The sequence below is a fragment of the Sturnira hondurensis genome, unplaced genomic scaffold (genome assembly GCF_014824575.4).
Source record: "Sturnira hondurensis isolate 20B ecotype Veracruz unplaced genomic scaffold, ASM1482457v3 Scaffold0024822, whole genome shotgun sequence".
Classification (NCBI taxonomy): Eukaryota; Metazoa; Chordata; class Mammalia; order Chiroptera; family Phyllostomidae; genus Sturnira; species Sturnira hondurensis.
The window spans coordinates 3,031,154-3,100,391 of record NW_028097453.1 but is presented as its reverse complement, the minus strand read 5'-3'; the positions used below and the strand labels follow the sequence as shown (position 1 = coordinate 3,100,391).

Here is a 69,238-nt window from a genome sequence, read left to right as displayed (position 1 = left end):
TTTGGACGCTCTCCTCTCCTTCCTGCCTAAATTCCTCAGCTGCACTGCAGCACAGGCTGTCAGATGATACCACCCAGGGTCCTTCTGTGTGTGTGTGTGCACGTGCGTGCGTGCGTGTGTGCCATGGTCTCCCTTATTCCTAAAGACCGCCATTCACCGACTACTTCATCACGGGGTTTGCTTTTCTCCCCCTGGCATGATTCTTGGTGCCTCCCACAGCTACAGAAACATCCCTGGATTTTCAGTTTCTTGACTTCAGTTTACTGTCCCCGTCCTGTCCTGCTCCTTAGCTGCCCGCCCACCCCTCCATCTCTGCCTGTGATGTCGTTCCACACCTGTCAGGACCTCCAAACCATTGACCTATTCCCCTTCATTCTCCACTCCCCTGCTTGCCCTGCCTCCCTCCTTACTCAATTCAGATCCCCATGTTTACCCATAGAATCGCTGGCCTTGCATTAGTATAACAAACTATTTTACTCTTGTCTCATTTTTTTGTCTTTGCCTGGCAAAATTTCCATCCTGATTAAACCCAACTCTGCCTGCTCCTCACGAGCAATCATAGCTGGAAGAAAAATACAAACCGACTTGTCTCATTTTCAGTTCGTGACCACAAACCTCAAGGAGGCCTCAGTGCCGCTGGGCAAGCTCCTAGATTCACCTGCTTAATTCAGTCTCCTGCTGTCCAGGAGGACTGGGGCGCAATTTCGCCTCTCTCTGTGCGAGCCCCTCTGCACCCAGGACCCCCTCCTCACCCTCAGCTGATGGCCTGATGTGTTACTTCACGAGAAATAGAAACACCCACTGCCGTCGACCCGCCTACACACCGAACCCACAGAGGCCGCCTCCCTCCCGTTATAAGGAACGTGGCGTCCATCTGCCATCAAAGGCCAAAACCTCTACCTCAGTGCTGGCTCTCTCCCTCCTGGCTCAAGGTCATTGTCCTGCACGAGCTTCTCTTTCTTCTGTGGTATCACTTTCCCTCCCTACTGGACCATCCTCATCGGCAAATATTCTGTGATATCTCTCATGCTAACAGTACAAGTGTCCCTTGACCCCACGGTTTTCTCCAGCAACGGCCTCGGGTGTTCTTGTGACTCCGCTCTCTCACCCCGCACCACACAGCTAATCAAGCAGCAAGTTCTTTTGGTGCTGTCATTAAGATGTACCCCAAATCCAACTAAGTCTCACCACCCCCACCCCCACCCTCCTGGCCCATGCCGCCATTGGTGCCTCCGGGCGTGTTGCCGTGGTCTCCCGGTGGTCTCCACTTCTGCCTGTCACAGCCAGAACGGTCCTCTCAAATATGAATGAGATCGTGACTGCTCTCGTCCCCAACCTCCCAGAGCTTCCCATCACTGCCAGACTAAAGCTGCAAGTCCTTGCTGAGTGCTACAAGGCTCTCCGTCAGCTCCATCCTAGGAGGGAGACGTGTGGACCAACACGTGTGCAGTCCAACACGGCAGCCGCCGGCCACGAGGGGCTTCTGGGCCCCAGACGTGTGGCTGCAGCACCTGAGAAACTGAAGTTTCAAGTTTATTCCACTTTCATTCATTGAAACTTAAATAGCCACACCTGGCGAGTGCCTCCCCTGGTGGACAGCGCGGTCCCCACGACCTCTCCGACTTTGCCCCCCACTCTCTTCCCTCCTGTCGCTTGGCTCCAGCTACGTGGGCCTTCCTGATGCCCCCTGAACCTCTCAGCACGGTCTCACCTCACGGCCTTTGCACTTGCTGTTCTCTCTCTCTGGAAGGGGCTTCCCCTGGATATTCAAACGTCTTCCTCCCTCTCTTCCGGTCAAACATCACCTCCCGAGAACAGTTTTTCTGAACGCCCATCAACAGGTATCACCGCTTCCTCTCCATCTTCCCTCCGTCACCGAGTTCCCTTCTGGTCACTCCTTGCTGCCCGACACGCTGCTATATATGCTTGTTTATGCGTTCTTTATCCAGCCCCTCCGTTAGGTGTGTGAGCTTCATCAGGTAGAGTTTGTTGTGGCTCACTATTGAACCTCCTGGACTTAGTTGCTGGTTTGATCATTATTTGAATCGATTAATTCGTGAAAGAGACTCTGGCCAAGGGTAAGCACCTCTGCTAAGTATTGTGGGCATGCAAAGGAGGCCCAAGGCAGGGAGGGGGTCTACCCCCAGAAGTCCACAGGCGACCCCTTCGCTTTGGCACAAGGACCTGGGTAGTGGGGGAGGGCCGTGCGGCTGCGGGGGGGGGGGGCCTCACAGCAGTCTCTGACTGCGGCGGGGCTGGGTCATGGACAGCAGAAGGCGATGGCGGAGATTTCCGGGAGAAGAGCGAGCGTGTGAGGGACACAATCGGCTCAGAGGATTCGGCCAGTGGCCCAGCCAGGACAGATTGCCATTTCCGCCCTCCAGGGCCCGCTCTCACGAAGCTGTGACCCGGTCACGGTAATGTTTTACAAGCGGTCTGGTGTTTTGACTGTTGCGTGTTGCTGTCTGCATCCCCCGCGCTTCCCCAAATGCATGTCATTGAAAAGCACTCAGGATGAAGAGCAGGGAGGCCCTTCCGGCCTTGGGTCCAAGTGATTTTCTCCAGTTCGGCTTCACCTATCATAAAGCACGTGCTGGGTCGCTCTCTCTGATTTAGGGGTCTGTTTCTGGTTCCAGATCCGTAGGTTGGGTTCACGGGCCCTCTCACCCCCAGAATCAGCTCCAACCCCGGGCTCTTCCGGAAACCTTCGCTGACTCCCAGTGGAGTCAGTGGCGCCCTCCGCTGGCTTCTGCTGCTCTTTGCACGCACTTGACCCGGGACTTACGTCCAAGGCCTGAGACGGGCAGCCAAAGGCTCCCGCAAAGCCCCAAGCCCAGCTCTGCAGCGGTCACGCAAGACCTCCCCCAGAGTGGCTAGTAGACTATGCAAAACAGACGTCTCTGTTCCCAGGGCTCCAAGCACATTCCCCCAAAGCCCAAGCTTAACACGATTTCCTGGGGCTCGAGTCTTGTCTTGGGAAAAGTTAATTTTTTCCCACGTTCCCATCCCCACCCTACAATAATGACTGCGCGTGCCTGGCTGCTCTCTGGGCCATTCCACTGCCTCGCCAACTCTGGGTAGGGAGAGCCAGAAGCTGCTATTAGAAACCGACCAATCTAGATCCTAAACGACACAAGACGATTAGAAAAAGAAAATTTTCAGACAACTTGGTTGGGACTATGAATTGTGTAATAATAGAGATTACTATTTTGTTGCTTTTCCTTAGGGGGTGATAAATACTTGTGTATTTAGGATAAATATACACTTATAAAGTTTTTACCAGTTAAAAGTGCATGCAGCAGAGTTGATGGGTAAAACGATAGAATTCCTGGGATGTGCTTTGAACTACTTCCAACAAGTAACGGCGTGGGGGAAGGGTCATAACAGCATGAGTAGGATAGCGATGATTTTGAAGCTGGGCAACAGGTACATGGGATTTCATTTTCCTTTCCCTTCTATACATTAAAAAATATTAATAAAAAAGTCAGCCTCTTGGCTCCTCCCCTGTGGAGGCTGCAAACTGGAAGATTCTCCAGCAGACCCCAGAGGGTTGCCCCTTTGCGGGGGACCCTGCGTGCCATTTTGTCTGAGTGTGTTTATTTCTGTGTGTCCGTTCAGGAACCCACAGATCTGTTAGTATGTCAGCTTTATTAATGACTCTCAAGTTCAATCTGAAAAAAAAAAAGAGCCAGTGATGACGCTGAGCTTAAAAGAAGGATAAGGGGATTCTGAAAGGTCACAGGGATTAGGGGAGTCTGAAGGGGGCCAGCCAGGTCCAGGGCATGCCCTTCATCACAGGGAGAGACTCTTCCTGCCCCAGAAATAGCCATGCAAACCAGGGGGATGAAAGCAGGAGCCCCAGGCCCTGCGATATGCCAGCTGTGAGCAGAATTCACCTCCCGGGGCCTCGCACCAGAGCCCAGGCCACCCAGCAGTGGGAGTAATTAGGCGAGAAAAGGTCACCGATTCATAATTCATGTCCAAATGGCTCGGTTTAACCAGCAGCCCCTTCCTCCGCTGGTGCCCACCTCAGTGCTGAGGGGAAGGGTCCTCTGACTATTTCCAGGCCAGCAAAGGTGCCTGTCTGCCTCCCCTGGGGACAGATCAGTGCTGCTGGGTCTGGGGACCATCTGTGGTGGGGGAACAACAGCTCTCGTGGGGTTAAGGTGTTCCACTGTGGACCTTGACCTTGTGCTTGAGGTCACCCAGCCATCAGTGACCAAGTCATCGGAACTATCACTCAGTAAGCACTTCCTGCTGGGTCTTTGTCCCGCACTGCCCTGTTTAATCCTCCCAACAACCCTGACATGAACTCATACGCTCTGCCTTTCATAGGAGAAGAAGTGGAGGCAGGAGGCTAAACGCATTGAATTCACCAGCTCCCCAGGATTCATATCCGTCACTGGTGAACTCCAAGAAACGAGGGTCACCCAGCCCTCTGGGGGACAGTGTACTGTGGTCTGGTTTCCATCAGAGAAGTCGGTGCGGCCTCTGCAGCGCTCCCGGAGACTGGCAGGGGCTGGGAGGGAGAAACGCTGTCTGCTCTGCCCGGGCTATTAATCTTGCTCAAGCCAGTCAGCCACGCACACACCACCAGCAACCCGTGAGGCAGTGTGCGGGCGATCGCCAGGGTGGGCGGTGCTTGCTCTGGGACGGGCCTGCTGCGTGCTGCCCCCACCCGGGCCGCCCCCGGCCTCCGGGACCTGCAGCCGGACCTCACCCAGCTCCCACTTCCAACCCTGGCAGCCCTTCCCTTTGGTCTCTCTGGTCTCGCACAAGTGACCACTTGGCTGCAGCTGACAGTGACTGTCAGGACCCGTCATTCCTGCCATCTATCTACTCAGTGACTCCTGAGAAGCAGCTCCAGCCCACGCCACTGGCTCAACCTCACGGGCCTCGGGCCTCAGTGAGGCGCCCGTGACAGGCACAGGTTCTTCCTGGCTGGAAGCCTCTCTGTGGGATCCCTAAGTCCTTCCTTAGTAGTTCTGGAGGTTCTTTTTCAAATCGCCAGCCTGCCCTTGCTCACCGAGGAGAACCAAGTCTTCCCGGGGAAGAATGTGGAAGAGGCAGCTGGAAGGAGCGACAGCTTCTGGGTGAAACAGAGGGAAAGACATGCGGTGCCAGGTTCCAGGAGGCGGGAGATTCCAGGGTGTGCAGCCAATCAGGCAGCCCCCGCCCCGGGCTTCTCCTCCGGTGGCCCCCAATGTCAGCACCAGGGAGGTCAGAGAAGGGAAACCGAGGCCTCCCAGGAGGGTCCCTCGCCCTGTGGCCCTCATCTGGGCCCCGGGGCCTCTGGGGAAATCCCCAGGCTGTACCTGGCAGGTCTGCCAGGCAGCCGTGCGTGCTCTGCGGCCCCTTTTATGAATTCCAAGTTGAGGACTCGTCTTCTCCCATTCTGCAGTCTGCACCCCTTCCCTGCACCCCCAGACACTTCCTAATTATCCCTTCTCTCCCTGGCCAGGAGGAATTGATCAAATTAGAAACAACTGCCACACCCCCACTGATTCTGAAACGCATCCGTTAATTCATTCTATGAAAACCGATCGAGCACCTACCAGGCTACAGATGGTAAACCAGGGCTGGGAGGGCCGACCGACTGAGCAACACAGGCGCACGGCTCTCCCTGCCCGCGGTCTAGTGCTGGCTGGTCCGGAGACAGACCATTAAATAAGTGACTACTGTGAAGTCTGAGGGCAGCTTCAACAGCAGAACCCGAGGGTTCTAGGGCTCTGCCCAGATGGGGAAGGCGGGGCTCTTCTCCCTGGGAAGATGCTCAGAATGAGGAAAGGCTCAGTGTTCGTGTCTCTGGGCCTTTTGGGGGGGTGGGGTGATGATGAGGGTGGTCACAGTTGTGGGCGGTGCACGGAAGACGCTTTCTTGGCCGAGGGACTGTCTGAGCAGGCTTGAGGGTAGGCAGAGGGGCCGGGGGCGGCCATCGCCCAGGTTCCGCTCCCAAACCTGAGTTCCCAGAGCCTGCACCACACGTCACTCACCAGCTCGCCTGACACTCAGGACACTTTCAGAGAAAGCAACTGACTTCCCTTTGTTGGGCTTTTGGCTCTGAACAATCTAATCCGATGAATAATGAAAACCCCACCACCCTCTTCCCCCCTCCCCCTCCCCCAGGTGAGCACAGCTGTGAGGTTTGGGGCAATTTTCATGGGCAAGATTCGTAAAGAATCAGATAGAAACAAGCCAGGCCATCCGAGCTGCCTCCTGCTGGCTCTCTGTGGCTTCCCCGAGCTGCTGCGGAGCTGTGGCCAGATTGCCACCCCCACGCCTGCTCCGTCTGGAAGTTTCCACTGCACCCAGGCTCCTCCAGCAACCTCCTGCCCCATTCCACCTCCTGCAGCAGAGGGCTCTACTCCCTCCCTCCTCCGCCCTTGTTTTTCTCCTTTCCCCTTCTGCCCACCCCTCCCCCTGGGCGGCAGGGTGGGGCTCCATCAGGATGGAGTGTCTCTGACACTCTCTGCTGGCCAGGGTAGTGGGAGACTCTCCACCCACCCACCTCAAGGAGGCCCCCTCGGGAACAGAGGCCTCTGTGGTCTCCAGGCCACCCCTCCACGATTTTCTGGGCAGTTTTCTGCACTTACCCCTCTCCAAACTACGAAGATTGCTACAATTTCCTGAAAACTTAATAGCCTCCCGGAGGAAGAGCAAGTCAGAAAACCGGTCAGGGACTTTCAGGAGCGTGGCCGAAAGTCCCCCTGGTGATGTGTGTCTGGCTGTGGCCTCTGTGTGTATGTGTGCATGGGTGAGGGCATGTGTGTGTGTGTGTGGTGTGCATGTATGCACGCACAAGGGAAACAGTTACTCAGAATGAAGCAAAATATGCTCCCATTAAGCTTAGCTGCTGTCCCTCCCAGCAGCCTCAACAAGCACAGTGTCACCCACGCACAGCCCGTAACTCGGCCTCAGCAGGGTGTTACTTCCCCAGGACTGGGGCAAATCCCCCATTCCCCGGGCGTTAGGCTGAGTCCCTAGGGTGGCAGATTGCACAGGCTGAGGGGCAAGTTGCTCCCGTGGGCTCCTGGGCGCCTCCCTTCCCAATGCACAGATGTTCGGCCTCCCGCTGCCCCTCGTCCCCCCATCGTTTCCCCCTCTGCAGGGCTCTGGTTAGTGTGGCAACCTGAGAGTGGACGTGCAAACCCAGACAGCCCAGTCCGGGCCCTCCCTTCTTGGCAGCCAGCTCTGCCTGGGGGAGGGAGAGGGCCGAGGAGAGCACGGTGCAGCGATGAGAAGGAGCAGAGAGAGGTAAAAAGGGAGGGGACGTCCCGGGAAGGGAACTGAACATTCCCCATTAGCAGCGCTAATTGCACAGTAATGACTCTGTGTTATTACCAGAAATTTATCCTGGAAAACTGTCAGCTGTCCCAGCAGACACACACTCTCTTCGCAGGGATGGCTTGGCACTCGAGAGAGATGAGCCATTTCTTCTCCTGAGGAAACTTTCCATGACCCAGACTCTGGAGGTTCCTCCCAGTGTCCTGTGGCTCCGTCGTAATCTCCTTGCCGGCAGGGACTGGGGCCCCCTCCACGTGTCTTCTGACTGTCTGGAGTGACTGGACTCTCTGCGAAAATCCAGCTGAGTGAGACTGGGCGTGGGGTGGTGAATGTGGGGGGAAGCGGGGCTGCCGGTCTCTCTCTCACCTTGTCCATCCTCTGGGCTCGAGCCAGGACACTCTGCTCACTCCCCCTTCACATGAAGTGTTTATCTGTGCCCGCAGCCTGACAGGAATATGTTTGCCATTCCTGCCAGTCTCACCTGCTAAAAAAAACTCTACTCCTCCAGGAAGCCCTCCCTGATTTGGCCCATTTAACTCTATGCACACACTCCCTTTGCACTGTATCATGTTCACATATCCACCCCTCTTCAAAGCAACTGACACTCACTGAATATGGATTAAGTGTGAGGCACTGAGGATATAAAGATGAGGAAGATACAGACCCCAGGTCAAGGGACCCTTATTGTTGTTAAATTCCTTGACAAAGTTAAGTATTAGGTGTAGTGGGTGGACAAGCAAGGGGATGTGAGACAGCTTTGGAAGTCAGGGAAGGGGCTGTTCTGGGTATATCAGCTCATTTAAAGCTCTCAGTAACCTGATACCAGAAGTATACTTATTGTCCTCTTCATTGTATGAACAAGAAAACAGGCAAGAGCTCTGGCTGGTGTGTCTCGGTGGACTGAGCACCAGCCTGCAAACCAAAAGGTCACCAGTTCAATCCCCAGTCGGCTCTTGCGTGAGCTGCAGGCCAAGTCCCCAGTAAGGGATGTGCAATAGGCAACCAATCGATGTTTCTCTCATTCATGGGTGTTTCTCTCCCTCTCTTCCTCCCTCCCTTCCTGTGTCCTTAAAAATAAATAAAGTCTTTAAAAAAAAAGGCCCTGGCTGGTGTAGCTCAGTGCATTGAGCGCAGGCCTGCGAACCAAAGCATCGCTGGTTTGATTCCCAGTCAGGGCACATGCCTGGGTTGCAGGCCCGTTCCCCAGTACGGGGTGTGCTAGAGGCAACCACACATTGATGTCTCACTCCCTTTCTTTCTCCCTCCCTTCCCCATCTCTCTAAAATAAATAAATAAAATCCTTAAAAAAAAAGAAAGAAAACAGGCCTAGAGAGGTTTAGTAACTTGCTGACGTCACACAGCCACCACATGACAGATCTAAGATTTGAACCCCGGGCAGTCTGGCCCCAAAGCCCACACTCTTAACCTCTGTGCCCCACCACATCCTGTAGGAACCAGCTGGGTGACAAGAGAAACAGGAAGGTTGCTCAGGGCAGAGACACATGCAATGGCGAAAGTTCCAGAATTGAGAGAGGGCACAGGGGGAGGAGAGGAATCACAGGAACAAACAGCAGAAACACAGAGGATTGGGCGGAGTGTGAGGATGAGACAGGAATGACCGCTCTGTGACCACAGCACAGGCGGCCTGCAGGGCTGCCCCGAGTGCCTGGAGAGGAGGCCAGAGACACGGGCGGGGGCAGGGCCTGTGTGCCAAGTCCGACAGTGTTAGTTATGCATCCTCCTTGCCCCGAAGGCCCTGGGAGGCCTATGACATCGTCATAGGATCTCACAGGGGACTGTCGTGAACCAAGAAAAGGGTGCGAGTGCCTGAGTGCCGGAGACAGTGGTGAGGAGGATGGGGGCGGGGCGGGGGTCAAACAGGTTGGGGTTTAAAAACAAGGATTCCGTGGCAGACCGAGTGGGGGTGCATAAGGGAGTGGGAGGAATGAAGGAGGTTCTGAGATGCTGGGTTTCACGCCCGTCCCTAGGGAGGTTGACGGAGCAGGCTGTGAGGGAAAGGGTGAATTCCGTGCTGGACACACTGGGTTCCGGGGCTGGGGTAAGGTCGCTCTGAACGGGAGCGTGAACACGCACACGTGGGCCCCAGGAAGGGACGGGGACGTCAGGGAGACAGAATCAGGGGTCCTTGGAAGGAGGCTGCCTGGGTTCAAGTCCTGCCTCTGGGAGCCTAGGAACTGCAGACAGGAGTGGGTTCCTTCTGAGAAGGAAGTGGCCTGGGTTCAAGTCCTGCCTCTGGGAGCCTAGGAACTGCAGACAGGAGTAGGTTCCTTCTGAGAAGGAAGTGGCCTGGGTTCAAGTCCTGCCTCTGGGAGCCTAGGAACTGCAGACAGGAGTGGGTTCCTTCTGAGAAGGAAGTGACCTAGACCACACTAAGCCAGCTGCAGAGATGCTGGCCCAGAGTGCATGCTCGGGACACGTTAACAAAGCGACATTCGTGTTATTCAGCGTCTGAAGCCCCTGGAGCGGATGAGGTCAGTCGGAGGGACCGGAGGCAGCAGGGATGAGCGCTGAGCCCTGGATGGAAGGGGAGAGAGTCGGGGAGGAAGGGAAATCCAGAGAGAATGGTGTCAGAGGAGAGAACTGCACAGTCGAGGTGGGAGAGGGCAGCTCTGTAGCCAAGGGGTCAGAGAATTCTTAACCCAGTTTCGAAGGAGGCCTCTCTCCACAACCGATGACCTGCTCTCTCCCACATGGGGCCCACGTGCCTAGGGCTCCGCACGCGGGTATGATGGGAGGCTGGTGTGTGTGGGACACAACACAGGACCATGTCTCACGTTCATAACTGGGCCTTAGTAGGGTTTCAATAAATACTGACTGACTGACTGAATGAATGAATGCATGAAAGACTGACACAAAAAGACAGCTCAGGTTCTGGCTCTGCGGCCTGCTGGCTGTCATCCCAAGTCAGTAAGTTTTAGTCTGTCTGGGGCCTCACCAGTGAAATGAAGACAATAAAACCCACTTCCCAGGGTTGTCTTGAGTACGAAGTGAGACAACACACGGAAGACTGCTGTGTGCACCCTACCACACTTCACAAACGCACAGGAGTGTCGATGAAGCTCGGGGACTGGCCTCTTAAAACCATTACCATGCCCCCAGCAAACAGCAGGAATGCAGTGAAGGCTGGGGGCTGGGGTGGAAAAAAATTTGTATTCCACTGGATGGACAGAGGCCAAAATTGAAGGAACAGATTGGTTGTCTGCAGGAGATACAGCCCACCCCCCAGTTCCACAGGGGCTGCTGGCCCCCGACTCCAGACAGGCTCTGTTGATTCTTCCCGCTTGGGCTTTGCTGAAATCAAGGATGAAGACTTCCTGGTTTTGACAGGGCCTTTTCGGATTTGTCAGTTTAATTAGCTTTGGCATTTTATCTGGTTTCTTTTCATTAGCGGAAAGGCCAGAGTCCCAAGACGGCTAACAGGCCCCGGGCTCCTGGGGGAGGATTCCGGTCACTGGGGTTCTGGAGTTACAGGAATCTGGGCTTGGCCCTTTCTCGAAAGCGGGCCTGTGACCTGGGGACATGCCATCCAGAGAGTCCCCGAGCTGCCCTCTGGGGGGTCCCATCTCTGTGCAGAGTGAAGCAGCCCCACATGTCCCGAGCCAGGAAGCTGTCTTCCCCAGGCCTGTGTTTCATCGGCCACACCATCTTTCCTCCGGACCAGCAGCTGGGTCCAAGAGGCTGTTGGATGGCTCAGGCTAGGGGGGCCACAGGCTTTGCAGAGAGACCCAGGAATCAGTCTTTCCCTGCTTTCTAATGCATTTCCAAATGTGTTTTAAGTTAAAACATCAGTTTTAAAGTATTATAACCTTTTTGGTAAAAGAAGTAAAATTATTCACACTCTCAGCATCCCCCTCAGTTTAGGGAAAGGGTACCAACCAGGAGTCAGAAGTCCTGGGTTCCAATTCTCTGCCACCTCCACGCTTGTGTGGCCTGGGCCTGTCACTTACTTTCCTTGCTTGCCAAATGGACTGTAGCATCCACCATGCTACCTCTGGGGGTTATTACAGGGTTAAATGAGATAAACTCCCCCTTGACAAGCTTTAGGGACTTGCCCAATGGAAGAGGAAGGGTTGACCTCGGGCAGTGTGCCTGCTGAACGTCCCCCTGTGATCTGAGTGATGGAAAGGGGATGGGACCTGTCATTTGTTTTAACACCAGCCATGAATCAGTCACGGTGCATTGGGATGTTGACCTAACTCCTATAATACTTGTATACTATAAATCAGGCCTCATGTGTCCCATTTCACAGGTGGGGAAGCTGAGGTTCCGAAAGCTAAAGTGATACAGTTGGTAAGTGATAGAGCCGGGGCATGAACACAGGTCACGGGAGCTCTTTCTTCTACACAAGGTCAGTGTGAAGAGCCGTGCACTCCCCCTCCTTCCCAGCCCTCCCCCTCCAATATCTTTCTTACTTCTTAAATAATGGAGAAAACCCTGGACCCACCGTGGTCAGGTCCAGCTCTAAAGCTGTTTCCAGGATGATGGCACCTTCTGCCTCTGAACCTGCATCTGCTTCCCCAGCCTGCTGGGAGCTCACACCCTGTTCGGCCCTCCCAGGTCTGCCCTGGAACATGGTGTGCTTGAGCAGAGAGCACAGAGCAGAGGGGACACCTCTGAGTGGGGGACGGAATGAGAGACAGGGAACTGTACCCCCCGGCTCAGGCGCTGAGAATTTCTGAGCATCTTTCCTGGAATGAAAGCCAGACTGGTCATTGACGCTGGGCTTCTGCATCTTTTCAGGCAGGGAGGAATTCCTGAAAACACGGAGGATGCCTTGGAATGACAAGAGTTTGCATTAGTCACCCGGCTCTGGCCAGATTTGCTATGTCGGGGTGGGGGATGGGGGCAGAGGGTGGCTCCTCCTGGAAATACTGTTAAAACTATTCTGGCTGAAACTCCATAGAGATTCCATAGCAGAGTCTATTTGAAATAATGGCATAAAGTTTATATAAAATAATGTTGTCCAGTGTAGGACAACATCTTAATTCTCCCCCAGCAGTAGGACAGGTTCAACGATGTCAGTTTTCTTAGGATAAACTCAAAACCTTTGCAGAATGTGGCCAAGGGCCTCAATAGGCTCCAGGAGATGGGGGAGGAGGGGAAGGAAGAGCAGAGGCCCTCCAGGCTGGCTTGGAGCCCTCTGGTGTGGCGACTCAAGGGGCCCACTTGTGCCTGCCTCTCCGCCTGCCCCTGCACGGCAGACCGCCCAGCTGTGCACCCAGACCGTTCCCTCTGCATCTCCGGGGGAGGGAACGGGGAAAGAGCTCCTTATTTAGAAATCGCATTGACACGTAAAGACAATATGACACATCGCCTCATGTCAAAGGAGCTCATTCTCTCCGCCTACAGCATGAGCAGTTTCCTGCCGAGGTTGACATTATTTAAAGAAATTATTATTTTGTTTTCAGTTGTTTTGTTTGTAGCATAACTCATCATCAGGACGCGGCTGCTCAGAGCAGGGTGGGAACCTGCCCAAAGGCAATCAGACCCAAGAGGCCTGGATGGGGTGGGGGTTCGGGGGAGAGGGTGTGCATTTTGGCTTCTCTGAGAAGAGGGTAAAGGAGTGGGTGGTCGCTGGCTTCTGCTTCAACCCCCCTCTCGTTCTGCCGTGCCTGCCACCTCCCAATCCCCTCTCTGCCTCGGAGCAGTCTGGCGGGTGGAGGGGGGTGGATCCCAGACTCAGGAGGCTCCAGCCATGGCTGCAGATGAGAGCCGTGGGAGAAGGGAAGCCCAAAGCCAGCCTGGGCCTCTGCACCACCACCCTCCTCTTCAGCACCAGGAAAAATTGCTCCTCTAGTGTCCAGCTCCTTCCTTCCCCCCACCCCACATAAAATCATAGAGTTTTGCTGCTGGAAGGAGCCTTGAAGGGTTCCTCATTCAAACTCATCATCTGGCAGACAAGGAAATGGATGCCCTGATTGGGGGTGGGGGGGGCTGCCCCATGGCTGGTTTGGTGCACCAGTCCCGGGACCCAGCCTGCTGGCGCCCTGCCCTGTGCCCTGGTTTGCCACGATGCTGTGCTGTCTCTGCTCCTCCTTCTCTGTCCCCGTCCCTACGCCAAAGCTCAGAGTGGTCTTTCCCTGAGTGAGACACAGCGTCGAGGGGCAACAATTTCCCTCCTGTCCTCCACTTCCCTGCCCGGGTCTGGGTAGGACCTGCACGTCTGATTACGTTTCTTCACACGGGGAGAAGTGCAGACGTGTTTTAAGAGTGGACGTGTGGAAGCAGGGGGTTCTAGAGGGAAAAATCCCCAGCTTTACATAAGGAGTTTTCCTCCTGCTTTTGTGGCTGTAGTGGGACTGCAGGCCACAGTGACTGACCTGGGGGAGTGGGCATGAAGGAGACAACTAGGGCGATGCTTTCTTTTAATGTAAGAAAAAAAGTTTCTCTTGAATCTCAATGAGTGTCCCTTGACATGTCGCTTTCTATGTGTGCCGGTCCCACTGTCTCTCTCCGATCTCTCTCTGTGTCTGTCTCCCCGCTACCTCTCTGTCTCTTTCTCTGGTCTCTATCTTTGTCCCTCCCCCACACTCACGCACTGGCGCTCTGAACCCTGTGGTTACTGACTGGCCCGGGAGCCCCAGCCTCCTCCTGCAGTCCCGTCAGGACAGAACCTCCGTCTCCCTGCTCCGCGCTGAGAAAGGCCAGGTCCAGAGCTGGGGCCGGGCGCCAGAGACGCTGCAGAGCCGCCGGCCCAGAGTGGAGGCTGAATCCGGGAACAATGAGGAATTATCTGTTAATTCTCGTCTCCTGCCACCTGCTCGGCTCCGAACAGGCTTTTCTGCCTTCAGCGTGCATGTAAATTCACGCCCCCTCCCCTCGTTGTTAAGCAACATATTGATTTCTGCGCATCACAGGTCTGGGCCCTTGGAATCCTGTGTGTGTGTGTGTGTGTGTGTGTGTGTGTGTGTGTGTGTGTGTGTGTGTGTTTTCCATTCTCTGCAAAGGCGCTTTGTTCCGCGAATTTCCCTGGGAACTGGAGAGGGGGAGGAGTGGCAGAGGTGCCATAAACACGGGCAGAGAGCGCCTTCCGCACTTGTATTTGGTGTAAACACACACCCGCCTCCTCAGGAACCGCTAATGAGCCTGTAACAACGGGCCTCTGAGCTCCCCCCTCGCAGGTGCTGAGCTTGGCCTTTGTCGGTGGAGGGGAGTGTGTCGGAACCGCTGGCCTCCTCTGGTGGGTTCTAGAAGCACCGGGGGGCGAACGGGAGTCTCCACAGCCTCCCCTGTTCTTGGATCGTAACTAAACACCTCCTGCAGGAAGGCGGTCTGGATTGCACAGCGTGGCCCAGTCCAGGCTCGCTCAGTTCCTCCCACCTGCGCCCCCAGCCCCCTCCCACTGCGGGCGTCAGGGCAGAAGCTGCGAACTCGCCGGAACTGCCCGCACCACCCCTTCCCTGACCCTGTCCGCAGGCGACGGTTGTACCGACTGGCCCTTCAGCACCGCGGACAGAGCCAGGGAGCGAGTCCCGACAGGACCACCCGCGGGGGTAGGTCGGGGTCCTCCTCTCAGGCCCCTCCTGGCCCTCTGGCTGCCGGGCGCCAGCTGTCCGCGGTCCTCCAGCCGGGGCGGGCGGGCGGCCTGCTGGCGCAGACCGTGCACGGAGCTGGGGCCCCGGACCTCCTCCGGCCGGCACGTGAGTCACCGCCGAGCCATTCAGCAATTAGAGTGTTAATCGGAAGGAGAGTCCTTCCGCCCCCACCCTCCACCCGGGTGCACCCCAGCCCCACGGCTCCCGGAGGCTCCAGCTAAAGTTTCCTTCCCGGCTGCTCCGGGAAGGCAGAGGGCCGCGAGCCTGGAGCTTCGGGCGAGCCCCGCACAGGAACGGGGGCCCGTCCACCCGAAAGAGGAGGACGCGGGGTGCCCCCGCCCAGCGCAGGGCCGCGCCTGGGGGCGACTCGTCCGTCCGCAGCGCCCGAGAAGCTCCTCCGAGCTCCTCGGCCACTTGCTCCCGAACCTCGGGCCACAGTCCCCGGAGTGCACTGCTGCCTTAAGTCCGGCCCCCAGCCTCCCGTTTAGTTCTGGCTTCCCGGCCTTCGCTGCGCTTAGTTGCGACACACCTTGTCTCCCCGGTGTTGTGCGGACACAGGGAGGTGGGTCTGATGGGAACCGAGCCCTCTGGAAATGCCCCCTATTTCTATGCGCCAGAAACTTTCCCCTCCAGTTGCCATGGAGAGAGACGGCCGCTGCCTCCCGTCGCCATGGCAACGCGCGGGTACCGCGGACCGCAGGATTGCGGGGCTCGGGAAGACTTTTTGCAGTTCGCAATGCCGCACAGTCGGAGGGTCGGTCTCCTGCCTCCGCAACTGGGACTTGGGGCAAATCGACTAACTTCTCGCATCAGGAACCTCGGCCAAGGTCCTCCGGACCCCAGTCGGTCGGCCCTCCCTCCGGAGGGCGTCCATCCGCTTCGCTGCCACTTGTGCGGCCTGTGGCCTGTGGCAGTGCACCCACCGACACTCTTTACAGCCCCCACAGCACGCGCAGCCCTGGCAGTCACTGCGCTCCCTCGCAGAGGGGCCCGGGGCCCGGCGAGGCCCGAGGTCGCACCAGCCCTCGAGCCCGCCCGGACGCAGACCGGTCGCTGTGCGCAGAGGGGGCGGCCGCGAGGCGCCAGACTCGCCAGCTGCCGCGGGATGCCACGTGAGGGGCGGGGGCCCCGCGGAGAAGTGATTAAAAGCCGAAGGGAGGCGCAGGGGGCCCGCGGGGAGGGTCTTCTCGGGCCGCCCCGCCCCAGTCCGGCCGCGGCGCGCGTTCGGCGGCGGCTCCGCGGGCCGGGCGTCTGGGGCATGAGCGGGGTGCGGGGCGCCGGGGGGCCTCGGTGCCAGGCGGCGCTCGCTGTCCTGGCCTCGCTGTGCCGGGCCCGGCCGCCCCCTCTCGGGCTGGACGTGGAGACTTGTCGGAGCTTCGAGCTGCAGCCCCCGGAGCGCAGTCCGAGCGCGGCCGACTCAGGTACCGCGAAACCCGAGGCCCGTCCCTTCCCGCAGGGTCGCCCTGGCTGCCCCCGACCCCCAGGACTCCGGCCCCGGGAGCCCCAGAACCTAGGGGAGAACTCGGCTCAGGATCCTAGATTCGCGACCAGCCCGCGGCCAGGGCCCTGGCCCATGGCTCGCAGGGCGAATGGAGCGGCGCGACGGGGACCCGGAGGAGAGGATCCTCCTGCCCCCTGCAGGGGACCCCGCGGACCGCTGGGCTCCGGGGTGCGGCGGCCCTCGGGGCTGTTTCCCTCGCGTCTCCCCTCTCGCCCTGTGGGCCATCCGCCAGGGAGGGGGCCGTGCAGCGAGCAGGGGACCAGGGACACCCCGGCCGAGGAAGTCGCCGGTCTCCTCGCGGATGTCGAGGTCCCCGGGCCCGTCTGCCCGTCCGTTTGTTCTCTCGGGGAACGTGGTGCGAGCTCCCCGGGTCTCTCGGGGACAAACTTGGGTCTGCGGCTGGCACGAGGGCTGTGAGTCCCCGCGTCTCTCCGGCTGCGAGTGGCTCCCCGCGCCTGTGGGGGGGGGGCGGGGGGCGGGCGGAGGGTGTCGCAGCCCCCGCCCCCGCCCCCGCCCCTGGAACCCGCTCGCTCGGTCGCTCTGACTCACTCGGACTCCCGGCCGGTGCGCGGCTCAGTCGGTGCCTCTCGCCGACTTGGCTCAGCGGGCGCCTCCTGCCCGAACGGCGCGGACCCTGCGCAGCCGCGGGCGGCCGCCGAGCCCAGGGGGAGCCCGGACCGAGTGGAGCTCGCGGGAGCCGGTGAGTCCGCGGCCCGGCGCGCAGCTGCGGCGTCTCGGCGGAGTCGCGACAGCGGGAACGGCGCGTCGCGCCCCGGCGGCCGGCGGCCCCGGGTGTTCACCCGCCCCGCAGAGCCGTGAGGCCACGCTCGCGCACGGCGGCCGAGCTTCTTTGTCCCGGTGCCGACGGCCGGAGGGTCCCGGGCGGGAGGGGTGCCAGGTCGCGCTGCCTCCGCGGCGGGGCGTGGGGTGCAGCCCGAGGCCTCGAGAGAATGCGGAGTGGGGGCGGGGAGGTCCTGCGGGGACCCGGGCGCCGGGCGCTCCGCGGACTCCAGCCGTGTCGGCCCGGACCCGGGTGGCGCGGGGCCCGGGGTCTGCGGAGGGGGCCCGGCGGCTGCACACCGCCGGCGCGGGAACGCGGGGAAGGGGCTGCGAGTTTCGTCTCCACGCGCTTCTCCTGGGACCAGAACCCCGAGACTGGAGCGGCGGTGCCGGGGGAGCGGGTACAGGTTGTGCAAGTCCCCCCCCCTCCGAGGCTGCAGGTTCCGGGGCCCTGTTTTCACGCGAGGTTAAAGGTCAGAGGTACAGGGAGGTCCTGGGTTAGGAAACGGGCTTCTGGGGATGGAGGAGCGGGACGGCAGCAGCGGGCCCGGGGGAGCCGAGCGCGTGTGAGGGGGTCTGTCCCGCCCGAGGAGGGGCCCCCTCTGCCCTGTGAGCCGTTGTCCGGGCGCTGCCCGCCGCCCTCTGGCCGGGACAACGTTTCCTCCGTGGGCTGACTCCTACAGCGGAGGGACAAAGAACTTCCAGCGGGTGGCACAGTGATGGAGGGTGGAGGCTTTGATTCCTCCTCTGGAAAGACCTCAGACCCGATTAGACCCAGAAAGTATTATCGCCCTGGCTCTCCAGTGCCCTCACCTGCGACACCACCTCTGGGTACCTTCTGGACGCCAGTCTTCCCCAGGCAGGGCGTCACCTCCTGCTGCCTCCCAGCGGCGTTCTGTCCTTCCTCCAATGATGCTTCCCCGGAGGGGCCCTTAATGCTGGTCCTGAGCCCTCAAACCCCAAAGGGGATGATGCAAGGTGAGGACACACCTGTCCAGTTCCACCTGGGGTGGTGGCTACCCCTCCCTGTCTGTCGCGGGCAGGCAGAAATGCAGGGTGTGGGGGATATGTGTGTAGCACATCCTGATAGCTGGAGGCACTGGCCTTTGGACGCCAGAGGGACGCCTCTTAGTCTGGAATGACAAGTACCCGCCTGATGCCAGACCCAGGGTGATAGAAGGCTGAGCAATGAGACTGGGCAGTTCAGGCGAGTTTGTTGGCCTCCCAGGAAGGCTGCTCCAGAAAGTGAGGTCGAGGGGCAGCCCGAAGAACTTTCAACTTTCAACTTTGGCTGCTGAGTCACATGCCTCAGGAAGCCTGGGGGTCAAGGAGAGGAAGGGGGAGGCCTGGGGGATGCAGAAGGAGGTCCTCAATCAGAGCAGAAGAAAGAAAAGTGTTGAGAACTGCCCGGGGTCTTGGGGCTCGGGCTAGCGCAGGGCCTGGGGAGAGGCTGGGGCACTGGGGACCAGGCCCCAGGTACCCTGCCACCCAGCCTACTCCTGGCATCCCTAGAGCCCCTGCCTGGGTGCAGATTCTCCAGTCAGAGTCTGCTGGCTGTTTTTGTTGTTGTTGTTGTTGTTGTTGTATTTTGCAGTTGCACAAACAAAATGCAAGTGGCTAGCGCACGCTCAGTCCCCTTCACCATTCATCGCACCTTTCCCCTGTTTTCCTCCTGCTCTATGTCCTAGTCCCTGGGATTCCTAGAAACACCCAGAGATTCGACACTTGAGATTCAGAGTCTGCTCTCACTCCCTGGGGCACCTCTCTGGACTGGGCAGGGTCTGAGCTAGAAGCTGCACGGGAAATCTCAGTCGGGCAGACCCCGGCTTGGAAACACCTCAGTCCAAACTGTCCCAGCAAAAAGCAAGCTCCTCTTTTCTTTAAAAACTCTAAAGACAAAGGTCTGCTTTCTTCCTTAATACCCTCCCCTGACCCCTCAAGGGGACAGTGACGGGCGGCTCTCCACCTTTCTTTCAACTTTTTCTGTAGGACAAGTTGCAGAGTGTTGGGGGTGGGTAGCATGAGCTCTGGGTCCAAGGTGGTGAGCAGAGAGAGGTTCAGAGGTTTTATGGAAAATGCAGGAACCTGGTGGGAGATGCTGAGCTGCCCTCCCCGTCCCAGGCCAGCATGTCTTGCTCGTGAATGGCTGGGAGATGTATGTGATGTTTGTTCACTTCTCTAATGACTCTGGAGATGTTCCGTGATTCAGCCGCCTGGCTTTGAAGTCGGTCGTTTGCACACAGATAATATTTCTCCTGCCTGTGATGGAACAGCAAATGCACAGCATTTCATCAAAACACAAAAGTCCTGCCCTGGCTGGTGTGGCTCAGTGGATTGAATGCCGGCCTGGGAATCAAACACCAAAGTCCTGTTTCTATAGCGGAATAAGCAGTCACCCCCTCTCTTCTCGCTGGGAGGAAGGCGTTCCCTAGATTTTGCCTTCCTTTGCGGACTGTGGCAGGAGAATCTCGCATGGTGCTGTTCTGACTCTGGTGTGTCTGGAGGGTTCTACAACCAGGGTCCAGTAGGTAGGGTCCTTGGATTTACGTTCTAGAAGTTCTCTTCTCCTAACTGTGGGAGCTTCATGAGTGGGGAAGGCAGATTCCGAATGTCCCACCCCTCCAAACTCTGTAGGAAAGCTGTGTCCTCCTCCAACTGTTCTAAGGTTTCTCTGTCCTCCTTGTCCACAGAGCTGGGGACATGACAGGTGACGGAGGATCCTCAGGACTGAGACTGAGGCATCCGGGACTGGGACTGAGCGGTCTCTTGAGGGCCTGTGTTCGGCTGTCTGGAGTAGGGGAGAGACCTCCTGGAGCTTGGTGTTCTTCCTGCTGGTCCCGCTTAGAAAAAGCAGCCCTGAGGACAGACGGACTGGATGGGCCCCACTCCAGAAGTGAAATCGGAGGGGCCTCGGAAAGTCGGGGTGAGAAGGGCATCCAGCTCTGGGTGCTTCCGTAGATGACGCCACCTCGCCCCTCCCTCCTTTCCATGGCCGATCTGTTTTTCTAGCTCTGTCTGGGGAGACCTTTCCTCTGGCTAGTTGCAGGTATAAATGGGAAGAGACGGGCAGAGGGTGGAGGGTCTTTCTGGCTCTCTGTCTGCCCCTCCACCATCACCCCGGCCCTGATCTCCACATTCAGAGGGGCCGCACGCCCTGACCAATCAGGCAGGAAGGTCCAGTCACCATCTGCCAAAATAATACTACTAATAACTGCTAAGTGGATGCCAACGCTCTGCTGGCTGTGCCACTGCACATTCGCCTCCGTGTCGTCTCTGCATCCCTTAATGAAGGTGGAAGCGGCACCCTGACATAAAGCTTCGTGCGGCCGTCATTAGCCCGGCATTGTCTCTCCCCATCACGGCTTTTTCAGGAGCATTAATTTCTTTTCTGTTTGGATTCTGCTAATTATCCCCATCGGTACTTTGGCCTGGATCTCTGAAAGAAGGAAAGACAGCGAAGTCTCTCTGCTCCCGCCTCCTGCTAACCCGGAATTTTAATTACACCAGGTTCTCCTAATAAATTTACAAGCCATAGCCGGGCTCCTTATTAATGGACCACATCTGTGAGCCTCTGAGCAGCAGAGCTCCTGTCTCCACAACACACACACACACTCACACACACTCAGCTCTCTCTCAGGTGCATCTCCACGTGAGCCTTTCCAAGGGCCATCAGTTGTTTGCCTGGAGGCTGATGGGTAACTCGCAGTGTCTCCACTTTCTAGGGAAGAAGAAAGGGTGAGGACGAGGGAGCTGGCCATCATCCTAGTCTCCAGGGCGATGCCCAGGTTTGCAGCACCAGCTCAAAAAGCAGAGGCTGCCCCCAACCCTTCCCTGAGTATAAGGAAGAAATGCCTCCTCGCTTACTCCTCCCAGCCTTCAACTTGGTCGTTCTGCAGCTCAGCCTCTAGTCCTCTCAGAGGCCTGGCTCGAGAGCCTGGACTTTGGCATCAGAAAGTCCCAGGCTCAAATCCCAGCTCTTCCACTTAATGCGATGTGCTCTTGAACAAGTTTCTTAGTTAATGCCTCTAAAATGAGTTAATTTATCTTCGAGACGTGAATAATAATCTCTTAGGGAGGCTTTCAAGATTAAGTGAGATAATGTAAGGGGCGCAATGCAGACCATGTAGAAGCAACAAATAATATTACTAGTGTTCACATTGTAGTAATACTGCCTAGTCTTCTCCATTCCTGGCCCAGGCCCCCTTCCACTGTATGAGCCCCTGTGTCTTTGCTTTTGGTCTCCGGGTTGTGCTTGTCTGTCTCTGCCTGCGTCTGAACAACAGCCCTGGGCCCACCAGCTCCCGCTGTGCCTGGCCCAGCACTCACACCACTGGGGGTCCACCAGCCCCGGCCCCGCAGACAGCCCTCTCCGGCTCTGAGGGGAGCAGCGAAAGTGGTCCTTCCTTCTCGCTGCCTCCTCCCGGTTTATCTTTTCAATTACAATCTGTTAACGAAAATGCCTGTTACTGTTACAAAATGGATTTTCCTGACATGGAAGCCCATTAGAAAAATGGGGACAATAGCAAGCGATAAGAACTGCGGCTGAATCCCAGCGCTCTGGGTGGAGAGAAGGGGCGGGGCACCGGGGCTCTGGCTTGGGAGAATAAAGTGTCAGTCTGGGGGGGGGGGCGGGAGGAGATAAGAAAGCCCTGGATTAATAACCTAGCATTTCCCAGGGACGGAGCCATCACCCCTGCCAGACTGTCCCACTTAAGGTGACGAGCAGGTCTTGCCCTGAAGGTCTTCGAGGAGACCTGAACTTCCTAGGAGAGAAGAGGGGCCTGAGGTCTCTCTGACGCTTTGCCTCTAGTCTGGTGTCCCCTTCCCCTGCCCCAGGAGGTCCAGCTTTGGGTCCACTCTGCACACAGTAAATCATTATCCTCCACCAGCAAAGCAGAGCGTGAAGAGCAACAGCGGTGTATGTTCTGGGAGCTTTTACCACGTCCTAGGAACTGTGCTCAGTCTTAGTTAATATTCGTGGTGATTCTGTGAAGGAGGGACCCTTAGGACCCCCATTAAATGAAAGAAGACGCCAAGGTTTGGAGAAGTTCGGTAACTTGCCCAAGGTCACACAGTTAGAAACGAGGGTGGACATGTCCTGCGGTGGTTTTGGTTCTGGTGCTTCCCAGGCATGTCTGCCGTGGGTCTGAGCCTCAGTGAAACCCACTCCTCCACCAGCTGAGGAGCTGTGTGCCCCTCCTCAGGCCAGGTCACGGGGGGTTTCCTAAGCCCAGTTCCACAGCGCTTTGCTCTCCCAGAGGCTGCTGGGAAATTGCACAGTGTGGTTTCCCACACCAGGTGCCCCCAGAAGACTGGACTCCTCTGACACCTGAACAAGATGTGGCACACCTAGTATGCAGTCACGGACTTCTTTTCCCCAGTTCCCAAGAAAACCTTGAGAAAGCACAGCACCTTGTCAGTTGTGGACTTTTCTTCCTTGATTTTGGAGCTCACTCCTGTTTACCAGTAGCGACAAAACCAGTGACAGTGACAGCAAGACAACTGGACAAGTGGCGAGCAAATGAGTATGGACAGAGAGGCGTGGAGATGTGAGAGTCTTCGTATTGTACGCCTTATGTCCTGTGTTATGGAGAGACCTGGCTATATATCAGCTACATTATTTCTGGTAGCAAGTTTGTTCCTGGTTAGTAATGACACAGTTAAAGCTGCCTCTGTGCCTACGGGTTCATGGCTTGCAGGTGTCCTGCCAACCAAACAAATTTCAAAACTAGGAGATATTTAAAACTAGACTTGGCGGAAGTAGGCACTTCTAATAGAAATAGCTAATATTTATGATGTTGCTTCCCATTTTCCAGGACAACTCCTCAACACTTTTGATATACTTTCGATCTCAGTGAAACCTCACAATGCCCCTATGAGGTAGACACTGCCATTATACCCATTTTACAGATGAGGAAACTGAGGCCCAGGGAGATTAAGTAGCCTGCCAAAGCCAGTTTAAAGCCAGTGGGAATGGACATGGAATGAGCCCAGTCTGACTCTGGGCCGTGCTGCTTTCTCTCCAGGCTGAATGGGAAATAAAGAAGGAAGAAGATGGGGGAAGAAGACTAATATTTAGGAAGTATTCTCTCTTGTCCAGTGGGCTTCCACCCTCAGGAGAGGCATACCTTTCTTCTGTCATGAAGCTAGTGCCTGGTGTACATAGGAAATACACTGGATCGGGACTCACATGGTGGCTGAGCCGACCATCAAAATTTTACCTGCCTCCCAGGGCTTTGGGTCAAATAAGACATAAGTGGGGAAAAGGCTTTGAAGGCTACTAATTTGCCTGGAGTTTACTAGAGAGCAACACGGCCTGGTGGATGGCCCCAGTGGGCCCAGGGTAGGAAGGCACATGTCTTAGGTATGAGGGCCTTTGCACACAGTTCTTAGGCCTCCAAAACCTACCTTTCCGAGCCTGAACGTGCCTTTGATCAGGCTGGGTGTGTTCAAGGCCACATACAGTGGTCTGAAGGGGGCTGAGTCCTGTGCAGTGATCCCCCCTGCCCTGGTCTGACTTTGCTCCCACCAGCTGTGCTCACCTCCTTGTGTCTCCTGTGCGGGGAAAACCCAGAACCTGCTTCTCCACGCACTGCCTGCCTGTCAGGGGTCCTGGCAGAAGATCCTGTGGGCAGAGGAGGGCCGCAGGGTCTTATGTAACCAGTATTGAGCTCCAGGCACCGATTCTCAACAACCCATACCCTTGCCTCCCTTACAGCTTTGAGGGAACAGCAGTCAGGTCACGTGGAGAAGCTTTCAAAATGGCAACCACGCCGAGGAGAAATTGATTCCCTTGGCCCACCCCCTTCCCCCGCCCCTCTTTTCATTTATGAATTCAGTTTTTTGTCAGGCTGAGCATTTAAATGCACGTTGTGCTCTCTGGATTCCCCCGTTTCTTCCCCTTCCTCATTAAAATTCTAATTATTACCAGAGCAAGTAAGATGTAGGATCAAAAGAAAGCCAAAGCCCTAGAAATACCTTTTGTTTGAAGATGACTCACTGCGGGGAAGGCACCCAGAGCAGCTGTGACAGAGAGCAGAGAGGGGTCTGGGGTGGCCAGATGCTGGAAGCAAGGATGCGCCTGTCTGTCATGGCCCTGGAACCTCAGTGGAGCCACTTAGGAGCAGCTTGACCCTGGGCGCCTCTGCGTCCTTATCTGCGACTGATAATAACCAGTCCTCTTTCCGTGAAGGGTATGACATCAGTGGAGACACGAAAAGCACTTTGTGCCTGGGACATAGTAATATGCAAGAACTTGACTAGATCCAATACGATTACTGTCAACCTGTACGTATAGTAAGATTTTGGTGTCTTTTTTTTTAGTCCTCACCTGAGGAAATGTTTTTTATTGATTTGAGAAAGAGAAGGAGAGAAAGAAACGTCGATTAGTTGCCTCCTGTACTTGCCCCAACCAGGGATCGAACCCACAACCTAAGTATGTGCCTTGACCTGAAATGGAACCTGCAACATTTTGGTGTACAGGACAATGCTCCAACCAACTGAGCCACCCGGGCAGGGCTTGATGTCTTACTTTTAAGATAATAAATAAATATTGACAAAACCTGTTCTGTTCCTCTCTTGTGCCCCAGAGGTGCATGCACACCACGTCGGAGACTTTGAGTCTAGAAGTTGACATAGAACCAGCCTTCCTGGTCCCTGGCAGTCTCTGGGGGAAGGACTGGCCCCGGCTCCTTTGGCCAAGGAAAGGCCCTGGCGTCTCCGTGCAGGGGCCTGGGGGTTGGTGCCAGTGGCTAAGGACTCGAGGGTTGTCTGCTGTTAGTCCCTAGCCGTGAAGGTGGTAGCTGATCAAGGCCATTACTTTACAGCCAGGGAGCTGGAAGGCAGTGCTGGCTCCCGGGAGGAGGTGGCTGAAGCTCTCACCTCCTTGTCAGACCCTCTGGATGGGGACGCTCTCCCTGGGCCTGTGGGCCATGAGAGGTCCGGGTCCCCCCAGGAGGGACCTAGCCTCTCAGTACTCCAAGCAGCGCTTAGCACCTGGCACAAGGCAAATGCTCGGGAAATGCTGGTTGAGAGATAATTACAGCTTCTTTATGTGCCACTCATTCATTTACTCATTTATTCTCATGGGCCAGTTTCTATGCTAGGTCCTGAGTCAGGCGGATATAAAAGACACAGGGTTCCAGTCGCCTGCAGCTTAATCAGGGATAAACAGTGGCAAGGGCCCCTGGCTAGGCCGCTGGACCCCTATCCAGGCTCTGTGTCTGACCTGTGACCCCAGGCGAGTCCCCCCTCTGGACCACTCACTCCTCTTATCTGCAGAAGCACAGCCTGGCCTCAGTACTTTCAGGGTCACTTCTCACCTTAGAAAGATTCTTAAGGCCCTGGGATGGGGTAATCCTGAGGCTGCAGACGCACCGGCCTGCAGGGGCCGGGTGGGGAACAGGGAGGAGAATTGGTGAGGACACGTCCTTCCAAAGGGAGTCAGTCACCCGTGCCCACCATGAGTGAGTTCCAGGGCAGGTACCAAGGCACCTGCCCTTTGCCAAAGTAGCAAAAAATCTGGTGTGATGCTCATATGGTGGAATTTCTCAATTTCCCAATGACCATGCAAACTGCTGGACAAGACTTACCTGCTGGCTGGTATGCACCTGCCAGGGCTCCCTTGCTTCCGAGCCTTCGGGCCTCTCCACTCAGGTCTTCCCTAGAAGTGTGGTGAGAGGTCTGCTAGATCCTTCCTCGCAAAGGGAGGCATCCTCACAGCTCCCTGGGGATACAGACACCTTCCCGGGGGCAGGGATGGACTGGGGGTGGCCTGGGGGTGGGGCAGCGAGCATCTGCATTTGACCCCATAACAACATTCAAAAATACCAGTTTTACAATGAAACTCTCAAATAGCCACAGGAGTGGGAAAAAAGAGAGCTACAGGGGTCGTTTGTACTTAGCTTCAAAATAAACTGTGTGGATTGGATTCCAACTTAATACAAGTGTTTGTGGAGCCTACTATGCGCCGAGTTCTAAGCGTAGAAGATGCACTTGACCTAACCGGGGCCCTCAGAGCGATCACGCTCGATCTCATTCACTTCAAGCTGACTCCCGGACGATTTATTGAGCTCCTGCTCAGGGCTCCGCAGGGGCGGGGGTGGGAAGAGGATGGACGAGTTTCTGGAGCCTCTGGTCTCCAAGGCCACTCAGCCTGTTGAGGACGAGAGCTGCGCAGAGAAATGACTCTGCTCGAAGTCTGGCCAGTGTGACTGCGCTAATAGAAATTCAAATAGCATCCAAATGTGAATGCCTCACAAACGTGCACATTTGCTGAGGCCGTTACAGAAATCACTTTCTCCTTTCTGTGAAAGGAGCCGGGGCCAGTCCTTCCCCATGCCAACCAGCGGTTGGGTGCTCCCCAGGCCGGCGGTAGGGCGCGGCAGTGGGGGGCGGGGCGGTGTGTGAAGTCAGAGCCGGTGAAGGCGAGTGGCCTGTGGAGTGTCAGCCCTCCAGCCATGGCCCCTCCGCCTGGGCATGGGCAGCCTTCTCACGACTATTCTTTTCTCTTCTTCCGTCTTTGTCCCTTGCGTGTGCTCCCTCTCCTTCTCCCTCCTTCCCTGCTTCCCGCTGCCTCTGCGTGTCACTGTCCCTCCCTGCCTGGCTCCCGCCGGGGGCAGGCACCTCTGTCAGCCTCCTCGCAGTGGTGGTTATTGTGTGTGGTGTGGCCCTGGTGGCAGTTTTTCTCTTTCTCTTTTGGAAGCTGCGCTGGACGCCCTGGAGGATCAAGGAGGCCTCCAGCCCCTCGTCTGCTGACGCGCCCCCGGGAGCCTTCCAGAGCCCCCGCTCCAGAGCCAAGATGGCAGACAAGCTGAAGGACCCCCATTCCCTGGGCTTCCTGGAGGCGGCGGTGAAGATCAGCCACACGTCCCCAGACATCCCGGCCGAGGTGCAGATGTCGGTCAGAGAGCACATCGCGCGTCACACGCGGCTGCAGAGACAGACCACAGAGCCCACGTCGTCCACCAGGTGAGGGGTGGAGCGCTCCCTCCCTAACCCTACACCTGCACATTCCCTTATTCAGTGGGGAGATCCCAGCCTTTGAGGGCCAGGGACCGGAGATAACAACAAGTGAGCTCTGAGTGGAGTGTTTCAGATCGTGCAGTCCATGTGGTGATCAGCCAGGAGGTGGGCCAGCAAAGACCTCGGGAAAGGGCGACCTTTCGGGGGGTGCTGCATGGGTGGTGTGCACCGGGACGTGTGTGGATGCGCGGTGCGGGTGTTTGAAGGGAAAGAAAGACATCCGTCCGAGGGAAGAGAATGTGCAAAGGCCTAGAGGCATAAAAGTTCACGGGGCACCTAGGGCTGGGTCAGCGAAGCCCTGGAGATGCAGTCTGCAGGGCACGGGAGCCAGGGCAAGAGCATCTTACTGTTTGGGAACGAGGGTTCCCTCCTAACCTTTGGCAGAGTTCTCTGCATGGCAGCGGTTGAATGCATGGCATTCCACAACTGAAGAATCAAAACCAACAACCACCACATAACGACAAGAACCTGCTCTAAATCCAGAAACACTTTTAAAAGAAGCAATGTGTGCAGGCACGAGGCATTGCATTTATTCACAACTTAGGGCTCTTGTGGGTTCCTGGGACCTTGCAGTGAGTGCCCTGCCCCACCCCCAGCCCTCAGGGGACCAGCCCAGAGGAAAGAGGCCAGGAATCAGAGTGCGGGGGCCCCACTTACAGAGTGTACGGCACAACCGTGAGCAAGTTGCTCGTGCCTCCCCAGCCTCACTTTCCCAACCCTGACACAGCTGACGATTCCTAGGGCTGCTGTGAGGAGCCCGTGAAGGAATCCATGTGATGGCGAGAGCTGAGGATGTGGGAGCTCAGTGCATCCTCACAGCCATCCTGTGCAATTGTTACTTTTGTTATCCTCATCTCATAGCAAAGGGAAGTTAAATAACTTGCCCAGGCTCCCTTGGCTAGACAGTGGCAGAGCCAGAATTCCCCTCTGCAGTCTGGCTGCAAAGCCCAGTAATGTGAACTCTGGTGATGGAGGGAGAGGGGGGTGGCCGGGCAGCCGCCAGCCACATCAGGGGAGGAAAGGATGGTCCTCCTCTTAAGGGATCTCATGGGGGTCACGTCTACTGGGAAAGAAACCTAGAAAGCAGTTAGTTAGCAGAAAGGCAGGGGAAATGATAATGGCCGACATTTAGTGAGCTTACTGTGTACCTGGCCCCACTGCAACCCACACTCCCCCTATACTAAGGGGTGCACTAAGCACAACGACGTGCGCACATGCGTGCCCAGGGAAAGGGTGCGCCAGGGCCCCGGCTGGGTCTGCCTGCCTCCAGTCCCGCGGGGCGCTGACCACGCCCTCTGCACCCTCCTACCCGCCCTCCGCCAGGCACACGTCCTTCAAGCGCCACCTGCCCCGGCAGATGCACGTCTCCAGCGTGGACTACGGCAACGAGCTGCCGCCGGCGGCGGCGGAGCAGCCCACCAGCATTGGCCGCATCAAGCCGGAGCTGTACAAGCAGAAGTCGGTGGATGGGGACGATGCCAAATCCGAGGCCGCCAAGAGCTGCGGGAAGATCAACTTCAGTCTGCGCTATGACTATGAGACGGAGACCCTGATCGTGCGCATCCTGAAGGCCTTCGACCTCCCCGCCAAGGACTTCTGCGGCAGCTCTGACCCTTACGTCAAGATCTACCTTCTGCCCGACCGCAAATGCAAGCAGCAGACGCGGGTGCACCGCAAGACCCTGAACCCCACCTTCGACGAGAACTTCCACTTCCCGGTGCCCTACGAGGAGCTGGCTGACCGCAAGCTGCACCTCAGCGTCTTCGACTTTGACCGCTTCTCCCGCCACGACATGATCGGGGAGGTCATCCTGGACAACCTCTTTGAGGCCTCCGACCTGTCCCGGGAGACCTCCATCTGGAAGGACATCCAGTACGCCACGAGTGTGAGTACAGCCTGCCCTCTGGGCTTCTGGAAGATTCCTGGTTCTGGGTTGAGCGAGATGTGCCGGCCACCCCTCACTCCTGGAGGCAGCCGGGCCTTCACCCTTCAGGATATGAAGGGGGAGTGGAAACTGACCGGTGGCCCAGCCCACCCAAGGGAAGTCCTTGCGTTCTGCCCCAGGTGGGGGGCACCAGAGCCCCCATGGGGGTGAGAAGGGAGGTGAATGTTTATTTTCTGTTCTAGGTAACCCTCTCTACCTGCTAGGCCTCAGGTTTGCCATCTACAGAGTAATGTTCTATGTCTTTCTGACCATGGGTAAGGATTGGGCCAGGCCCCTGGGCTGAATCAGACAGCAAGGCCCTGGGAAAAGCAATCCAGGGCAGGCTGCGTGGATTAGTATGAGCCAGATTATGCCGCAGCAGCAGTCTTGGGATCTGGTGGCCTGGAGCAGTGATTTCAGCCAGCGTGCGGTGAGAGTTTTTGAAACACGCAATACCTGGCTATTTAGTCGGGGCACTGACCTCGTTCCCCTTAGNTGGGGGTGAGAAGGGAGGTGAATGTTTATTTTCTGTTCTAGGTAACCCTCTCTACCTGCTAGGCCTCAGGTTTGCCATCTACAGAGTAATGTTCTATGTCTTTCTGACCATGGGTAAGGATTGGGCCAGGCCCCTGGGCTGAATCAGACAGCAAGGCCCTGGGAAAAGCAATCCAGGGCAGGCTGCGTGGATTAGTATGAGCCAGATTATGCCGCAGCAGCAGTCTTGGGATCTGGTGGCCTGGAGCAGCGATTTCAGCCAGCGTGCCGTGAGAGTTTTTGAAACACGCAATACCTGGCTATTTAGTTGGGGCACTGACCTCGTTCCCCTTAGAGTGTCGAATCAGTGACAACAGCCAGCACGACGACGTTCGCTGTCCAGTGTGAATGAACCAAAATGACGCCTATTTTTGGTCAGGTCGACAAAACACAGAGTATGGTTTTTGGCATGCCACAGAATTATAGTAATGAGTTTACGTGTTCTGCGAGATGACAAAGGCTAAAAATCGCTAGCTCAACGCCACCGCTCTTCGGTCCTCGTTCACGCCGCACGGGCTTGCAGCCTGGCCGGGGCTCCTCTCTGCCTTGGGAGCCAGGGGTCCAGGCGGACAGGGGCTCTGTCTCGGCAGGTGCTTCCACGTCGGGAGGCAGGGGGTGTGGCGAACTGTGCACCGTCTCTTAAAGCTTCCGCGCAGAAGTGGCACGTGTCACTTCAGTCACATTGTGTTGGCCAAAGCAAGACGGCTCCGAATGTGAAGTGGGCAGGGCAAGGCAATCCCAGCATGACCAACACTTAATGACCAACGCGGTGACCACCCCACGGCCGAGCTCCCTCTCGCAGGCACTGCCTGCCCAGGCCAGCCTGGGAGGCGGGAGAGCCAGCCCGAAGGACACCTGCCCCACGTGGGAGAGAGGGCCCAGGCTGTCCATGTGCAACTAGACTTAACCCAGCAGGTTTCGAGGAGCTGAGGAGGGGACGGGGGACAGCTCTGGGCTCTTAGGTCCGGTGTAGGCAGCGGGCACCAGGGCACTGGGTCGGGGGTGAGGAGGCTGTGTGGCCGCACCCTGCAGGAGTGGGCGGTGTGTCTCAATCCAAGTCCACCCGGGCAGCTGAGAGCCCAGAGGGGTGTTTCCACAAGGCACCGATGGCCTCGCATCTGGCGTCTTGAGTGCTAACTGCCCGACTGTCTCCCTGGATATTTCTCTGGGGCACAGGTGACCCCGCTCAGCCGGCAGACCCTCCCTTTGGGCGGTCAGCACCCACTATCTCTATGTTGAATTTGTGAGGAGAGAGACGGGGAAAATCAGCCCTGTTCTGGTAAGAAAAGGGTAAGAATCTCTACGTGCAGAGAGAAAGAGGAATTTGGTGGGCCCTGTTTCTGCCCCAGGGAGAGGGTCTCTGCACCCCATTCTTATAGCTGGTGCCGGCTTTGACCAGTCCACTCTGATGTCCCAGTATGTCCCCCCCCTTACCTCCCAGAAATGTCACCCCCAGGAACAGCACCAACAGCAGGGTGGGCAGACAGGACCAGCGTGCCCGGCGGGCAGGCGGGGCAGGATGCCGCTGCATCCCTGCTCTGCTAATCACTGGAGTGTACGCCTGGAGCAGCTCTTTCCTGGTGGTCTTTTAAGGCAACAGCTTGATTACAGGGACCGTGCAGGGAGAGAATGGCAGCACAGTGCTCCCCACACCCCCACACTGTGGCTGAGACCCAGGGGCTCAGAGAGAGAGGCAGGCGCGAGGGCCGGGGGCTGCCCCCTTCTCCTCAGGGTGCTCCCTTTCCTGGACTTCAGCTCCGGGCCTGAGAGGCAGCGGTCTGTCCAAGCGCGCCCCTCCCCTGGATGCGAGGGTCCTAGACCCTAGAACTCCGTGGCTGTCCCTGCTCTCGTCCCACTGCCGAGCTTCAGAAAAAAACACAAATCATCCAAAGGTGCCAGACAAATCGTCACCGTCGCTACCCTCCTCACGGTCACCGTAATAGTCTTCCTCCATCTTCTCTGAGCAGAACCCTGTGCCAGGCACTGGAGGGTTGCGGGGGGAGGGGCTGAGCTAGACGGCAGCCTCTTCACCCACAGGAATGTGTCATCTCATTACAGCGTGGGGAACCGTCCATGCAGGAACTGGCGAAGCATAGTAGCAAATACTACCCACTGTGTGAGGTGGCGGGACCTGAGAGTTAGGGCAGCGGGAAAGGCTTCCCAGACAAGGGCAATCAAGCCAGGCGGGGAGGGACTTGATCAGCCAAGAGGAAGGGGAAGCATTATAACCAGCAGCCAAGCATGGCCAGGAAAACGGGGGTGTCCGGGTCCCAGAGTGTCTGATGCCGGGAGCCAGTAACCAGACTCACACTCCCTGTCTTGTTTAGAGCCTGTCTGCACTGGATGTCACGCCTAAGCGAGGCCCCTGGGGACCTCTCCAGCAGGCGACGGATTAGGGCAAAAGAAGGGAAAGGGGAATAAAGAAGGCTGGCGCTTTTACCCTTTTTTTTTTTGGTGCTGACTCTAAACTGGTAATTATTTTGAGTCCAGAGAGGCCCAAGTCACAGACGCCAGGAATGGCCAAGCGCTCGACGCAGGTGAAATCCTGCAGCCTGCACGGTGGGGGTAGCTGCAGACAAGCACAGACGTCGGCCAGTTCCCTCCCAAAGGCTGCATGCACCTGGGCCCCAAGCTCCGAACTCCTGCAGCTCCTCGGCCTCGCGGGCTGCTCCCTGAACGCGCCCCAGCATCCCTGCCTCCTGAGACTTGCCTCTGCACACAGTACCCCCTGGCAGGCAGGCCTCTCCCCGCACCCCACGCCCCTGCCTGGCCCAAACCCACCCACCCACCTCCTATAGCTTCCCTGAAGTCAGCCATTGCTGTCTAGATTTACTCTGGGTTCCTTGTCCCTCGGTCATATCCCAAATCATATTCTGTCTTGCCAAATGCTCCCAGGGGCTCGGGAATGACTTGTGTCCCGCATTTGCCTTTCTCTTGTACTGTCCCCTCAGGGCTGAGCATGTCATTTTCTGCACATGTAAGAACTCCGCACACTCTTGTTGAAAGACCGATGGCTTGGTTAATCCAATTACAACCACGTACAGATGCTCCTCGACGGATCCTGGGCTCGTGTCCCAGTAAATCCACCATAAGTTGAAAATATCTCACGTCAACACTCGTCCAACACACCTAACCTACCGAGCACCCCGTCCTAGCCCAGCCCACCTCACGCACTGCTCAGAGTTCACACTAGCCTGCTGCTGGGCACAGTCGCCTGACACCAGGGACACGCTGTGTCATGTCCGTGGTTTACCCTCGTGACCGACCGTGTGGCTGGTGAGGAGCTGGGGCTGCCTGCTACTTACCAACATCATGAGAGAGCAGCACACTGTGTATCGCTAGCCCAGGCTGAGATCTAAATTCAACATTGAAGTATGGTTTCTACTGACCCCCTGTAGCTTTTACACCATTGTACAGTCGAAAAACCATAATCATGGGGGACCATCCGTATTGGTGCACAAGGGCAGGGTCATTAAAGAAGCAGAGGAATTGGGTCCGGTCAACCTGGGAAGGCTTCCTGGAGAAGGTGGCCATTTGGAAAATGGGTAGAGCCAGGGTTGTGGGGGGAGAGACCCGGCTCGTGTGTCCCTTCTGAAGTGGCAAAGAGATTAACCAGTCAGGATTGAAGTGGAGGGTCAGTCACCCACAGGCTGGCTAGAAGGAGAAGGGGCCCAGGAAGGCTCTCCGAGGTCACACAAGTCCATGAATGCTGTCCCCTTGTTGCTTCTCAGGTTTGTATCAAAGACTCGGATGCAGCCTTGACAGGTGGAACCAGGCGTGTCCCTTGTCTTGGGCTCTGTTCCAGGTGGTTTGAAGCAGCAAAGCCTAGAGCGTCTGTGTCGCTTCTCACAACCACTGAACACAGATTCAAAACTAGTAAGAAGGAGAAGAAGATGCTCCGAGGAGCATCCGAGGAGCCCAGCTCTTTGTTAATTGCAAACCTGAAGCCACAGGGACAATTGCCTCCCCGCCTCCAGGTTGTTCCGGAGGAAAGCCTAGGCAACAGTGAGCTACTGCACCCCCCTCCAGGCCACAGGGCGGTGAGAAGTAGGCAAACCAGACACTCGAGGGATGTTGGCGGTCTCTACTGCCCCATCCCATTAAGAAGTCCACTTGTGGGAAAGAATCAAAAGTGTTCATTAAATCCATGCCATCCCTGGCAGAAGTGCCCTGATGCGCCTCCCCTCATCCTGCCTGGCTTCGATACCCCCCCCCCCCACCTTGGGCTGCTGGGCTTTCCCAGTGGCTTGCCATTTTCTCCCTACCCGGAGCTTTGATTGGCTGAAATCACCCTACTCCTCCCTCCCCCACTCTTCTGCCCCCAGTCTCATTATTTCTACATAAAGCCGTAGATTTATCATTATAATAGAGCCGCCGTCACTGAGGTTTGCTAACATCTCTCTAATCTTGTAGTTATTGCTACAGAGGCCGCAGACTTTGGTGCACAGACTATTCCTGACGCCGTTCCAGCTCCTTGGCGGTGGCAGGAGGCAAAGGCTGTAATTGGGGCCATAAATATGTGTTGTGCTTGGTGTTAATGGACTCAGCCATCTTTCTGCCTTACCAGGTCCCCCGAAGGTCAGAGTGAGCGTGTGTGTGCATGTGTGTGTACACGCGTGTGACCTGGGTGCATGTGCATATTGTTGGGGAGGGTGATGGAGTGCTCTGTGTACTTCCGGGGAGCCTGGACTCCCAGTCGGCAGGGAGAGAGGTGTGCCTAACGTGATGCCGACGGCCTGAGTGTCTCCCTGGAGCAGCTTTGCCCGAGAGCAAGCAGAGCTGTGTGCAAAGAGCTCGGGCTCTGGTGCCCGACAAACCTGTCTTGTGTTCTAGCTTCCACACGTTCTAGCTTTCAGACCCCGGGGGTGCTGAACCGTGCCTCAGTTTTCCACATCAGCAAGATGGAGGTGATAATAAAGGCATGTAGATCATAGTGGTGTCATATGCAGCAAATTAAAGACACAGACAGGATGCCTAGGGCAGCGTTGTCACAGAGCAGCGTCCCGAGCCACATTCTCACTGTGCCTTTCCTTCCAGCTGCGCCTGTGGGTCACGGTGCCACGCCCAGACCTCATCCCCCACTTCCGTCAGACCACTTGTCCTGACTGGTTGGTGGTTATTGTCATTCCTATTTTATTTCTTGTCCTAGCTAGGCCACGTGTTCCTGCGTGACCTTGGAACAGTGACTTCGCCTCTCTGGGCTGCGGTTTCTCAGTGTGAAACCCGCTGCAGAGCCCTGTGATTCTGAGGTTCTCAGTCTCTCCTGCACAGAAGGACTCGGCCTTCTCACTGTCCCAGGGGAGAGGTGCCCAGCCCCTGCAGTGCGGTCTCCACTTCTGGGCCTAACCCCGAAGATCATAAGCCACTGGGCAGGATTTCCGATGCACCCACTCTCCCCCTTAAAGGTCAGTAGGAATCAGTCTTCTCTTTCGGCTCCTGGGAAATGTCCCCCGGGAGGTTTCTGCCATGGGGAAGGCTGCACCAGCAAGCTGTCTTCCCCCTTTTCCCATACGGTGTAGTCCTGTGCCAGGGCTGAGTTCCCTCCCCACCTGTCGACTCCCAGGTCCCCCACTTCCTGGGGCCCATGTGGGTTATTACTTGAGCTCCTACTGGGAGCCAAGGGCACAACCAGCTTTATCAGAATTCACCCTCGCCATGATCCTTATTGTAGTCCCTGGTATATAAGTAGAGAAACCAGGGTTCCAGGTTACATGACTCACCCAGAGTCACCCAGGAGAAAGGGGCCGAGAGCCAAGATTCGGATCAGGTCGCCAGCAGAGCCTGTGGCCCTTGCTCGGCTGGAGGAGGTGCGATGACTTTGTTCCTGAAATCGTGCAGCAGGTCAAGGGACCGGAAGGCTGTTTGGTTTGTGTTTTCCCTTGTGTCTGGTCAGCCTCTCTCATTTTACTGCTGTAGGGGCAGCTCTGGTGCCCCCCCCTTGGATTCTTTTTCCATTTCCCAGTGTTCTGCCTGTGGGCACTGACCTTGACATTCACCCCTCTTTCATTCAACGAGCGTGTGCTGAGTGTTAGCTCCGTGCTGCAGCCCTGAGCACTTGTTGAGGACAGACTGAGAGCTGGGCTGAGGAGAGGGTGGCCCCGAGTGAGACCCCGCCCCCGAGTGCCCAGGCTGATGGGAACTGCAGAGCGCACCCAGGGTCTCCCCGAGCCCCTGGCCCCCTCGCACTCAGGGTGCGTAGGTGGAGACGGACCAGTGCAGGGAGCTTACTACAAAACTGTGCCAGCTGCTGCACTCCAAACCACGTGCAGGGTATGGACGAGAGATGGAGAAAAGAAATCAAGGCCAGAGGAGGTTTATCTGAGAAGGTTTCTAGGAAAGGGAAGTCCTAGGTGGGCCTGGCTTTGATGGCAGTGAGTGAGGAGAGCGTTGAAAGAGGGGATTCGTAGGAGAGAGTGCGTTTTTCCTTGTTTTCTTTGGATTGGGGCACAACTCTAGGAAGAACTTCTCTTGCCTGAGACAGGGTTCCTTTTTTATTTTTAATATATTTTTAAAATTTATTTTTAGAGAAGGGAAGGAGAGAGAGAAAGGGAGAGAAACATCAATGTGTGGTTGCCTCTCGCTCTCCCCTTACTGAGGACCTGGCCTGCAACTCAGGCATGTGCCCTGACTGGGAATTGAACCTGTGACCCTTTGGTTCACAGGCCGGCACTCAATCCACTGAGCCACACGAGCCAGGGCAACAGGCTTCCTTTTCTTAATGCAGTAACTATTTGTGATGTGACTACTATGCACCAGCCGTCAGCTGGCGTGGAGAATACAAGGACTTCAACTCCAGTGCTGCCCTTCTGCCCTCACGGTCTACGAGGCAGGCAGGGGGGCACTGTGCTGTCCTGGGGACATGCAGGTCCTCACGGCCCCATGTGTGGAAGGAAGGCTGGCCTCCTGGAATGACACTGCCTACATTGCCAGAGAAGAGCTTTGCTGCGTCTTCTTTTGCGTCCACACACTCCAAGTGCATGAGGTCCAAGGGTGGCTGCAGAAGGCCTTTTTGAGTAGGCCAAAGACTTGGCTGGCGTGACCCACTGTGACTCAGGAAGTGGCCCTGGGAGGAAGCGTCCCGTGGGCCTGTTGACCAGAGGCTTGGTGCGAGTCCTCTGAGAGCCTGCCCTGGATCTCAGCCTCGCAGTTCCGGCCTGGCCGGGAGGCAGGCAGAGCCGGAGAGAAGCATAACGGATCTTCCTCCACTCAACACGTTGTCAGAGCTCCCTCGGAGCACTTATTTGGGTCCTAGAACAACTGGCTATTGGAGAAACAAATCCGATTCTTGCTTTCGAGGGGCTTACAGGGGAATGGAGGTCTCAGAGGAATAAAAAATGCAAGCAGCAGAGCACAGCTAAGTGGCATTAAAAGGAAAAAGGGGGAGATAGAGGTGGTTATTGAAGCTGAGAGAGCAGAAAGAGAATTGGGAGCAAAACTGAGCTTTGGGGAACCCCCACAGTCAGGAGGGGCCAGCAAAGGGCACCGAGGAGGAGGCAATCCAAATGGAAAGAGAGCCGAAGATGATGGGAGGGACAGCTCGGGAACTGTGCGGTCCACCGCGACGTGTGTGAGTGTCAGGAGGTCCCACGCGCAGCCCTGGGCACGGGGAGGCAGGTGTGAGTGTAGCCCCTGCTCTCTGTGGTTGCTGCCTGGGAGAAGACAAATGGACGAGTCAGACACACAGTGTCACGGGGAACATAAAGTGGCGACCTGCTGGGGGCCTTGGGGCTGGGGAAGACACCTGGAAGAGAGGGTTGCAGGGGAAAACTGGGTGAGTGGGGGAGGCGTCCCCAAGAGGGGGCCGTTTGAGTAGCCCTGAAAGGGGAGAGGGAGCGAGCTGTGCAGACATGTGGAAGAAGGGATGGCCAGGCAGAGAGAAAGGCATAGGCAAAGGCCCTGAGGTGGTGGGACGCCTGGCTTGTCCAAAGAACATGGAGGGCACCAGTGCAGCTGAAGCAAAGGTGGGGCTGGGGAGGGGAGAGAGTACAAGATGCAATGGGACAGGCGAAGGGGCAGGGGAGGTTCGTGGGCACCCCCACCACGAGGTTAAAAGGTCACCGTAGCTGACAGGTTGGGAATAGACTGAAACCCTGGCAGAGTCCTGAAAACTGGTTGGAAGGATCTCACCACAAAGAGCAGACGGTGGTGGCTGGAATAAGGGTAGAGGCGCAGAGGTAAGATGTGGCATGACTGGATGGAGGTACAGGTGGGGAAAAAGTAGGTTTACAGTTGCAAATATGCAAAACGTAGAGTTTATTCTTGGGTTATTATTGACTAATTATTGTATCATTTTCCATACAAACCACTGTAGACCTGCTTTCAGTGCCCCCTGCGTTTGGAAAGCAGAACACGCAGGATTTGCTGACGTTTGCTTTGCTGACCCTACTGGGTATAGAGTCGAGGGTGTAGAGAACGAGAAGACGCCAGGTTTCCAGCCCGAGCAACTCAGGAGGGAATCTCCGTTCCCTGAGTCGGGGAATCCTGGAGGGAGGACCCATTTGGGGAGAAAGATCGGGGGCTCAGATTTGGACACTTTCTATTTGAGGTACCTTTGGGACACCCAAGTGGAGGTGTCGAATGAGAACTTGGATATAGAGTCTAGGGTTCAGGAGAGAGGCCGCAACTAAAGCCATCAATGGAGGAGGTGTCAGGGCATAAACGGTGTTGAAAACCACAAGACTAGTTGTGATCTGATCCCAAGTTTTGAGAAGAGACGAGGACCCAAGACTGAGCCTGGGGAGACTATACTATTTAGGTGTGAGGACCACCAGGAAAACCCGGCACAGGGGACTGACGGCCAGCAGCTGGGGATGCAGACGACAGCCCAGGAAGGGGCAGTGTCCCAGGGCACAACGTTTCCGGGGCGAGAGCAGGAGGAGCCCCTGGGTCAGAGGCAGTGGTGGCTCCAGCGGGATGCAGACTGAGACTGGCCATCTTGTCCTGCAACAGCCTTGACCAGAGCCATTTTGGTGGAGCCTGGCTGGGGACAAGGTCACTAGTGGAAGACTGGGACATGGGTTTACCATTTTAAAGAAACTTCCTCACATTCATAGTTCCGGAATTGAGGTTTAAAGGATGAGGAAAGCTGGCTTCGCCGTGGGTCGCAGGTTGCATCCAGGTATAGGCCATACTTTGGGGAAAAGGCAGGCTGGGGGTGGGGGAGTTTGGGGGGGTGGTGATAAGAGCCCTGACCCGCTCAGAGCAGCTCAGGCAGGACCACACACTCCATCCGAACCTGCAGCCAGGCCTCAGCATCCCTAGAATTGTGCTAAAATTCCTGAGTATATGGACCCTTGCAGGCAGGACCAAGCCAGGGCAGAAGCAGACAGGTGGAGCTTTCCAGCACAGGCCTGCAGGGCACATCGGAGTCTCACAGAAGCCCCAGGAGGTGTGACAGGAGCAAGGCCAGGCCTGGGCTGCGGGCCCAGACCCGTGAAGCCTGCTCCCCAAGCTGGTCAGCCAGAGCCGCTCTGAATAATGTAGGAAGCTGGCTGGCCCTGCTGTAAGCCGCCTGGCCCCGGCAGGCCCTGGCAGTGCCCTCCAGGCTTCCTGGCCGGCTGCCTGAGTCGAACTGCATGGGGCTGCCTAGCAGGAGCTGCCTCTGGCCTGCTTGTCTCCGCTAACGTTCCTTCACCACCACACTGCCTTAGGCCCGGCCTCACACTCCCCATGCTCTGGAACGCCGAGCTCTCTTCCAACACTCCCACACTCAGGCTGTGGGTGGGATGTCTAGTTCAGGCCTCTATCCAGTGAACCCCCCCAGCCCCTGCCCAGGCAGGGGACAGCTGGGTGGGATCATCGAAGCCAAGTGCAGCTTGTTCTGCTTCCAAATAAGAACTGCAGCCTTGTGCTTAGAGTTCATGTCTTCTCGTGATGGGGAGGAAGTCGGGAGGGGGCGCACCAAGGGGCCACTCCATGCTCAAAGCTCAGGTCCTGAGAATGTGGCTCACCAGGTACCAGGTTCTGAAGCCAAGAAGAAGTTGACTTTTCTGGGACTCCCCAAAGGGCTAAGGATCCCCTAGAAAATGGCTGAAAACCCATCAAGAAGCCTGAAGGTAGAGAGGTAGGGTGCGGGGCCAGGCCCCACCCCCCAGGCAGCAGGTCAGTTCTCGAGATGGGCACCTGCTCCCACAGAGACGACAGGGCCCCTGCAGCCCGGGGGCCGTGCCGAGTCCGCATCCCCGTAGCAGGAATGATGGATGCGCACTGACCCTCAAAGCCTTCCACTCGAGCCGACTGGGCCCGGCCACTACTGCTGGGGTCGCCCGGTCAAAGGTTTCCTGTGCAGTCCCGGAAAATAAAGCTGATTGGTCCAGACAGGGCTCTGACCTGGCTGCAAGCTCAGTTGCTCAATAACCGCTCGTCTGGCCTTGGGTGTTCTCCTTGAAGTCGTTTCTAAATATGGCCTTTTGCAATAGGTCCTTCCCTGCAACTTCCCAGGAAGCGGCCTCTCAGAACAGTGGTGACAGCTTCCTTCTCGCTGTTGCTCAATTCCTAGCATCGGGACAGCCCCACTGCCCACCCCGCTGGCTTCCTGCACAACCCAGCTCCCAGGGGCAGCCACCAGGTGGCCCTGTTCTGCCCCCCTGTCCCCCAGCAGCTTGCTGCAGCTTGGCTGACGGGCCAGCTGGCCCTGCCCTGCCGGCCCCATGTGCCCCTAGTTAGTTAGTATGTGCTTGTCTCCATCGTATAAATATTTCATCTTTCCCTCACATGAGAACGAATGGGAAATCACTAGTCAACAAGCTCCTGCATTGGCAGAGATCTGTTCCTCCAACCCTGGGGCACTCACTTGTGCACTTCCCACCTCGCTGCTCAGCGCGCATGCCTTGTTGCTCCAATCACCTGATAACCCACAGCGACGTCTTCTCCCAGAGGGAGAGTGTTTGGTCACAAAGGAAGGGACTACCAAACACCCCCTCTGGGCAGTGGAGGATGCTGGACTCCTAGGATTCGTTCAGGAGGAAGGGGTGCAGCGGGCCCCCTGGATCAGACTGGGCTCTCGGTGGAACTCTGAGCAGAATAGCAGCAGCCTTGGGGAAACGGGGGGCAGCCTCTGAGGGGTTCCTAGTTTCCTGTGGACCACAGCATTCTGCATGCATGTTCTTGTGGCCTGTGGGCAGGTCAGAGCTGGGTAGGCCTTGGGGATGATTTGACCCAATGGCCTGTTGCCAAAGATGAGCAGGTGAAGACGGGAGAAGTCACACCTGTCTGGGGTGGCTCAGTGAGTCCGTGCAAACTGGACACCACACCCAGGTCCCATGCAACCCAGTGCTGTGCTCTGTCCACTGCCTTCCTCGCCTCCAGGATGTCACAGGAAATTCTCTTGCCGTCTTTCCCCTGCACCGCCCTCCCCCGCTCCTACTTCAAGGTCATTGCCCACTCACTGTCTTTATTCTAGGCCTGTGAGCCTCTCTATCTTGTAGGGAAGAGGGCCAGAGGAAGACCTGGAGTTCAAGGTGTGAAGTGTCCTAAGAGGCACAGAGCAAAGATGACATCGTTTTCTCTTCCATGAAAGAGATTCCCCATCTCTAGTGAGACTGGAAATAGGCAAATCACCAAGAAACACCCGCCAGAAAACTGAGGAGGAAAGAGAAGCTTTGGCAAAGTACCTCCGACGTAAGCCAACTAAGCCACCACCTTGAAGCCCCCCATTATGCATAAATATTTATATCTTGAAGGAGGAAGGAGACGAGGCCAGCTGCAGGTGGCCTGGTCTGGTTGTTAGCCTATTTTTATGGCATTTTAGTGTCAGCAATAATGTAGAAAGATGTGGCCTCTCCAGCAGGGAGCCCTGTCCACCACGAGCCCCCGCCAACCCTGTGACCATCTGGCCTTCATCCACCCTCATCGCTCATCCCCTGTGGTCACATTTTCCTCTTGTGTCTGAATTGACACCCACTCACTGTCCGTGAATGTCTGATGCCTTCCTTTCTCTATGCATAATGACCTTGAGGGTCTCTCTAGGGTGGCAGCGAAACTTGAGATTGAGGCTTTTCCATCGAGTCCACTTCCCGCGTGGCCTTGGGTGGGAGAATGAGAATAAGGAGATAGATCGTGGGGGGAGAGGGGCTGGGCAAGGTGTTGACCTGGGCACTTCTCTCTGGCATTGCCCTCGGTCTTGGTGGCCTGAGAGATACCAGCAGTTGTTTCAGAAGGTGGATGGTAGAGTTCTACCCTGCAGATGGCCTGGCCTCAGGACAGCTTGGAGTTCAGGGAGGGCACCAACGTCCTTGACTATGAATCTGGTTTCCCCAGGAGCTGCTTTATGCTGTGATCAGAAATCACGGGTCTGAGCAAATGTGGGGCAGGGGAGTCGAGGTGAGATGGGGCACAGATGAGAGAACCAGACTTGGATTACTGCGTACATGCAGAATCCTGATTGCAGGTGAAAGTGGGGTGTCCCTGGGGCTCCCCAGCCCCCTTTGTGCCGGGCTCTGAGTGCTGTAGCTTACACTGAATCCTCACCACCACCCTGCAGGGTGGGAACCGTTATTATCCCCAGTTGCCAGATGAGGAAACTCAGACAACTTGCTCATGGTTGCAGACCAGTTAGAGGCAGAGCTGGGAGTCAGACCCTGGTGAGTCAGCCCTGCTCTGTGCTCCCGATTCTTCTCCCCACGGCCTCCCTTCCAGGAGCTCTCCCTGAGGTCCTGCCTCCCCTGAAATGGGGGAGCACGTGTTCCCCTGGTCCCTCTGGCTCTATTTTTCTGCCTTTTCTGGAATGTTCTCCGGGCCTCTGGGGGCTGCTCCTTCACTGACCCAGTCACGAGACACAAGCCCAGCCCCACTGCACCCCAAATTACACGAAGTGAGTCTCAAGCTTCAGTGGAGGTGTGTCGTCATGGGAATTGGGTGTTGACCTTCCCGCTGCCCAGTGACTAGCCCCACCTGGCACGGGGCTGCTGGTGGGCACCCGCCCAGGGGTCTTCCCCACCATGCCTCCCACGGAATGCCAGTTCCGATTCCTGCTGGCCCCTCTCCATAGTCCCCAAGGTTCCAAGCCTCAGTCACAGTCACAAATCAACAAACAAGATGGCTCTTTAAATTGCCCTGGGCAGGTGAGCTCTCTCTAGCACCTGTGCCCAGGCCCCGTTCCAGGGCTGCCTTTGAACCATCAGAACCCAACAAGGTGCTCAGCTGAGTCCCGTACCTCCTATGGCGGCAGCAGGAGGGCTCCCGATGGCTCCCGATGGCTCCCGATGGCTCCTGATGGCTCCAGAGACAGCAGCTGTTGTTTCATAGGGCGCTTGTTTTCTCTGGTGACCTGAGAACAGCTATAGTCACTGGCATTCTGTGCGCAGGGAAAGGGGCCTGTGGCCATGTCTCTCTGCATGCCGAGGAAGCCCCACCTTAGGGGATAGGTGCAGTGGCCACTTGGGATAGGAAGGGGCAGCTTGTTGCAGCTGTGCCCTCCCAGTGCTGCCAGTGGTGGGCGAAGGGGCAGGCTTTCCTCAGAGGGAGACAACCTGTTGGGAGACAACCAGGCCCACGGGAGGGTTGGGCGGGGTCTCAGGCAGGAGGGACACACACTGGCTGCTGGGACAGCACAGGTGGACGTCGACAAGACAGGATGCCACTGCCCGGAAATGAGCAGGGAGGGGCCTGTGAACTTGTCCCAGCCCCTGGGGGTCCAGTGAGTAAGGTCCCCAACGCCCTCTACCTGTGTCTCATTTACATTCTCTCTGCTTGTTTCCTGGCACCTTAGTACGGAGATCTGCTCCTTTCCCCCGGCCAGGCTACCTCAGGGCAGCCGCAGGAACCAGGAGACCAGATTTGGGTGCACTCGTGGGCCAGAGCTTGGAAGAGAGTGCAGAGAGGTGGGGCAGCCAGAACCCAAGAGAAAACCCTGCAGAGGAGAGGGAACTGGTGCGGGGGGAGGGGCGGGGGGTGTTGGTGTTGGAGAAAGGAGGAGCTGCTGCCCCCGCCCCACCTAGCAGGCCCCCTAGGCCCTTCCCTGCTGCCAGGCAGGCAGCTACTTTGCAAAAGGGAGCCCTGTGCTTGTGGGAGGGGTGGGGAGCATCTGCCCCCCACCCAGAGCAAACTGCCACGAGGCTCCTTCCCCGGGGGGTTGAGTGAGTCCACGTCCCTCGGGGGCCTTGGGTTGACTCACAGCTCCGTAGTGACACACTGGGCCACGAGCTAGGAGGAGTCCAGGGTCCAGAGAGAACAGCTCTGGTGGTATGTCCTGTAATCATGATCGGCGTGTCCCTTCCTGAGAAGCTGGGGACAGGCTGGCTTTGTGACTCGAGGCACCTGCTCGAAAATGCCCCCCCCACGTTGTCAGAAACCATCCCCAGCTGAGTCACTCCCAAGGGCCCCACCAGAGTGGCACTCGGAGTGGCACTTCCTCACCTCCTCCCCCAAATCAATACATCTATTCACCGAGAGCGGGCGTGCGGGGAGAGGCGGGCAGGCGGGGAGCAGCTCGGTTTTGAGGGTCTAAGAGGTCAGCAGGCAGAGGGACCTGTCCTGAGGGAGCACTCTGGAGGCGCGCTGCCCAGGGAGGCGGACCCTGGAGAGGCAGGCGTCTAAGTGGGGGCGTCAAGGCTGTCGGTGCCTTTTAAGGAGCAGTGGCGGGGGGGGGGGCATGGGGAGCAAACTTTCTTCTTGGCTCCTGGGCCTTTTTGGTCGGTCTGGGACAGGGGGGAGGAAGACAGGCGTGGGGGAAGGCAGGCAGTGAGTGCCTTTAATTCCAGTTCTTGCTGACAGCGCTTGTTTTTGCTTTTCTGGTGTCAGTAAATCCTCTCCACGACCGGGCAGACGCCCAGCTGTCTTTGGGGAGGGAGCGTTCCTTAAGGAAAATTACTTCCCCGAGTCTATCTGGGCGATGTTTGTGACCAGAGGAACTCTGGCTGAGCGACTGCTTCCTCTTACCAGAGACGGTGGGGGAGGAGCTCTCAGCCGCCTGCCTGCGTGGCCCTTGGGGGTCAGGTGGTGCCTCCTGGGGCCAGGCTCAGCTGGCCCTGCACACCCACCCACACAGGCTGGCTCCCTGACTCGAGGATTGGCTGTTTGTCACTTCCCCCTTCCCCAGAGGACTCCAGCCCCCCAGCGTGGGACACTTNTGGGCGATGTTTGTGACCAGAGGAACTCTGGCTGAGCGACTGCTTCCTCTTACCAGAGACAGTGGGGGAGGAGCTCTCAGCCGCCTGCCTGCGTGGCCCTCGGGGGTCAGGTGGTGCCTCCTGGGGCCAGGCTCAGCTGGCCCTGCACACCCACCCACACAGGCTGGCTCCCTGACTCGAGGATTGGCTGTTTGTCACTTCCCCCTTCCCCAGAAGACTCCAGCCCTCCAGCGTGGGACACTTCTTGGTTGTCCTAAGAAAGTCTATTAGAAAAAGAATTTCAGGGGGACCTTGTGTCCGGGAGATCATGCAACGTGTTCGGTACCCGTGTGCGTGGTTAGAATAAGCCCACAATTGCTCCCAGTTGAGGTGTGTCTCCCACGGGCTGAGAAAGGAGGAGAGAGCTATCTCTTCAACTCACTCCTGGGGAAGCTAAGGCACTGGTAAAGGTGCAAGGCTGTCCAGGGCAACAGGGTCAGCTCTGGCCTGTCCGTCAGCATCCACAAGGCCCCCGCAAGGCCTGTGGCAGGCCCATGCCAGCTCTCAGAACCTGCCGGTAAGCGGGCCTTGGAGCCCGGAGACCAGCGCTAGAATCCTGCCTCCGCAGTGTGGCCTCAGACAAGCTGAGTCCTCTCTGTTTTTCCTCGTTAGTAAAATGTGGGAAGTAACCTGTAGGGCGTGGTGAGGATGTAATAAAACATCAACAAAAAGGGCCTTCTGAGGCCCTTGCCACAGTTTATTGATCCCGTTCTAGCAGCAGTAAAATACAGTGTGTTTATAAAGCACTTTCTAAATGCATTGTCTCACTGAAGCCTCTCAACACAGTCAGAAATCAGAATTTTGATTTTATCAACGAGGCAGACTGAGGGAATTCCCCAAAGTCGCACAGCTTCAAAGCGGGAGAACAGAGAACCAAAACTGAGATCATTTTCTTTAAGAGCTATATGACCGTCATAAATTTTACCATTCCTTGCCTCGAGGCAAAGTATTATGTTCTTGTTTTAGATATTTTGGAAAATGCAGAAAGCCACCAAAACATGAAACACTGCTCCCTGTAACCCAGTTATCCTGTGATAACAACCACCATCAACATTTCGATGAAATCCAGGGGCCTCCCATTGCTTAGAAAAGTCCTATGGATGCAGGAATGCCCTGGAGACAGAAAGCATTGATGCTTCCGTTAAGGTAGGCCTGGATGTCTCTGGGATTAAATGTCCTGAAGCTTAAGAAGGGCAGGGTGTTTGTGGAGAACCAGAGGAAGGAAGTGGTTGAGCACACAGGGCCGAGACCCAGAGGTAGGGTGATGAAGACCGGCTCGTGGATCCGGTGGGCCCCAGGCCTCTGCTTAACTGTCATCGGTGAGTCCCCGGTTCCCTGTGAGGTGGGAGGGGCCCCCGGGGTGTGGCCTTGTCCTGACACCAGGCTCAGTGGTGCAAAAGGCAGTCCCTCCAAAAGGGTTGCTCATTAATCCAAGAACTTTGCTTGGAGCTCAGACACCCGTGGGTGCTGGTACAGGGACAGGCAGGAGCCTGGGCTCCAGGGACTCCTCCTCCGTACCCCCACAGATGCCCCCCGCCGCTATCTGTTCCTGCCACTCTGCACTTGGTGTCACCTGCTCACCAAATGGGGACACTAGCTGACTCTGGCAGAATGAACAGTCTCTAACTTTGGGAGGCATTAGAATCATGGAGCTAATCTGATGTTTCACTGCAGTGAGCAGAGTGGGAAGGGAGACCCAGGGCCTTGGCTCGGAACAGCCTCCCTGTGCAGAGTGGGGGTGGGGCCGGGCTCCCCCCGGCCCCGCCGTGTGCTTCCCTCCCAGCCGTGGTGCATTGTCACCATGCACGGTGGCAATGGCTGAAGCCAACCCCAGCAGGCTGGCCAATGATATAGCACCACAGCAGGACAGAGTGGGAAGGTTCTCAAACATTTAAGGAAAGGTCTGGCCTGCTGTGCACTAGACACCAGGCGAGGGCTCTGTGTGTGCCCAGTCGTTCGCTCCCACGGTTAACCCTGCTGCGCTGAAGAGGAGGCAAGGTCGTCTGCTACAGCGTTTGCACTTCACAGTTGAGGCGGCCACAGCTCAGGGAGGCAGGGTGATTTGACCTCCATCATTCAGCTGGTGAGCAGCAGAGCTGGGATTTGAACGCAGGCCTTCTGGCTCTAAGGTCAATGGTAGCCCAAAGTTTATCCTGTTGCTGGAGCCTGGAGCCTCAGAAGACCCACAAGATGCCTTCCCTCACTCCACGTACTGAAGGTGCTGATGGGTGGGGAAGGCCAGGGCTGGGAGGGAAGAGGCAACCCACGAGCTAGGGCAGTGTCCCGTGGGCCCTAAAGGCAAGACCAATGGCTTCTAAAACCCACGGGCTACACCTGGCTCTCGGACCACCAGGTGGGTTTTCAAGAGGATGTCCAGCCGTGCAGGGCCACCACCTGGCCCACATGGCAGGAGAGTGGGAGGTTTACAAACAAATCATATGCTTGCTACATGTGGATGTTGGTTTTTCTTCTAGCAGACAGTAAAGTGTTCCTTGTGGTTTCCTCATATGCCTGCAAACCCAGGGCTCAGAGCAGCTGCCTGGTAGGGGAGCACCTTAAGGGTGGCCAATACTCATTTTCAGAGACAGGGAAGTTCAGTGCCTTTCACAGTCACGCAGCTGGAAAGCAGTAGGGCAGGGATTCGAACCCCAGGCTCTGCCCCAAACCCCAGATGTCCCCTATTGGAGCGGTGTGTACTGGTTCCCAGACTTGTAATCCCTCCCCTCTGGTTGGATGAAGAGGCAAAACCCCAGCTTCCCACCAGAGCCGCTAGCCAAAAATTCTGGGCCTAGATGAGGCCCGAATGCCTTGACACGTGAGATAGTGAAGAAAACAGCGTCTCGCCTTTGGAGAAGGGAAGATGGAGTAAAATCAGATACAGGTCTTCCAGGCTGCGAAGGCACAGTGCCAGTGTTTCATGGTGAACCAGTGGACGGGAGTGGGAGGGGAGGGCACAGCGTCCTGGGAGGCATTGGGTTGGACAGCAGAGATCTCCTACCGAGTTCCAGATGGTGGGACACTGAAAAACGTGTGATGCTTTAAAGAGAGGCCTTGGTTGCCGGGTGCAGCATGGAAGCTAGGGCTGGGAGAGTTGACCAGTCACTCCGTCTCTTGCTGCCGAGTGACATGTGACAGGAGTCGCCGTGCTCCAGTCCACAAAGATCCCACCGAGGGAATGAGTCCTGAGACATGACACTTTCAGGTCTCCCAGGAAGCCAGTAGGGACTGCGCACCATCCCCTCACCCTGCCTCAGGACTTCAGGAATCGAGAAAACGAAAGTGAGAGAAAGAACTCCAACCCTGCAGGAGACAAAGGGAAACACTTCGTCTGCCCCAACCATCTGCCCTTGTGGGTTTCCTCCTCCCAGTCCTGGTGGCTGTTCCCCGGGGGAGCTCAGGTGGCAAGGTCCCCATAGGCAGAGAGCCCAGGGTCCTTCCACTGAGCTTCCGCACAAGGACAAGAGCTTCCACATGGGGACAAGAGCTTCTGGCCCAGGGGTTCTGCCCACCACCGGCCCAGCTTCCTCCTCTCCCAACTTCTCCTACAAGGCAGTGTCCACGGGCAACTTAGCACCTCGAAAGAGAATGACATACAGGTATTTTTTGTGACAAATGACAGGCTGAGGCCGGGGTGCCACACTGGCTGGTTTAAGTTAGCAGGAGATGGCTCCCCCTGGAAATCTGTGGCACAGGCTACAAGACCACCCGTTCGTCCCCATTCCAGGGGACACAGCCTGGGGCAAGTGTAGGGAAGTAAACTCAGAGTCTCTGAGGTTTCGTTTCTAGTGCTCTTGCTTCCAGGACACCAGACATTTCACCTTTAAGACCCACATGGGCCTTTAGCCAAGCAGTTCCTCAATAAGCAGAGGCAAAGGGTGGGTAGGGGAGAAATGGAGGAGAGCAAGGCCCCCAGGGGGAACCCCATGCACCCTCATCCAGAGGTGGTTAATCACTTAGGCAAGTGGCTTAACCTCTGTGAACCTCGATCTGCCGGTAACGATGGGTTCCTCGGAGGGATGTTGTATGAATAAAATGAATTAAATATATGTTAAGTGCCCAGCATGAGCTCTACAAACTAGTTAGACACTTTCTGTCTGCTAGTTCCCCTCTCCCTTGACTTTGGCTTTGAGCACCAAAATAAGTAGGCTAAACGAAGGGCAAGAAGCTTCAGAATCCTGGCCAGAGTGGACATGCTCAGTTGGTTCTTTTAACTCAATCGGGCAATGATTCTCAGTTCCTAAGACCTCCCGAGGGGGCTTGTTAAAATAGATCATTGCCCCTCCCCCTCCCCCCCCATGAAGGTGGGGCCCCACAATTTGCATTTCTGGAAAGTTCCCCACAGGGCGGATGCTACTGGTCAGGGAACCGCACTTGGAGGAATGCCGTATGGAGTCATTACAGAATGAGGCCAGACATCTTTAAAACACTACCCAGCTTTGTTTTGTTTTTTTTTAACTGAGTAGTGTTTTAAAGATGGCAACCCATTTTTAACCCTCTCTGTGTGTGTGAAATGCCTTTTTGCTAAAATTTAGCTGTTCGGGTGTGTGGGGAGAAGGCGAGGGGCAGTGGTGAGCAGGCTGTTCCTTGAGGGTCCCTCATGGCTTGAGCCATCGGAACCCTCATTACCTAACAAAGGAGAAGAGGCCCTTTTGCCATCTTAACTTTTGTTCAGTAGCCCTGGTACTCCACGGCGTTGGTCACGCCCCCTGGGGACATGTTTCACATCCCAGAGATGCTCACAGGGTCGGATCCAGGGCAGCCTCAGAACCTCCTTCATTACAAACTGAGGACACTCGAGAATCACCTAGGAAGCTTACCCATCATCCGCACATCCAGGTCTCACCTCTGAGCCTCTGAGAAGTGTTCAATTTCCGTGAGACATTGCCATTGAGATGTGTTGGCTGTGTGAGCCTGGAGTCTGGAAGACAACTCTCTGAGGGGGGCCACAGGTTCATGACCTTGGAGGTAGCCATGACCATTATGGATGAGAGGGAGAGAAGAGGCCCAGACCTGAGCTCCAAGGAACTCTATCCAGAGGCAGAGGCAGAAGGAGGACCCAGCAGAGGCTAGGAAGGGACAGCCAGAGAGGCGGGGGGCTGGAGGGGAGTGAAGCAGAAGTTCAAGAGCAGACAGTCATTTCCATGAAAGGCTAAAAGGGGCCCTTCACAGAGCAGCCTCACCCGAGCAAGACCCAGAGACTCTGGGGAGCAGGAGGTGGAGGGAGGCCTATACCTCCAGGTCAGCAAAGAAAGAAGGAAGCCGAGGCGAGTGTCTGCAGCATCTCCAGGGTAGGCCCTCGGCTGCGCCCAGAGCCCTGCCTGTTTGGCCTCGGGGCTCCTGTTGNTCAAGAGCAGACAGTCATTTCCATGAAAGGCTAAAAGGGGCCCTTCACAGAGCAGCCTCACCCGAGCAAGACCCAGAGACTCTGGGGAGCAGGAGGTGGAGGGAGGCCTATACCTCCAGGTCAGCAAAGAAAGAAGGAAGCCGAGGCGAGTGTCTGCAGCATCTCCAGGGTAGGCCCTCAGCTGCGCCCAGAGCCCTGCCTGTTTGGCCTCCAGGGCTCCTGTTGGCAGAACCATTCAGCTGCCCCAGGGGAAAACCCCACTGGGACCAGGACATCTTCCCTCCTGGTGAAAGCCCACCTCCCCCACCCCGCCACAGCCCCGCTCCACAGAGGTGGGAGGCTTACCACCAAGATGCCCACCCTCTTCCTGGGGAGACTGACAGCCATGTCTCTATTTGACAGCCACGCGGCAAGACCGTTTGAGCTGGGAAATGAAGACAGACTCTCATGCATTAACCTTATTCATGCGCCTTTTACTCCTCTCTGTCGCTAATGGAGATGCCAGTGGACGGACCAGAGTGGAGGTGAGGTCCTCGGCCCTGGCTTTTCCTGGACAGGCACCTGTGGTTCAGGCTTTTCAGCTGACCAGGCACTGCCTCCACCTCTTCTAGAACTTTCCAAGCCCTGCTCTCCCCTAGCTCCTTCCGCCCCCACACAGCCCCATTCCCTCTGCACCCATCTTTTCAGAAGTCCTTAGGAAGAGATGTGCACCTCCCAGTGTGATTCTGAGTCACGGATGTTCACCCAGAAGTAATGGCGTGTGTGAAGCACTCAACCTCTTTTCAAGGGAAGGTTCACGAACAAGAGGCTAAGAAAAAGTTTCCTACTTAAAACCATCTGTTTCCCTGAAGAAGCTCAGATACGGTAGCAGTTGCCTCCCGCTGATGTGCTTTGGTCTCTCAGCATCCGCCGCTCCTCGCCCCCTGATCAAACCCAGCTTCCAGGGTTCTCACCGACTTCCCAGCCCACACCTCCCGGCCCCACAGGAGCTGCAGGGTCCCCCTCTCCTCCACGGGGGTCCCGCTCTCGCACTGACCACACCGCAGGCTGCAGCTGGAGTTTAGGGACTGCCTTTAAGGCGTCTCAATTCTGCTCCATTATTTATTCATAATGCTGTGAAAGCCCTTGGGCCAGAAAGCACTTGAGAGAGAAGGCAGGTGTGGAACTCAGAACAAACAGAACCCAGCATCGCAGGGCAGCACACACCGCCCTTGCTCCTCCGCCACCCCCAGCTTCTTCCTGGAACCTGGAACCCACCCATGTCAGCAGCCCCAGCGCTCACAGCAGGAGTCCTCTCAGCACCCTGGAGGACGCCCAGCCCCGGCTCTCCCTCCCAGCAGAGCCCTGAGCCAGCTTGGGGGCTCAGAGGCAGCTGAGTGACAATATCCTCTCTCTCCCACTGCAGCCTCCCATCCAGGGGGTCACTAGGTCCTGCAGATTCTGTCCCAGAGGGTCCTTGCCTTTGCTCCAGGGCACTTGTAATTGGGGACAATGGGAGCACTCCCCAAGTCAGACCAGGGGAGTGGGGAGAGAAGACCCAAGAGAAGGGGACAGGATAGCAGGCCTGGAGGGACAGTGCTGTCCAGGACATTCAGAGATAGGGAGAGGTTTTTTCAGGCTGGGGAGAGAACAGGGTGGAGGCATGGTCATGCAAAGGAGCCAGGAGGGTTTGGGGAGGGCAGAGTCACAGAGAGGTGGGGAGGCTTGGTGGCTGGAACCCTGGGCTCTGCTGCCACTCCCGCGGGCTGCCTGGCCTTGCGCCCCAGCTCTGCTGTGTGGCAGCTGCATTGCGCTTGGGTCAGCTGCATGGCCTCTCTGTACTTCAGTGTCTCGTGGAAAACGGGGTAAGGGCAGTGCCCCTCTCACTGGGCTTTTGTGAAGATTATATGGCTTCATGTATATGAGCACTTAGGACTGAACAGCACACAGGAAACAGTAAGTGTGAACGGCTGTCATGGCTACCGTGTATGTAGGGCGCCCGGAGCAGAGAATCCGGCCAGAGAGATGGGGCCCATCCTGAAGAAACCTGCCTGACGCTCCACTCCGTGGGCGGGGTGGCAGGGGGGAGCTCGGGCGCCCTGTCTCTGAGTCGCTTTTCATCAGGTTGTATACATTCGGGCTCCCGGATGGTCATTGGAAGGAGAGGTTTTCCAAGCACAAAACAGGTGTGGAATGGAGCCACGGAAGGATTTCAAGCAGGAGAACACCCCCTGGTTACAGCGAGGAGGACAGGCTGGAGCGGAACGCGGAGGAGTTAGAAAGCTGGGAGGCACGGGCCAGCGGTGGTGCGGGCCAGAGTGAAGGTTGCCCAGGGCGGAGGGAAAGAGAGGCACTCGGAGTCTGGGGACACTTAGAAGGCAGAACAGTGGGGAGGCTACAGGAGGGAGAGCAATCGGGAGCCTTCCAGCTTCCATCCACTCTGCCCCCCAGCCAGCCGTTCTCCACACTCCCCCTGAGGTCTCCAGACTGCTCTGCTTTTCACAGGGAGTAAAATCCGAACCCCTCAGATGTGGCCCTGCCTCCCCGGAGCCCTCTCCCGGGCCCATTGCCCTTGCCCCCGTGCGCCCCAGCTCAGCAGCCACCCCTCACGGCCCTGGGCGTGTGCCAGACCCACCGACCCATGTCTTCCACCAAGTCATGGTTCCCTCGACGCCCTCGGGTGCTCTCATGCTCAGTCTATTTTCGTCTCCCTCCCCAGAGGGTTGAGACTTGGTCTTATTACTACTGTTTCTCCATATTTGTGAGCATTTAGGAGGTGGATAATGAATGAATGACACGTGCCCAAGTACAGCCCACGAGGCAGGTGAGTCCAGGCTCTTCCCTGGTACCAGCCTCACCTGGGCTGCTGGGGGCCAGGGTGTGCGGTGGGGGCGTGGCATCTCACACCCCCTCCCTCTGTGTCTACACACCCACCGAGTTGAGCCCTTGCTTGTTTTTCTCCGCTAGCAACCCCCTTCTGTCCACCTTGCTTCATCCTGTGGACTGTCACCTGCTCTGGGAAGCCCTACTGTGATCCCAGCAGAGTCTGTGGGTCCCGCTGCGCTCCCCCATGTCTCGCCTACACCGCTCTCATAGTGCTGATCGAACCAAACCGTGTTCCTTATATGCCCCGCCCCCCCTGCCCGGGGACCGTGGGCTCTTTACTGCCATACTTCCGAGGAATAATGGTAATAGCAGCGATCCTTACTGAGCACCCACTGTGCTAGCACTTTGCACAAATTACTTGGTGTCATCGTTGCGACCTCCCTCAGAGGCGGGTGTGGTTATGAGCCGCGTGCTACAGACTAGGAGGCCAAGACTCTGACGGGGGCATCGCACTGCTCACAAACGGCAGGGCTGGAGCTCGCCCCCGAGCCGCCTGACCCCGAATCCATGTGATCGACCATCCTCCCATCAGCCAGTGTTCACTGAGTGCTGGAGACGCGGCGGGCCCCGGGCTGGCCCTGAGAGAGAGACCCGGCCCCCCGCCCTGTGCTCAGAGAGCCCACAGTCTAGGGAGAACAGCGAACCCATCATAGGATCCCTGCGATCAACGTGGAAGTTGTGGTCAAACCACAGACTATGAAGGGAGGGTGCAGTGCCGTGCGGGCAGATGCCAGGGAGCCGGTCTGGCCCCAAGCGCCCGGCCTCCACGTCTGACACGTCTCTATCCACAGCTTCAAGCCCCAGGTCTACACGGAGGGCTGCTCACTGGATGCTGCTTTACCCCACGGGGCCAAATTGGCTTCCACCCTGTCTCTCTGCCAGGCGCCGCCCCCCCCCCGCCCCCACCCCCGCCCTGAGTCCCAGGGAAACTTAGCACTTCCTGCCCAGTGCTCCAGAGATCCTCTTAGGTCTCCTGTGGCTTTTCTGAAAGTATAGCGGATGCTTCTCTGCTGATGATGAGAGACGCAGACAAGCCACTTAATGACTAAGAGACTAGAAGTGTTCTCTGAGATGGGGAAGCATCTTCTTGCTCCGCTCAGCCTGGATTCCCAAGACGAACCCAGAGGCCACTTGTCGCCTGTTTAGGAGAAAGAAAGCTGGTCCTGGGGAAGAACAAAACACATGGGGGCCGTGGGGGCTGGAGCAACGAGAGGGGGCATTTGGATTTCAAAACCGAATTGCTGCTGTGCGGGAGACACGCCAGGCAGGCACCCTGGGGCCATCTCAGCTGGCGGCGGCTGCTGATAGGCTTTCCACTTCGAATCTTTGGTTTTATGACTTAGCAGGGGCCTTAAGGGTAGAGTATCTAGGCCAACCTGACTGAAGCCCAGAGGTGTGCAATGACGTGCCCAAGGTCTCAAAGCTGGTTAGTGGCGGAGGGACCAGGGCCTCCGAGGTCCACTGCTCTCCCCTGGCCAGCCCACCAACAGGAATTTGTCTTTCTAGGGCGATGTGAGCACACGAAGGAGAGAGAAGCACGGTCATGAGCTCTTGCAGATGGGCTGCTGGGGACCCAGCGAGAGCAGTGCTGTGCCTTTAAGAATCTGACTGCTCAGACGCCTGGGCACTGCAGCCAGGGAAAGCCTGTGGTTATGGGTGGCGATGTCTGGGGTACAGGTTGTACTTTAAGCCCTGACTTCTCTAGGAGCCAGCACCCCGGATCTCCTCCCCCGACCCCCGGGCAGCAGGCTCACCCCCTCCAAGCACTAGCCAAGACCCCCAGCCAGCTGCTGCTGGGTTCAGATCTACCCCATCAGCCCCCAGGTCAGGAGTCCAGAGGACCACATGAGTTTCTGCCGCTTTCTGGACAGCGTGACCTCTCCAGCCAAGGGAGCTCATTACCAGTCTGTGGCCCTCAGGCGGCCCCCTGCTGCCGATAGCAGGCAGAGATGAAAGCAATAACACACTGGCTACTCTGCAGCCTCTGGTCACTCCTGGTTTTATTAAAGCCATACTCTCAAGCATCCTTAATGAGGATAAAAGGCTAGGAAGATGCCCAGGTCTAGGGCTGAAACCTCCTGGGAAATGAGAGCAGGGCAGAGAGAGGACCTGGCACGGCCACCCATGGGACCAGGCTCTCTAGAGAGGGGTGTGGCCACCGGGAGATGCCGACTCTGTTTCCTTAGCCCCCATCCATTTACTCAAAATCAGCGTGCTCTTTTTCCTTTATCAAATAACCCAGTCAGTCCTCTGCTGCCTACAAGGCTGGGGGACAATATCCCCCGCCCCAATCCCCTGAACCAAGAGCAGCCGACTTGCTATCAGGCCCAACAGCAAACTCGGGTGAGGCCCAATCACAAACAGCAGAAGGTTCTGGGGCCAGGCCTTGGGGCCCATGGCCCCTGATTATTCTCTGCCTCCAGGTCACCCCTCTGGGCCCCACCCACCCGTCTGGGCCTGCAGCTGGGGGTGGAGTTCACGTTGGGTGCAGAGAACGGGGTGGAGGGGGGTTCCTCACCACAACGTGGACTCAGCACCCAGCACGCCCCCACCTTTCACAGTCCTATCGAGAAAGGGCACCCTGCAGAAAAGAGGGGCCCGCCAGGTCGGTGCTCCCCGCAGAGGGAGCCAGCCTTGAGAGCAGTTCCTAGAGCCCAGGGACTCTATTTACCATGAGGTACGCCCACCTCCCCTGGCAGGTCCCCCAAGTCCATAAACAAACTATCTCAGACTCCCCCAAACAGGACAGGCTGTGAGAGCACCACACTGTCCCTGGGGGATGGGCGTGGTGGGGAAACCAAGACAGCAGCCTCTGTTCGCTCCCTCTCAGAGGGGCCGTGGAGCTTCCAGCTCCTTCCCCCGGGTCCTGACCTGATACTGAGCACCACTCCTTCAAGGGTTCCTCGGGATGAAACGTAACCGTCGCTTCTACAGCGTGTGTGCTGCTGGCCACGTGGCCCCTCCCCTGACCTCTTGTGTGCTTCCTTGCAGGAGAGCGTGGATTTGGGAGAGGTCATGTTCTCCCTCTGCTACCTGCCCACGGCAGGCAGGCTCACCCTCACGGTCATCAAGTGCCGGAATCTCAAGGCGATGGACATCACAGGCTACTCAGGTACCTCTCCCGCCCAAGCAGCCTGCCTGTGGCCGCTCGGCAGCCCGGACATGAGAGCTTGGAAAGAAAAGGGGGGAGAGCTGTCCTTTCCCTTAGGAAAGGAGCAGTAGTTCTGGAGGAAACCCCCCTCCCTGGGCCCTGATTCCCGTTCTGCCACTTCCTTGCACTGCAGTCCTCTGGTCTCCTGATCCGAAAATGTAATTTCCAAGGTTGCTTTGAGCACAAACGAGTTAATTCACATAAATGCTCACAGTTGTGCCAGGCACGTCCTGAGCACTTAGCAGCTATTAGCCATCACCATCATCCCTCCTCTCAGAGGAGGGCGAGAATGGGCAGTAAATACGTGGGAGAGACAACTGAGGGAAGTCGTTCTAGATTCCACGAGGCCCCAGACTTCCCGGGGTCATGTCGAGTTTGGGTGCGGAAGTGTTTGTAGGTTACACGGCCCACGGCAGCCCTGCAGACCCAAAGGAGCACAGCCACCCAGCAGCAAACTGCGTTTATGTGCGAGATTTTCCTGCAGGGCTCCCAGCCTCAGCCTTAGCCCCGGGAAGGCTGCTGGGAACTGGGAAAATAAATAAAGAAGGCCTATTCTGGCCACCAAGGAAACGCCTGTTTGGGGGGCAGCTGTGGAGACTGCAGGCTGGACGTGGTAGCAGAGGTTTGTTCCTTTGCAACGATGCTGCAGGTTGCTGTCAGAGAAGGCATTGGAGTTTTGCTGTCACGGAGAAGTAGCTGAGTCTCAGGAGCCTTCACCCTCTGCCCTCAGCTCAAATCAGCCCTAGAAGGGAAGTGGGGCGAAGACTTTCAGAGAGCAGGCATGCACATCTGTGTGGCTGTACACACAGGGGCCTGCATTCAGGAGAAAGCCGGGCTGGTCTCCCTAGAACCCGCCCCACGGGCTCTTCTTTGACTGGCCCGAGTGTGAAGCCTCGCCTAAGGTGCCTCTGAACTTGGATGGGAGTGTACGGAAGATTTTGCCTTTTATCCATTAATTATCTACTCCCTGCAAAACTTCTTAGTGTATCCCAGTTAAACAGAATGGCCCGTCCCGCTGAAAACCTCTGCACCCAGGTTTGGCTGGAAGAAGAGGGGCCTTGAAAGATGAGGTTTCGGGGAAGTACTGGGGTACACGTAATGTGTCTTTGTTGTAGCTTGGAATCGCTGGGAGCTGCTTCTCTGGCCTCCAGGCCGAACGCTGCCCCCAGATAGCACCCCCCCGCCCCGACACACACACACCAGTGCCTCTCTCTCCACTGAAGCTACCGCCGCTCACCAGGACATGGGGAAGAGCTTGGAGATTCTTTTCCAACACAGTCAGCTTCCTCCAAAAATACAGCCACCGTAGATTGCATTTTAATAACAATATAACTGTGTGCCGGGGACAAATTCACTGAGGACTCTGCTCAGAGAAATGGGGTCACTGAGGGAACTGCTGAGGGAAATGGGGTTTTGCTGCCCGAGTCCCCACGCTATCTTCTCTGGTGTAATTAAACTGATGTGCTAGAGAGGGAGCTGGAGGTGAGTGAGTGTCAAGGCCGTTCCCCACCAGAGGTCGGGGGCCAGAGGTTTTTCCCGTGCTCAGTTCTAACTTCCCTCTCGCAATTGGCCCTCTTTTCTGCCTGGGTTTGGAGTCTGGTGTTAAATCCGAGCTTGATTCTGAACATGCGGGGGTCTTCTTCTTGTCAGGGGTTTCTGCCTGTTTTGTTCGCCGATACCATCATGTGTCTGGGACAGTGCGTAGGACACAGTGAGCCTTGAGTGAACGTGTATTGAATGAATGAATGAAAATGAATTTATAGCTTGAGGAACCTTGCCGGGCGGAGGTGCGGTGGGGGCGCACATGCCAAGGGCCTCTCAGGCCAGATCTCCTGTTCCTGAGGGTGAGTTTGACGCTACCCTCAGCCCACACTGCTTTGGTGTTGGCCTAAACAAAGGAACCAATAGGGCTCATTCACGGTCTCTTCCGGATTTATACGGTGCTGACCTCTAAAACCAAGGATATGCCTATTCTGCTTGGTCTAAACTGGTCATGAACCAATCCCGAAGCCTATCTACAGAATCCGTGATAATAATACAACCTATTAAAACTCAGTGTGCCCGGAAGGGGTGGTGAGGGAGTAAAGTCCCCCAGGTCTGTCTGCCACATCGGGTCGGCACTACTTTGAGTCCCGTGGTTACAAAATGGGAGCTTTGCAGTCAGACAGGCTGGGGTGCAGACCGTAGGCAAGTTTCTGTGTCTCCTTAACTCCCAGCTGCCCCGCCCGTGAATCAGGGAGTCGGGGAGCAGCTGCGTGGCCCCCACCTGCCGACCGAGTCACACGAGCCCTGGCTTCTGGACAAGAAGGTGTCTCAGCACATCAGTGTCTCGAAAGCTGTTATTAGCTGTGAGTTGCCCTCCCGCTTCTTGGGCTGTGCAGCATAAATAACAATTATGATGGTGACCGAGACACCTGTGCTATGGGAGACTATTGGCGTCCCTTCACTTGGATGAGCAGAAAATTTCAGGGTAGAAAGATGACCGTGAAAACCCCATTCAGAAAACTAAAGAGGCAAAGATGGGAGGGGTGTGGCTGTTCATTAAAAGGACGTCTTCTCATGGGATGGAGAGAATGAATCCAAGACCCCACTGAGACGTGGGTGCCAGGAGGCCACAGCTCCCCCCTCCTCCACTGCCGGGAGTGGGCAGGAAATGGCTTTGGGGGAAGCACAGAGCCTGCCGTTGCCCCCCCTTCTGGGTGCCAGAGGGGAATGAGCTTCTCGGGACAATGGGACCCGCAATCCTTTTGTCAGGTGGGGCGGACGTGGACAGTCCTGTGATTGTCGCTGTTCGTTTACTCCGCTGCGTGTTCTGTTTCCGCCCCACTTATTCTGTGGTTAATAACACTGACAAACCCTCCCAGAGAAAGGGACCCCGAGGAGGTGAACGGAATCCGGTGCCTTTGTTCAGCTTCCCGCGCCTTTGGAGCCAGCAGCCCTGACGGAGCCGAGATTTAGGTCATTTGCGGCAGGCCTGCGGGCAGGTGTCCTGTCTGGTTTGGGGCCAGCCTCCCCCTTAGTGCAGGTCCATTAAGTTCTCTCCCAAGAATCCTGAGGATTGTGAAGCACCAGGGTCCACTTCAGAGACAGGTGCGCTTCGTAAATTACCAGGTGGTTTAATTGTTTTAACGACCCGCTGGCAGCATCTGGGGAGCAGCAGTAGGTGTGGGGCTTCTGTCCCTCGGCTGCAGACGGTGTCGGAGGACATCTGTTTAACACGCTCCCTTCCCTCCCCTGCCCCCGTCGGCACAGACCCATACGTCAAGGTGTCCCTGCTCTGTGACGGGCGGCGGCTGAAGAAGAAGAAAACCACCATAAAGAAGAACACGCTCAATCCCGTCTACAACGAGGCTGTCATCTTTGACATTCCGCCGGAGAACATGGACCAAGTTAGCCTGCTCATCTCCGTTATGGATTATGACCGGTGGGTACGGGCCCCCGAGGGACGCGGTTCCCTGCTCCCCACCCCCACCCCAGTGCAGCACAGGGCTCCCTGACCTTGGACCTGTGGCTCACAGCTCAGATGCCCACTGGCCTCCAATCCAGCCGCATCCGAAAAGAAAGGGCACAGGAATCTGAGGAAAGACCCTGAAGCAGAAACTCAGGCTTCACTGCCAAGCTGCTCCATTTCCATCCGCCCCCGTGAATGCAGTCCTGACTTCCCATTCCTCTAGTGGGCACCGGGTCCTGTCAGTCTGCCCTTAAAAAGGCCTGCCTGTCCTCTCCACTGCTGCCGCTGAAACCACTCCGCTCAGGGATGGCTGAGCCTCCATCGCTCCCCGCCCCGCCCCAGCCAACGTACTAAAGGCATGCCTACCCGGGAGGAGGCCACCTTCTTTCTGGACCAGCCCTTCTCAAGAACCATCGGTGGCCCCTGCTGTCCGGCTCTTCCCTTGGACTCTCAAGGCCTTCCATAACCTGGACCCAGCATGCCCATCCTTAAAAAAAAAAAAAAGTTTAAGTACCTTCTCTTTAATTAAACAGTAGTTTTTGAATTGTTTTTATTTTAATGCCCACCCTTGAATTCTCCCTTATTGGACATACCGCTTCTCTCCCATTTATCCAAATCCTGCTCTCAATCCCCGGGCTGACTCAAAACATGCTCCTCCTACTCTAGCCACGAGAGCTCCTCTCTCCCGTTGCCACTTCAGCTGAGGGAGAAGGAAACCGGGCCGTATAGGCTCCATCCAGGGTTTTTAGCATGAGTGTTTGGGCGTAGTAGGTGCTTGGCGAACATGTCGGGATCGATGTTCTTGCTGAGTGGGTAAATCACACCCCAGCTGCTGGGGGCATGGGTAAAGGGCGCTCAGAGCCGGCTGATTTATTTCCAAATGCTGATGCCTCCTTCAAGCGTGGGTGCGATGTGCAGGCTGAGTCAAGTACGAGAAGAGAATGAAACTCCGTCTCCTGAAAGTCCGGCCATCTACCCACCCCTTCCTGAGATGCAAACAAGTTTATACCCTTTTGCTCATCTCTCTGTGTGCAACGCCCCCCGCCCAAGGAGGCTGGGCAAAGCCTTGCCACTGCTGGCGCCCTGTGGCCCTGCCAGGCATCTCTTTCCAGAGCTCACAGTGCTGAGTCAGGCCCACCCTTTCTGAGGGCATGTCGGGTCCCCCATGCCACGCCCTTCTTTGTCCCTCCCTCAGAGTGGGCCACAACGAGGTCATCGGAGTCTGTCGGGTGGGCATCAACGCCGAAGGCCTGGGCAGGGACCACTGGAACGAGATGCTGGCGTACCCGCGGAAGCCCATTGCCCACTGGCACTCCTTGGTGGAGGTAAAGAAATCCTTCAAAGAGGTGGGTGAGGTTGCACTTGGCCCTTGGCAGGCTTGCTGCATGGCAGTGCACGCTGGAGAATGGCCGTGGGCTGCTCTGAGGCCTCGCCTTTGTGGGCCCTTCCCCGGGGGGAGGTGTGGGGACCACCTGCTTCTACCCCCGTGTAACCAGCCGGGAGGAAAAGAAGGACGCCGCCTGACAAAGAGTTTCTGATGTGGAGCAAACAAAGCCACACTGGGTTCTACATGGAAAATAAACATTTGGAGGAGGCCTCCTCAGCAGCCCCAGGTGCTTACTGGGCCAAGCCAGTCCCCGAGGAGCAAGCCCCAAGGGCGTGAGATTAGAACGTGGCAGGAAATCCTCCCCCTCTGGAGCAGTAAGGCCCCTGAGGCCCTAGCCAGCTAGTCTGGGGTGGCTTCACTGCCTGGAAAGCAGAGCCTGCTCCAGGGAATGCTGGTTCTCGGGGAGCTTGGCTTTCAGGTGCGGCGGTTTCCAGCCGGGTTCTAGCAGGGATGGAGCAGACGGCAGTGCCAGGGGCTCCCGGGACTCAGGCTTCAACCTTGGCCCTTCCTCACTCGATGGATAACCCCGAGTCAGCTGTTTCTCTCTCAACTGAGAGAGAGATGTCCCTTCCCGTGCCATTTACAGTCTGCCCCACCTCCACCAGAAGCAGCTAATTTAAGATGCTGTGATTTATCACCGGGGTGGTTCCCAGGACGGGGGTGGTGGCCAGGCATGCTGCAAGCCCTGTTTGACTAGCTCGCACCCCAATCTGGATCCTCAAAAGCCAGGTGATCATTGACTCATCAGGCGCCAAGCCCAGGAAGTCTAGAGAACTGTGTGAAGTTGGAAATTCTGCTAACAAAAAAAGAAAGCTGGGCCCTCCCACCACGTGGTCCCTCAGCTTAAAAGCAGAGTCACCCAAAAGCAGAGTCATCTCCTCCCCATCTGTGACACAGAAAAAGTGTGACCAGCAAACTCGGAGGACCTGCCATCTCCCCCACCCTCGGGGTGGACAGGCCCCTTTCCACCTGTTTCCTGCAGTCAGATGTCTCCAGAGAGCCAGGGGGTTGGCCAGGTGGAATCCGCCCGTGGTGGGGAGGGGCCTCCGGGGAGCCAGGCTCTGCCTGATTGGTTTAGCTCCCCAGCTCCGTGTGCTTTTCGAAGCTCCCGCCCTGCAGCCTCCAGGGCCAGCAAGGGGCAACCAGGCATAGCCTCAAAGTTCTGTCTGTCTGAGGCCTCATGTTCCTCTTCTTGTGGTGGCCTTGGTTTTACCACAGCTGTGGAGCTTTAATGGGTTGAGGCCAGTCTCTCAGCTCTCTGGCTCCCAGCCCCCAGGGAAGCCTCTGCCCCTTCTCTTCCAGAAGGTTCTCTCTGGAGAATGTGGGTGAGGTACCACAGCCAGCCTCCACCTACCCAGAAGGCAGCTACTGAGCAGGACCCTGGGCAACTCGGACAGGGACAGCATCTGGCACCTCGCTGGCTTCCCTCCCCTTTTCAAAATGCTTTGGCGATGTTTAAAACTAATGTTTAGGATGGGTTGGGGGCAGGGCATGGAATCGCAGCTGAGAGGTCTCTGGTGGGCCTCGGGGCTCAGGAAGCTCCCTGTTCCCACTCCGGTCTCCAGTCTCCTGGCTGGTAACGCGGGCAAGGCTCCCCCAGGGCTGCTTCTCCAGGCCTGTCTGACCCTAATGACGACTGGGTGGAGGGGCCGGCATCTCGCAGCCCCTTTCTACCCTCAAGTCTGCCGGGACCCATCACTGTAGGGACCATCACTGTCACCGGGCTGGGCTGTCCACGCAAACTGGAAGTAACTGGCCAGGCTGGGGTTGGGGGTGGGTGCAGGGCAGCGTGGAGGTGGTACGACCCAGAATCGCTCTTTTCTGAGATGAGTGCCACCTAATTAAGCCAAATAATTGATTCCAAATCCTGTCTTTAGTGAGTCCAACTCACTCATTCAGACTATAAAAGAGAGATAAAATAGAATCAAGCCCTTGAAGGTGAATATTTGATCAGACAGTGAAGAGAAAGTAACAGTATATGGAAAACGAAAAGAGAATAAATTTATTTATATCCTTTGGGCCTTACTTGTTTCTTGCCCTTGCGCACCAAGCTCCCAAGGCCGCCCCCCTCCCCACTCAACTGATCAGTTCTTTGCAGGAAGTAGTTGAAAATAACATCCATCTTATCACATCAGGATTTCATCAGTACAAATCTGTATAAAGTGTGTATCTACACCTTTATCGCACCTTTATCAGTTTATAGATCTTTGTAAGCATGCGTCAGAAACCCGCTGGGCCAATATGAAGTAAACATTCTTTGTGGTCCTGTGATGCGTTCTACTTGAACGTTTATCTTGATCGTCCTTAGAGTTCACCTCCTGCCTTCTCCATCCTGTTCTTGACGCTGAGCAAGAATCTTGCCCCTGGCACTTGTTTCTCCTGTTTGTATAATACATGAAGACATCTTACTCTCCAGCTCCTGGGAAGATAAATGGCATCATATCTGTAAAGCACTCTATTTATATTGTACTTTCCTCAGAGGGGTTTCTAGTGTTGTCATCATTTCTTTTATTTATTTTTTAAGATTGTATTTATTTTTAGAGCGAGGGGAAGGGAGGAAGAAAGAGAGGGAGAGAAACACCCATGTGTGGTTGCCTCTCATGCGCCCCCTACAGGGGACCTGGCCCGCAATGAAAGCATGTACTCTGACTGGGAATTGAACCAGTGACCCTTTGGTTTGCAGGCCAGTGCTCAATCCACTGAGCCACACCAGCCAGGGTCCTTTTTTTTTAAAGATTTTATTTATTTATTTATTTATTTATCTTTAGAGGGGAAGGAGAGGGAGAGAAACATCAATGCATGGCCGCCCTTCTTGCATCCCCTTCTGGGAGTTGGCCTGCAGGGAACCAGCCTGCAACCCAGGCATGTGCCCTGACTGGGAATCAAACCTCGATCCTCTGGTTCACAGGCCCACGCTCAATCCACTGAGCTACACCAACCAGGGCTCAGGGTCCTTTTTTTATTAATGAGAAATGAGGGCACAATACAACCTTGTTTTAAATAAGGTTGAGAGGACCAGATTAACTGAAAGGTACTTTTTCCCTGCTGGGATTTTTTTCCTGAATACAAATGGATTGAGCCACAGCCAGCACCCCTCCCTGGCAGGGGCAGGGCCCCTTCCCTCTCTCTGAGCAGCACCCATGTTGCCACACACAGCCCGGGGTTGGCCAGAGACCTTCTCCAGGGTGTTTTATTTTGAAGGGCCAAGTTCAGCTCATCTGCCAGAGATTTGACATCTCTGTGGGAACGTGACCCATTTCAGAACAATGCAAGATCTTCCTGGAACGCAGCCACCCTGGGACAGTCACCGTCCTGTGCGCGGGGAGCAGGTCTCTGCTGGTTCACAGTCACCAGGATAGGCCTCCTGGAGTCATTCACCTGTCCATCATCCGTGATCATCCGTGAACCCAGCTCCTCCCTTTGCTAATCGTCACAGGGAAAGTCAGGGGTTGGCAGAGGGCCCGTGTGCCTTCCTCATCCATCCTCAGTAAACAATTATGCTCCGCGTGCCTTCTCGCTGGGCTGTTATACGGAGAAAGACAGGGTCTCTGTGCAGCCATTTCGGTTTCTGTCCTCTGATCCGGCCTGTCAGCCAGGTGGTTTAGGTGGCTTGGGAATCCAAGGGCAAAGCCAGTGATTACAGTGTATCTTTTACCAACATGAATGGTGATAAGAGAAAAAGTGGAACTTCTAAAATGAATAATCGTCTTATGTCACCTTCTGGTTATGAAACATTTGAGCCAGAAGCCACAACGGGCTTGACAACCAGACATTTATTTATGTAAAATATTTCACCAGGGGACCCCTCGGTTGTGATTGCATTCCCGTGGAGGCTGCAAGCAGAGAGACTGCCACCTGGAGTTAGGAGTAAGTACCTGGTGCGGACCCAAAGAGGTTAGGAGTCTTACTACATTTCTTACGTTTCGTGTCTCATTCTTCCCCTGGCTCGGAAGATGCCGAGATGGCAGCCGGATGGCAGGGAAGGAGCACTGAGCTGGGAGTTAGGAGACCTGGTTTCGGATCCTGGCTCAGCCCCAAGCTAGATGTGTCGGACTTCTCTCTGTCTTTGTTTTCTTATCTTCGAGAACTGGCAGTTAGACTGGAGTGTCTCGGGGCAGGCCTCCGGGTCTAGCGTGCCAAGATTGCTGAGCTCTGGGTGGCGGTGTGGGGTGGTCGATGCCCGACTGCCCAGCCTTGGGTCAGTAGGAAAGTTGAGGGCTGGCCTGGACAGGAAGTACTAAGGACCCATGAGACCTGAGCCTGGGGACAGACAGCAGAGGCTTCCTTAGAGTGGAGAGATGATGGCATTCGGCAGGCCTGGGTCTCCCTTGCTGTCAGAGGAGACGCTGGACGGCAAATGGTGTATTGCTTCGGTGGCTTGGCCTTGTCTAGAGATGGCCGTGTTGAGGGGGGCGCTGTGTCCTCCCCATCTGACCCCCACACACTCACCAATGCGCAGGCAGCCCCCACTCACCCCATCACTCCACGGGGGAGACCCCAGGAGCTCTCAAGGAGCACCGGGGCTGCAGTTCAGTTTCAGAGAAGCCATCGTGACCTCTCCCTGACCTCTCTCTGGAGCCTTGTCCTGTGGGCACCTAGCAGCATACAGGGTCTCCTCACTGACATAAAGGCCTGGCCATCTCGCTTTGAAGTCCCCGCCCAGATAGGTCAAGAACATTCACGGGGTCAGTTCCTTGCACAGAATGCATTGCTCTGACTGGTTGGCTTTTCAGTCTGAGCAAGTGTCCAATGGCTCAAGTGCAGGTCCCTCCGTCCTCAGCCCTCTCCTGTCGCCCCTGGGGCCTCAGTACATCACCCACCCGTGAGGCAGAGGGGGATGCCAGAGGGGAGAGGCGTCTGCCATCACCCCCACCTCCTGCCTCCTCTCGGTGGCACATGGGTGTCCCAGGAAGCATCAAGACTGAAGAACGCCCAGAGCTAAGGCCGTTTCAGGTTTTTAGCTGCACTAACAGCTCCCAGACAAATTGTTAATAATTCATGATTGGGTTCTTGGCAGTGAGGGCGCACTCTGCCGACTGCCTCTTTCGCTGCTAACATAATCCGATTTTCAGTGTGAGAAATGGCTGGAGCACTCAGAAATGGCCCAGGCCTCACACCTCATCAACACATACACACACACACACACACACACACATACACGCTCTGAAGAAAGCTTTTTGCAGTATTCCCAACTAGAAGCCTGAAGGCTGTTTCCATGTTTGTTTGTTTGTTTGTTTGTTTTGCATGGCTGCCAGCAGAATTCAAGAAAGCTTACGAAGGTGAATTCAGTGCATGGGCCGACAGGTCCTGGAAGTTGAGCCGCCGCGTCCCTTGGTGACCACTAACCGCTGCTCCTCTCCCCACAGTGGCAGGGCCGCGCCGCCAGCTTCGACAGCGAGAGCACGTGTCCCTCTCCGAAGCCACCTCCGACTCCATGAGCTGCACGGCCGAGCGGCACCAACGGACTTGGCACCGTTCCTTCGCACCCGTCCGACCGTCTAAACACAGTGCTGCTCGGTCACTGGTGGGCAGGGGCCGTGTGGCACTCACGGCAGCCCTGCCTGCTCCCGTGTAGGTCAAGGCCTAGATCCTTGTGCTGCGGTCAGGTCTGTCTTAGTCTTTTCTGTCTCCCCAGGTGATGTTTTTTGTGGTTTTCACTTTTTATGGATCTGCTGTCAAGAAGGGAAGGGAAGAAAAAAAAGTAGGCGAAAACAAAGAGTGGCGAGCGCAGAAGTCGGCTCAATAAACTACAGTGTAAAATAGTTGTCTTTTGGGGGAAGGTGGTTTGAAATTTTGTGTCTCCACCGAGCCCCACCACCCCAAGGAAGGAGGTGGGACAGAGCTATGGCTGCCTTCTCCGGGGCCTGCAGGTGCAAGCCCACGGGAAGGTTTATGACCGATGACAACTCTTCGCGGCTGCTCGCTGTGGGACGCGAGCCGCGATGTTGAAACCAAGAACGCCCTGTGATGTCCGGGAACCTTCAGCCGGCATGCAGGGCTCCCGGCTCCCCTTCCCCATGGACTTCATTCACGATCTGAAAATGTCTCGATTCCTCGTGGGAACTGAATCACTTTCTTTAGAAACGGTTCTGCTGAAACCAAACATGCCATGCATTTTCTGGCACCCCCCAGCGGATCACCACACTTGTTTGAAAACAGGATCTTTGGTCTGGAAAATAACCTTCCTGGTCGAGGAGGCACGTGTGTTGTGGGATGGATTCTGCCCCCCACACGGCTGTGTAACTCCAGGAACTATCGAGCTGTTTAAAACGCCTGCACAGATCCAAGAAAAACCTAGATAAAATGTCCTTTTCCGAGTGGGGCATTTTGAAGTCCAAGTTATAGTCGGAGCCCGTCTTCCTACGAAGAGTCTCTTCTTGACTGAAACCAAGTCGGCTGCTGCCCATGTCAGCCCCTGTGACTCTGGGACAGCATTCATCTTGAACTTGAGTTCCATACACTACGACGTACTTCTGTGTTTGTTTGTTTCAGTGGTAAACGAATGGTTCTTTTCTTTAGATTTCTTCCTTAGGCCACATTCATTTTAGGAATCAGACATTTAAACTATTTGGTGTTGTCACAGTTCCTTTCTGTTGAGTTGGCATTCCCGCCGACCCCCTGCGACCTCGTAGCTTTGCCCAGACCAGGCTGCGCAGCCTGGGGGGCGGGGCACGTGGGGGCAGGTCTCCACTGCAGTGCGCGCTGAGTCACTGCCTGTCCCCAGAGCTGTGTGTGGCACTTCCAAGAGGCAGGTCTGCCGAAGAACCCCTTCTCTGGGTGACGGAAGGGCGAGAACGTGTGAGCTCTTCACGCGCCTGTGTCTTATTCTTTATCTATGTCACGTGCTTTAGGAGCCGTCACTCAATAAAGCAGCTCTGGTTTTAAGCCTCGTTGCCAGCTTTCTCTGCTGTGGGTGGTGTCTTCTGGTTTTACGCGGGAGCAGATTGGACATGCGGTGGCAGGATACTGGGGCAGAAGTTTCAGGCTTAGAGAAGTGAATGTAGATGAGCCCCAACTCCCCGGAGCCATAGGCTGTGGGCGTCTGAGTCATTGGTAGACAGGGAGGTCTTCTCCCCCCAAAACTGGCGAGGGATAGGCCTTCCTAGTCGGTCAGCCCTGCACGCGCATGTTCTCTTGAGATTAAGAGGGGAAAAAACTCCAAGACCCACCTCAAGCTGTAAACTTCGTTTTTCTTGACTGACCAGTCATGGGAGCCACCTCAGTCACTGAGCCGATACTACGGGTCCTGCAACTCTGCAGGGGACAGTTGAGTCTCCTGGACCCTAAGGAGCCCAGAAATTAGTGCGAAGAGGTCCTTCCAGAAGTGACCTCACGGTGCATGCACGCCCGGCTGTCATCTGACACCCATGGGCAGGTGAGGGCGACCACGCTGCCCTTTTGGAGAAGGGCATGTGATTGGCCTGCAAGTGGGACTAATTGTTGCTCTCAGGCACTCATCCCTCTTCTGCCCAGGCAGCTCTCTCACACTTGGCCTTGGAAAATCATTTCCGGAGCAGAGTAAGGTCAACACCACCACCCCCGCCACCCTAACCACCTGCTGTCTTAGTAAGCTGGGAAATTTCCGTAGGCTGGGAGCCTGCCCCAGGAAAGTTTTGGGGGTGCTCAGGGGAGACGGGGCCTCAACAGGAAGCCTTGGGGAAACCTGAATGTCTGCCAACCTCCTTCTCTAGCCCAACATCTCTCCCCCACGGATGAAAATAAAATAAATGACAAGTTCCTGAATAAAATGAAACACAAGGCGGATTGATCTGTTAGATTCCTCCGCCATGAGAAACCTCTTGGGTCGCTCTGGTGAGCTTTGTTGACGCTGCAGTAATCGGGGCGTTTTGCACGAAGATGTTTTCTTTGCAAACACAGACTTACCCTTCTCCTTTATTTAGCAGTGTTTCTGGGCTGAAACTCACCTCCCCTCACCCCCACCCACGACACACGCAGGACATTAATTAATTGCATCGTCATTTAAAAAATTAGGTTGTTGATTGCTGCTTCACATCTTCCCACCCCTGTCACAACCTGGAGTTTTTATTCAATTAAATTTCTGTCTCTTGCCCATTGCCCTTGCCGCCGTGTGCTCTTGAGGTTTATCAGTCAGCACGCACACAGGGCCCAGCGAAGCTTCTCCTTTTCATCTCTGCTCCACATAGACAGCCACGTCCCTTCAGTCAGCAAGAGGGCTGGTCGGGTTTTCATTCTGCCCAAGGAACACCGGCGCCCCCCACTCGGCTGCAGCCTCCTGTGCTCACCAGGCCTGTGGTTCACGGGGCACGAGGCGAAGGGGGCCCAGCTGTTTCCTCGGGTGTTCAGCTCCGT

The 69,238-nt window shown here is 56.4% G+C and overlaps 1 protein-coding gene across 5 annotated transcripts; it reads left to right on the top strand.

The window, feature by feature from the left end:
* Positions 1–16,080: 16,080 nt before the first annotated feature.
* Positions 16,081–67,787, top strand: SYT6 (synaptotagmin 6). Of its 5 annotated transcripts, XR_005065447.1 has the most exons (8): positions 16,925–17,041; positions 26,742–27,090; positions 28,468–29,029; positions 55,910–56,030; positions 59,322–59,493; positions 60,716–60,866; positions 64,706–64,774; positions 66,274–66,355. XR_005065447.1 is itself a non-coding variant. In XM_037038884.1 (7 exons), the coding sequence occupies exons 1-7, from the start codon at positions 16,099–16,101 to the stop codon at positions 66,343–66,345; spliced, it is 1,590 nt and encodes a 529-aa protein (XP_036894779.1). In that variant the 5' UTR covers positions 16,081–16,098; the 3' UTR covers positions 66,346–67,787. The 5 variants fall into 5 exon arrangements, 4 of the variants coding, with proteins under 4 accessions (XP_036894779.1, XP_036894777.1, XP_036894778.1 ...); XM_037038884.1 differs by lacking the exons at positions 16,925–17,041; positions 64,706–64,774 and adding an exon at positions 16,081–16,261 and having other exon boundaries at positions 66,274–67,787; XM_037038882.1 differs by lacking the exons at positions 16,925–17,041; positions 64,706–64,774 and adding an exon at positions 16,103–16,261 and having other exon boundaries at positions 26,825–27,090; positions 66,274–67,787.
* The last annotated feature ends 1,451 nt before the right edge of the window (positions 67,788–69,238 follow it).

Excerpts from the sequence above, each read along its gene's own strand:
- SYT6 (XM_037038884.1), top strand. The coding sequence starts at position 16,099 with ATGAGCGGGGTGCGGGGCGCCGGGGGGCCTCGGTGCCAGGCGGCGCTC. Across the intron at positions 27,091-28,467 it reads GAGCCCACGTCGTCCACCAG|GCACACGTCCTTCAAGCGCC; the intron begins GTGAGGGGTGGA and ends GCCCTCCGCCAG. Across the intron at positions 56,031-59,321 it reads GGACATCACAGGCTACTCAG|ACCCATACGTCAAGGTGTCC; the intron begins GTACCTCTCCCG and ends CCGTCGGCACAG.